The sequence below is a fragment of the Hylobates moloch genome, unplaced genomic scaffold (assembly GCF_009828535.3).
Source record: "Hylobates moloch isolate HMO894 unplaced genomic scaffold, HMol_V3 SCAFFOLD_6, whole genome shotgun sequence".
Taxonomy (NCBI): Eukaryota; Metazoa; Chordata; class Mammalia; order Primates; family Hylobatidae; genus Hylobates; species Hylobates moloch.
Genome location: NW_026652281.1, coordinates 16,089,423 through 16,157,901, shown reverse-complemented (window position 1 = coordinate 16,157,901; position 68,479 = coordinate 16,089,423). Strand labels below are relative to the sequence as shown.

The 68,479-nt window shown below is 49.5% G+C and overlaps 1 protein-coding gene across 2 annotated transcripts; it reads right to left on the bottom strand.

Annotated features, from left to right (window-relative positions):
* Nucleotides 1-49,622: 49,622 nt before the first annotated feature.
* Nucleotides 49,623-59,847, bottom strand: IRF1 (interferon regulatory factor 1). Of its 2 annotated transcripts, XM_032156478.2 has the most exons (10): nucleotides 59,597-59,847; nucleotides 58,452-58,543; nucleotides 56,988-57,087; nucleotides 56,011-56,187; nucleotides 55,852-55,901; nucleotides 55,614-55,743; nucleotides 55,309-55,431; nucleotides 54,702-54,751; nucleotides 53,394-53,529; nucleotides 49,623-53,107 (listed from the first exon to the last, which is right to left on the bottom strand). In XM_032156478.2, the coding sequence occupies exons 2-10, from the start codon at nucleotides 58,536-58,538 to the stop codon at nucleotides 52,983-52,985; spliced, it is 978 nt and encodes a 325-aa protein (XP_032012369.1). In that variant the 5' UTR covers nucleotides 58,539-58,543; nucleotides 59,597-59,847; the 3' UTR covers nucleotides 49,623-52,982. The 2 variants fall into 2 exon arrangements, with proteins under 2 accessions (XP_032012369.1, XP_032012370.1); XM_032156479.2 differs by lacking the exons at nucleotides 56,988-57,087; nucleotides 58,452-58,543 and having other exon boundaries at nucleotides 52,892-53,107.
* Nucleotides 59,848-68,479: the final 8,632 nt, after the last annotated feature.

Here is a 68,479-nt window from a genome sequence, read left to right as displayed (position 1 = left end):
CGTAGGTCCCTGGTGACACCTGGAGCCACCAAACCAGCCCTGAACTGACCATTTCTAGACCTTTTTTTTTTTTTCAGTGAGAGAAAGAAATAAACTCCCATCTTGCTTAAACCACTATTGTTTTCTGTTTTATGTAACTGAACAAAATTCTAACCAATACAAAATAATGTTTATAATACAAAATACCGTAATCAATGCTGGTTTTCTTTTTCTTTCTTTTTTTAAGAGACAGGGCCTTGCTTTGTCAACCATACTGGAGTGCAGTGGCACAGTCATAGCTCACTGCAGCCTTGAACTCCTGGGCTGAAGCAATCCTTTTACCTTAGCCACCAGGGTAGCTGGAACTACAGGTGTGCACCACCATACCTGGCTAACTTATTTTTTATAGAGATGGGATCTTGCTGTGTTACCCAAGCTGGTCTTGAACTCCTGGGCTCAAGCAATCCTCCCGCTTTGGCCCCCTGAGTAGCTGGGATTACAGGCACATACCACCATGCCCAGCTCCAGTGCTGTTTTTCTTTGGAGCGTGTATTTTTATTACTGATTACAAACTCATCTGTGTTTTTTGGGTTTTGTTGTTGTTGTTGTTTTGTTTTTTGCTTTTTTTTTTTTTTTAATATGAAGTCTCACTCTGTCTCCTTGGCTGGAGTGCAGTGGTGCAATCTCAGCTCATTGCACTCTCTGCCTCCTCAATTCCAGCAATTCTCCTTCCTCAACCTCCTGAGTAGCTGGCATTACAGGTGCAAGCCTCCATGCCCAGCTAAATTTTTGTATTTTAGTAGAGACAGGGTTTCACCATGTTGCCCAAGCTGGTCTCAAACTCCTGACCTCAAGTGATCTGCCCATGTTGGCCTCTCAAAGTGCTGAGATTACAGGCATGAGCCACACCCAACCATATGTTTTTTATATGTGAAGGACATGTCCTTTCTGTCAGTGTTGCTGTAAATATAATCTCTTGTTTTTGCTTGCCTTTTGATTTTGTTTATGAGTTCTGTTTTTAAAGTCTTGGTGTTTGTTTTTAATATGGCTAAAACTTCTAGTCCTTTAAAATGCTGTTTGCTCTTTTATCCAAAATTCTTCTTCCCTTAGATAAGTCTTCACCAATATTTTACTGGTTTTTCAATGATTTCACTGTTTACAATTAGCATTTTAGTACATTGGTGAGTACTGTTGGTAAGTTTTTAATCTTTTGTAGGTCACGAGTGTTTAGGCCTAAATACTCTCCTGAGTTCTAAAGCAGGAGCCAGCATCACCTCTTGTTTATACACCCTGTCCTGGCCTGAGCCTCCTGAAGGCTGGCACATTCAGCACAGACCCCTCTCACTCCTACTTCCCACCTACCGCCCTTCTGTGGGTCACCTGCCCACTACTCAAGATAGCACTCTTGGCTTCTTCTGGAACTTCTGTCTTCACCACCCTGTGTTCGGCTCTATTCCAACTCATCTCTAATTTCTGTTTACCTAGACCAGGCTGCTGACAGCCCTCTCAACGATTCTAGGAGCTTTTTGTTATTTCTTCTCTGGAAATACAATATAAAGAATTTTTATATGGTTTTTCCAAGTAGATATGAAGCTTTTTAAATTAAAATTTTGTGTTCTGATAAGAGAAATGAACCATCTTCATCATTTTAAGAAGTAGAAAATATATTATAGAAAAGCACCGAACAAAATAAAAACAACATAGAAAGTAAAAAGTGAAAGCCCAACACCTTCAAGAGGTGACCTCTGTCAACAGTTGATATATCACTTTCCAGACTTATTTATACAAACAAATGTGGATCTTTACAAATATACATATGCACAGCTTTGTTCATGAAAATGGGAGCATGCTATATACTTTGTACAGCAACTGGCTTTTTTTTTTTTTGAGACAGAGTCTCACTCTGTTGCCCAGGCTGGAGTGCAGTGACACAATCTTGGCTCACTGCAACCTCCACCTCCCGGGTTCAAGGGATTCTCTGGCCACAGCTTCCCAAGTAGCTGGAATTACAGGCACCCGCCACCATGCCCAACTAATTTTTGTATTTTTAGTAGAGATGAGGTTGCACCATGTTGGCCAGGCTGGTCTTGAACTCCTGACCTCAGGTGATCCACCCGCCTCAGTCTCCCAAAGTGCTGGGATTACAGGCGTGAGCCACCGCTCCCAGCTAGCAACTGGCTTTTTACAAATAGCAGTCTATTGTGTATATTTCTGTATGACAGTACATAGAGACCTGCTGTCTTCTTTTTAAAGGCTGCTTGGTATGTATTCCACCACGTAGATGTACTGCTAGTTCATCTCCTCCCCTACAGATGACCATGAAGTTTTCCAATGTCCTGATAATATTTATAGGCCACTACATCCTCATTTTTATACTTTTATGCATTTGTTCTAGTGTTTCTATAAAATAGATTTCTAAAATTGAGACTGTTGAGTTAAAGGGTATATACATAGTAAGTTGTATATACTTCCAGTTACCCCTTGTTGAAACCTTGTACCAATCAGTGCAGTGTCCTTTTAAATGGTCTTTTCATTGCCCGTTGCTTCCCTGTCTCCTCACCCCCCGGCTCTTCACCCTAGTGCTAGAATTGCTTTTATGAAACTCAGATCTGACCATGGCTTGCCCTGTTTAAAATACCTCAATGGCTCCTCACTGCCAGCAAAACCCAAACATTCATCTAAGCTCCTTCCCAGTTAGAGTCCTCTGGGAAGCGGACACCAAAACAGAATGAAAAGTGCAGAAGATTTATTGGGGGTAAGAAGAGCTAATGCCTATGAAAGATAAAGGAGAAAGGAGCAGAAGTACGGAGAGAGAAGACAGCTTTCAGACTGCAGTCCAGATCTAACTCCTGGGACGCAAGAGAGGGAAGGATAATTCTGTTGAAAGAGCATCAGACTGTGATGCGGCTGTAAGAGTGTCTCAACCAGCCCAGCGGGGAGTTCCAGCCAAAGATTGCCCAGGGGAAGAGTCCCACTTTGGGCAGAAATGGACAGGCCCGAGCAACCCTGCCATGTTCTGCCATTGGCTGGGGGCCACCCAGGAGGCAACATGGTCTGACTTGAATGGTGTGGTGGATCCAAGGCTGCAGCCTGTGTGCTGTCTGCACTCCATGCCAACAGGTCCTTTGAATGGCATGTGTTCATGGCTGCCATAAACTGCAGCCTGCCTTTTAGCCTGACCTCCTTTGTTCTTGCTCTCTGACCCCATGTTCTGGCAACACTGGCCTTGCTACACACCGTATCACACACAACCAACTGCCCATACCACCCCCAACCCTGACCTTTGCTCACTCATTTCTTTCTGCCTGAAATGCCACTCCTTCCCCGTTATACCCAGCAAAATCCTAATGTGCTTTCAAGGCCCAACTTAAAAATCATCTTCTCTGGTTGACCTCACCATGTAGAATTAATTGTTCCTTGCTCCTATGGTGCTATGTGTAGATTAGTACTTCCCAGATTGGAGTATTCTTAGCTGTTTTTTTTTTGTTGTTGTTGTTGTTGTTGTTTTTGTTTGTTTGTTTGTTTGTTTGTTTTTTTCAGATTTTTGTCTCCTCTAAACCTAGCAAAACGTCAGCACACAGTAAGTGTTGACTGAGCTGTTTCCCTGCTCCTCACAAAGCACCTTGAGGTTGCAGAATTCCAACTCCTGGAATGGTTGGAAGCACACAGTACATGCTCAATAAGTGTTTGTTGACTTGTTTGGGACCTCATATTGGTGGGGTGAGATGGGCAGAAGGCTGCTGAGGGTGGGTATTTACTGTTGTTAGGGCTCACCAGTCTGGGGCCACATTGGAGTTTTAAGACTAGAGCATGTCTTCCCCTGTTTTTATTTTCCTCCATGATTTGGAAAGACCCCAGAGGTAGGTTTTTTTTAAAGTAATCATTTCATTGTCTCTGGTCAACAAATGAGAACTTTTATGGGTCTTCCCTTTTTCAACCACATTTTCATGAGTTGGGATTTTGCATTTCTTCATTACCCATTCTCCTTATGGGTATAAGAAGAGCCATTATGATACCTAGGATGAGAGCTTCAGATCACATGGGTAGTCATTTTCAGACTGGAGGCTTATGGGATACAGGGAGTTGGGAAGGTAGAAATGATATTTTTCCTCTTCCTCTTTCCCACACCCACCAATTAAAGAACTTCCCTGGGAGTGGACCTGTGGGAAGTGGCCAAGGGTTTCCGGGGTGGGCACAGCGGGGAGTGACATCAGGGCTTGGTGGGGATGAGGTGGGTGGAGAGGACAGAGAGGGACTCTCCACCTTCCTTTGGATCTACGAGGATGTTCCTTGGCCACTGTCCCTCAGCAGAAGGAGGCTAGAGCTGAGGTGGCCACACCCTCCACTCATTTTCAACCTCTTCAATCTGTCAGGCCCTCAGAGGAAACCCTAGGGTTTCCCCACCAAGGTGTAAGGGCTGTGTGCCTCTGCCTTCTCTCTTAGGGTGGTCGGCACAAGTGGAAGCAGGGAGGTTCTGGGCTGAGGCTTTCGTTGTCAGTGCTAGCTTGACAGCAGTTAAGAATTTTTTTTTTTTTGGTTTTTTAAAATTTATTTTTCCTTAATTTTTAATGTAGTTAAAATTTATACATAATTGAAACCACTTCAATTTATACATATTGAAACATCACTATGTATCCCTTAAATATATGTAATTATTATGTATTATCATTGTCTGGGACCTCGTAATTATTGTGTGTTATAATGATTATACATACTTACAAGGTGCAGTGATGTTTCAATACATATTATGTATAGTGATCACAGGGTAATTAGCATATCCACCATCTCAAATGTTTGTCATCTCTTTGTGTTGGGAACAGTCACTATCCTCCTTCTAGCTATTAGCAGTGGTTAGGGATTTTTGGAGGTTGTGTAGTGTGCAGAAGCCTGTGGGCCAGAGGTTCTTATCACAGACTCTTCTTCAGGAGTTAGGAACCATCCTTCCCCAAAGGGTTATCAAACTGTGCCTTTGGTGGAGGCATAGCTCTCATCAGATTCTTTTTTGCCAGAAAGATCTGTGAACGAAACTGCTACTATGTTAACTCAGAGAACAGCCTCCCTAATAAAGAAGAGGATGTGTTCCTACAAGAGCCAGGTTTTAGTTGGATTGTTAGTGTGAGTGATGAAGACCTCAGAATGGCTCTAGAAAGAAGCCCAGATCTCAGCTTTGCACTGTGATTGTCCCCCAGCAACTTTGCATTCCCCCTGTATGGGAATAGGGACCTGTGGATTCTGTTGCCATAGATCCAGAGATTGGACCTAGGAAAGTGAGACCGGGTGTTCTGACACCTACCTCCAGAGCGGACAACCCAGAGCCAGAGCAGGCCCCTGCAGGTGTAGGGGCTGGCGGGGAGAAGACAGCTATGTTTACCCTCCTAGACTAGGAATATCAGTATGAATAGAATAGTCCTAGGCTTTGAAATGAATTTTAGTGTTCATTATTATTTGGTCATTCTAAAAACCCCTATTTTGAACCTCCACTTCAGAGAAATAGTTCTGACGTTCTCAGAAAATGTCAGGAGTGTATGGTGCACAGCAGTGGACAACAAAGGAAGAGAAAACCAGAAAAGGAGAAAAGTGAATAAAAAGAAACTTCTCAAATTAGAGTAAAATACTGAACTCAGTTATGCAAGCATACAACTGTAACGTGACAACCTCTCCGATTTTGACAGTCCCCCTCCACTTGTATTTTTTAAGTACCGGCCACAGTTATAAATAGGGAACCATGTTTGTTGAGACTTCCCAAGGGTTACATAAACAGTTTAAATGGTTATATCTTTTTAAACAACAGTTTCTACAAACACTGAAAAAATCCCGCTTATTTAACAGTCTGGTGCCTTGAGCCAATCCTGGGAGTCCCTGGGAGGCCTTGCAGAATCACTTCCTTCTGCCTGTGAGTGGGGGCAGGGGCCTGGCTTCTTGAGAGAGAGCAGGGGAGGAAGAACCCGGTGTATATGGGGGCGGGCAGCGGGGAGTGGGGTGGTACAGAGGGAGGGAGGAGGAGGCCCCAGACTGCTACTCATACAGGCAGCTGTATCTTGTCACCAGGAGAGAGCAGGGACCTAGGATGGAGCAGACATAGGTCTTATGGGGACTCAGCCCTTTCAGGAAGGAGTGTGTGCTCTAGGCACACCTTTCCCATTTGACAATCTGATATGATGGTGGAAACAGCATCCCTGGGCCCCTAAGTCATGTCGGGAATGTTTCCTTCTCTCAAGCCGGAAGAGCTGAGGTTTATCTGAGAAATGCCTATGTCTCTTTTGACACATCGTAGTCACTAACCCCTTGTTCCCGCTCCAGGAGCCTCCAAAAAGCCATCTAGACCAGAAAAGTTGGTCTTGTGTAGTGGTGGGAGTGGCTTAATGTCATTCTCCCCTATTTAGGTATGAGCTGTACCTCAGTGTTGTCATTAGAAATATAATTGTAGGTCAGGTGCAGTGGCTCATGCCTATAATCCCAGCACTTTGGGAGGCTGAGGTGGGCAGATTACTTCAGGTCGGGAGTTAAGGACCAGCCTGGGCAACATGGTGAAACCCTGTCTCCACTAAAAATACAAAAATTAGCTGGGCATGGCCGGGCACGGTGGCTCACGCCTGTAATCCCAGCACTTTGGGAGGCCGAGGCGGGCGGATCACGAGGTCAGGAGATCGAGACCATCCTGGCTAACACGGTGAAACCCTGTCTCTACTAAAAATACAAAAAATTAGCCAGGTGCGGTAGCGGGCACCTGTAGTCCCAGCTACTCAGGAGGCTGAGGCAGGAGAATGGCGTGAATCCAGGAGGCAGAGCTTGCAGTGAGCGGAGATCGCGCCACTGCACTCCAGCCTGGGCGACAGAGCGAGACTCCATCTCAAAAAAAAATAAAAAAAAATTAGCTGGGCATGGTGGTGGGCACCTCTAATTCCAGCTACTCAGGAGGCTGAGGCACAAGAATCCCATGAACCCGGGAGGCAGAGGTTGCAGTGAGCTGAAATCGTACCACTGCACTCCAGCCTGGGAGCAACAAGAGCAATACTCCATCTCAAAAAAATAATAATTATAATAATAATAATAATTTTAGTTAAGCATTCTCCCTTCCCAGATGTCTTTTTAGAAGTGCAGTTAGCTTAAGATACATGGCTCATTACTGTAAATTAATTTTATCAAACTGATCCATGCACTTCCATTTAAAGAGGACTCGGTCCAGTGGATCTTAACCTTTTTTTGAGGTCACACACCCCTTCCAGAATCTAATGGCACACATAGACCCTTTCCCCAGGAAAATTCACAAACATCCAGAATTTCATATGCCACTAGGGGATTTAAAAGACCACTTTGACTCCATGCTGGGCTTCTGAGTTCTTACGAGAGGGTGGCACATGGAAAAAGTGGTGGTAAGGGGCAAGGAACAGGGACCAAAAAGGAACCTGGGTCCTTAAGAGATCACTTAGTTGTTTTACCCAAGACTTGGCATACAAAAATATCAGAAATGAGTGTCTGCTGCCAAGTGGGGTCACTGCACGTCCTGGAAAAAAAGTATGCCTTCATCTGCAGTGACACACAGCCATGGTGTTGGGACTGGCACATTGCATCTCTAAGCTGCCAAGAGCTTGACCCTGGATGGGAAGAAAACTGCCCCAGCGATACTGGAGCTGGCTTTATGCTGGGGAGGTGGATGGCAGCTTCCATCCATCTGGTAGACTGAGGTCCTCTTGGCAAGCCTACGACCATCACCTCCTAGCAGAAGAGGACTGCAAGCTGTCCGTAAAGAGGACTCAGTCCAGTGGGTCTTACCTTTTTTTGAGGTCACACACTCCTTCCAGAATCTCATGGCACACATAGACCCTTTCCCCAGGAAAATTCACAAACATCCAGAGTTTCATATGCCACTAGGGGATTTAAAAGACCCTGCAAAGGACACTGCAAACTCATAACCTTGAGTCCAAGATCTCTCTTTTTTTTTTTTTTAGGGAAGTCAATTGTATGATGTAGCTTGTGACTCCCAGGGTATTGTTCTACTCAAACTGGGGAAAACATGGGGAAAGTTTCTGGATCTAGACTTCATCCACAAGCATCACAGGGGATTTTGAAAGTGATGCACCATCGTGAAATGAGCATAGGGATCGTTTGGAGTCCAGCGCTTGTTATTTGAAGCTCCTCCTGTCTATGTGGTGACTCAAGGAGGGGAGAATTTCCCCTTTGTGAGCCAGCTGGACAAGTGTCAGCACTGCTGTCTTTGCAGGCTCTGGCACAGAGGGGCAGGGCCTGGACTAAAGGGAATCTCCAGGGTTTGTGGGTCAGACCCAGCTTAATACACATGAAAAGGAGTGATCTTTCTCTTAAGCCAGTGAGCCAGGGTCCCCCTACACCTCACAGAGCCCTTTCCACCACCTGGCACAGCGTCTGATCCAAAGAGGGCGCATGTTTGTTGCACTGCCTGGGGGTTCAGCTCCCATCCATACCACAACACAGGACAAGGCCCGGGCTTTGCCCAGCACAGTCAAGTGAGCACACTCACGATCTCATGCAGTTCTTCTCCTACACCCACCATCCAATTTTTTCCTTCACTTCTTTGTCTTTTTTAATATTAGTAATTTTTGTTATTTCTGTTAACTGGACTTCTTGGAATTAAGATTACTTAAGCAGGATACACTAGCCATAGATGAAAAGATGGGTAAATTGAACATTTATGAACTTTTGTTCATCAAAAATACCATTAAAGAGTGGAAAGGCATCCGGGTGCGGTGGCTCACACCTGTAATCCCAGCACTTTGGGAGGCTGAGGCGGGTGGATCACAAGGTCAGGAGTTCGAGACCAGCCTGGCCAATATGGTGAAATCCCGTCTCTACTAAAAATACAAAGATTAGCCGGGCATGGTGGTGGGCACTTGTAGTCTCAGCTATCCGGGAGGGTGAGGCAGGAGAATCGCTTGAACTCAGGAGGTGGAGGTTGTAGTGAGCCGAGATCATGCCATGCACTCCAGCCTGAGTGACAGAGCGAAACTCCATCTCAGAAAACAAACAAACAAACAAACAAAAAAAAACGAGTGGAAAGGCGAGGCAGAGACTGGGAGAGGAGAGGATATTCTCTGTAACATATCCGACAGACGACTGGGGCTTGTATCTAGAAGGTCCGAAGAACTGCAAGTCAATAAGAAAAAAGCAAATAGGCAAAAGTCTTAAACAGGAACACCTTAAAAGTGGATATATAAATAGCCAATAAGCAAATTAAAACGTATAAGATACCACTCTATACCCACAGAAAGGACTAAAATTGAAGACTGATAATACCAAATGTTGGCAAACTCTTTTATATGGTGGTAGGAGTGTACATTGGTACAATCACTTTGGAAAACTATTTGATAGTATCTACTAAAGCTAAGACTATACCCATTCCGTAAACCATCAGTTCCACCTCTAGGTACATACTCAAGAGGAATGAGTGCAAATTTCCAGCATGTCTACCAGCGGACATAAACCAAAATGTTTTTGTCTTATGTCTAATAGTATCTTTCTTCATAAGAGCCCCAAACTAGAAACAACACAAATGGCCATCAACAGTAGAATGGTTAAATTGTGTCATGTCTACACAATGGGATACAACACAGCAATCTTAAAAAAGAACAAACTGTGTCTATACATAACAGCATACATGGATCACATAGATAATGTTGAGCGGGAAGAAGCCAGTCACCCGAAAGGTACATTGTATGATTCTATTTATATGAAGTTTAAAAACAAATAAAATTGGCCAGGTGCGGGGGCTTATACCTGTAATCCCAGCACTTTGGGAGGTCAAGACAGGAGGAATGCTTGAGACCAGGAGTTTGAGACCAGCCTGGGCAACATAGCAAGACTCTGTCTCTTTAAAAAAAAAAAAAAATAGCTGGGCATGGTGGCACATGCCTGTAGTCCTAGCTACTCAAGAGGCTGGGGCGGGAGGATTGCTTGAGTCTAGGCGTTTGAGGCTGCACTGGGCTATGATCACACCACTGCACTCCATCCTGGGCGACACAGCAAGACCCTGTCTCAAACAAAAGGCAAAAACAGGTAAAATTAATCTCTGGTGATGGAAGTTAGAACAGAGGTTACTTTTTGGGTGGGTCCCGACAGGGAGGGGCATGAAGGGGCCACCTGTGGTCAGAAGCATTCTGTCTCAGTGCTACTCAAAGTATTGCAATTGCCAGCCACCTTGCCATTCACCCCACTGGCTCCTGGATGATAAGGATTAAGGGTGCACCTTTGTCTGAACCCCAGTGCCTAGCACAGCCCCTGCCGTGTAGAGCAGATCCTCAGTGGACATTTATTCAAAGAATGAGCAAATTGCACCAGGCGCAGTGGCTCACTCCTGTAATCCCAGTACTTTGGGAGGTTAAGGTGGGCGGATCACTTGAGGCCAGACCGAGACCAGCCTGGCCAACATGGGGAAACCCTGTCTCTACTAAAAATACAAAAATTAGCCGGGCACAGTGGCACAGGCCTGTAATCCCAGCTACTTGGGAGGCTGAGGTGGGAGGATGACATGAGCCCAGGAGTCAAAGGTTGCAGTGAGCCAACATCGTGCCACCTCACTTCAGCCTGGGTGACAGAGCCAGACCTTGTTTCAAAAATAAAAAATAAGGCCGGGCGCGGTGGCTCACGCTTGTAATCCCAGCACTTTGGGAGGCCGAGGCGGGCGGATCACGAGGTCAGGAGATCGAGACCACGGTGAGACCCCGTCTCTACTAAAAATACAAAAAATTAGCCGGGCGTGGTGGCGGGCGCCTGTAGTCCCAGCTACTCGGAGAGGCTGAGGCAGGAGAATGGCGTGAACCCGGGAGGCGGAGCTTGCAGTGAGCCGAGATCGTGCCACTGCACTCCAGCCTGGGTGACAGAGCGAGACTCTGTCTCAAAAAAAATAAAATAAAATAAAATAAAATAAAATAAAAAATAAAAAATAAAAAAATGAGTGAAGTAAGACATGGCCTTTACAGAGTAACATTTGTGTGTTAGAGGGGAATCAGTGTGGGAAGGCAGTTAACAACTGCTCAAAGTTTACTATAAAACAAAGCAGAAAATACATGCTGCAAAGAGAAGCAGAAATGAAGGCCTTTCACTAGAATGGGGGATGGGGTGACAAAGGAGCTGTTGGTTCGAGGAAGAGGCCTTCACGAGTACTTGGGGGACTATGGGGGCTTCCCGAAAGAGATGGTATTGAGCTGAACTTTGAAAGGTGGTTGAGATTACAATAGGCAGAAAATGGCTGAGAAAGGCAACCTGGGCTCAGGGAATGGCTCACCCAGTGGTTCTCAAACTTTAGTGCAACCAAAATCACCTAGAAGACTCATTAAAACAGTTTGCTGGGTCTCATCCCACAGGTTCCAATTCAGGAGGTCTAACAAGTCCCAGGTGATGCTGATGCTGCTGGTCTGGGGACTATTCTTTAAGAACCCCTAGCTTAAGCCAAAGCCAGCCTATCCAGGCAACTGCATCTCCCTTTGGGCACCGTGTTAAGTGAGTGAAGGACAAGATGAGAGGGAGGTATGGACAGGTGGAGTGGGCCAGAGCCTGAGACCTTTGGCTACTGTCTGGGGAGTTTAGGCCTAATTCTGTAGACTTAATTTAGGGCCTCAATAGATGGACATGGTGTAATGACCTGTTCTCTAGGGATGTCCCACTCCAGGGTTTATAATATCCTCTACCTGAAGCTTAAAGCTGTACACACAGGCAGGTGATAAGTTCATACTGAGTTTGGTCCTACAGAGACAAGCCCTGCACTGTCCTCCACAGCATACCTGCCAGGGGAGACACAGTCTACACCGATAGACTGAAGCAATTGAAGCAAGGCACTATTTTAAATGTGCAACATCAGGATTATTTGTAGCCGTGCATGCAGTGGGGATGGCAAGTGGAAGAGGAATCAGTCAATCTGACCATTCAGGCAAAAGCAGCAGTTTTGGTCTCAATAAAGAGATAATTGGTCTGTTTGTTTGTTTGTTTTTTCTCATATTCTAGGTCCCTCCCAGATTCCCAGGAGCAAAGATTTATACCACATCCCCAGTCCATTTTTGTCACTAGGGAAGCACCTAGATCCACGTAGTTTCCTCCAAGTGGTGTCTCTTTGGCTGAGAAAGAGAGAGTGTGCTGGGAGCGTTGGCTCGCGCCTGTAATCCCAGCACTCTGGGAGGCCCAGGCAGGCGGATCAACTGAGGTCACGAGTTTGAGACCAGCCTGGCCAACATGGCAAAACCCTATCTCTACTAAAAATACAAAAATTAGCCAGGTATGGTGGTACATGCCTGTAATCCCAGTTACTCGGCAGACTGAGGCCAGAGAATCAAGTGAACCCAGGAGGCGAAGGTTGCAGTGAGCCGAGATCGTGCCACTGCACTCCAGCCTGGGCAATAAGTGAGACTCCATCTCAAAAAAAAAAAAAAAAAAAGGAAGGAAGAAAGAAAAGGAGGGAGGGAGGGAGAGTTCGTTGCCTGGGGAGGGAGCACCCTCTGTGGATGCTATGGATGTCCTTGTTAGAACCATCCTGGTCAGGACACACTGGACATTGGCCCTTTCCCTGATGACCCAGACATGCAAGGGGGATGCCATCTTGTCATCCTGCCTACTGGCTTTTGGTTACACCTTCAATAAGCTGTACTTACTGAGTATCAACTCTCTGTAAAGTAATCTACTGTTTGTAGTAGAGATACAAGGATGGATCAGCCATGGACCCATCCTCCAGAAACATACAACATAATAACAGGTGGATGACATTAAAACCCTCCTACCTGGTGCCTGTTCCCTCCCTCTGCATCCCTGGCTTGAGTCTAGCTGCTGCTTCTCCCTAATGCCCTGATGCTGGAGGCTGGGAGCTCTCACTCATTCAGCCTTCACCTCAGCAGGTATCGCAGGGGTCCTGGGCTCTCAGGGGTGAGTACATCAAGATGTATGTGGTCTGGTGGGGAGCCTTCCTGCCCCATAGCTGGAGATAGGCCAGCTCCTAAGCAGTTGCTCTACAGCCATCATCCTGCTGCTGGGGCCACAACAATAAACTCTGGGCTGCAGATCCCCAGTCCCCTTGCTGGCTGGGCTCCACACCAGTAGAGGGAACCTGGGGGCCCCCTTTGCCTTAGCCTATGCCAAACTAGAGGTCTCTGGGGGTCACAGATGCTGCATGCACGATGATCCACGGGGAGACAGGATGGGCTGAGGCAAGTGCAGTGCGCTGCTGCCTCCCCAAGCACCTCATTCCTCTTGCGAAGCTCTGCCTGCCTTTTTCTCAGGGACATGAGAATTGGCTCACTTCCTTCTCACCTCCAACTCCCTTTTGCAAGAGAATCATCTAGAATAGACTTTGTCGGTCAAACTGTAAAATATTTGAAGACATTTATTCTGAGCCAAATATAAGTAACCAATGGCCTGTGAGACAGCCCTCAGGAGATCCTGAGAACATGTGCCCAAAGTGGTCAGGCCACAATTTGGTTTTATACATTTTAGGGAGACATAGCCATCAATCAATGCATATAAGATGTACATTGGTTCTGTCCAAAAAGGCACGACAACTAGGTTGTGGGGTGGGGGTGGTTTCAAGTCATAGATGGATTCAAAGATTTTTCTGATTGACAATTGGTTGAAAGAGTTATTATCAATAGAAAGCAACAGAAAGGAATGTCTGGGTTACGATAAAGGGCTATGGGGACCAAGGTTTTATTATGCAGATGAGGCCTCCAGGTAGCAGGCTTCAGAGAGAATGGATTGTAAATATTTCTTATCAGTCTTAAAGAGTCAGTAATTACAAAAGGGAAGAGGGTATAATGAGGCATGTCTGGCTCCCCCTTCCCATCATGGCCTGAACTAGTTTTTCAGGTTAACTTTGGAATGCCCTTGGCCAAGAGGAGGGGTCTGTTCAGACGGTTGGGGATGCCTTGGAATTTTCTTTTTGGTTTACGGAGCACAGGCCCAGAAATGAGAACCTGGTTTAGGTCTTGCTCTCCTACTCTCCACTGTGTGACTTGGGCAAGGCATCCAATCTTTCTAAGCCTCAGTTTTCTCATTTGTAGAATGGAAATAATGCCCTTGCTTACTTCATAGTGTAATTCAGAGGCACAGATGATAGGCAAAATTCTTGTCTTTAACTGCCCTGAAGCTTTATGGAGGAGTTGGACAAGTACACACACAATGTGTTGCATACTACACCAGAGGTATGTCTGGGGTGTGGTAGTAGCAGTGTGGAGGTAAACTAGTTCTGCCCAAAAAGAGGAGACTGCAAAGCATGGGGCGTGGTGGAAGTAGCCCTCCAGGGCTTTGGACTCTAATGTTTCTAAAACAGTAGAGTGTTAACTGTATTAAGTTGTATTTAGTCCCCACAACAAACCTGTGAGATAGGTGTCATCCATTTCACATATCAGCAGCTGAGGCTCAGAAAGGATCATGCGTTGGCTTGGCCAGGTATTTATAGAGCCCCTGTTGAATGCTAAGGGGAGCAAATCTAAGTTCCTTCCTCGTAGCTCACATTCCACAGGTGAAGTCACTTGCCCAAGATGAGGCTGGAATGTCAGAGCCAGGATTCAAACCCTCATCTGGTGGCCTCCCACCTTACCCTAGAACTCACCAGCCCTCAGGACATCCTCTTACGGGGAGCATAGACTGTCCCTGCCAGCCCCTGTGGGGAATTTGAGGATTTAGGGGCAAGGCTGGGTCAGGATAGGAGAAGTCCTGCTATTCCTATGGAACCTTCTGTTTCCTGAACATTCCCTGGCAGCCCCTCCCCAAAGAGAGATTGAAGGCCTGACCGTGCCAATGTTTTCCCCAGGGAGGGAGGGCAGGAGAAGCTTCCCCAGGGGATTTCAAGGGAGGATAGAGGTGGTCTCTGTTCTCAGGTCAGAGAGTGACACCCTCTTCCTGCTGAGGTGGGGAATCCCCTTGGATTTCTCTGGGTTTATGGGAGAGGCCTATTGTTTTCCTACTGATCAGGCCCTCAGGGGAGGAAAACTCAAGACCTGGCACGTCACAGGACTAAATCAGCCTCTGGCATCTGAGTGGCTTCTTAGGCTTGGGGCTCATTCCTGCCCTCTCATGCCCTCAGCCTCGGGCTGCCATGAGACCCATGGCATTGCCACTGGGCAGTGACATTTTGTTTTAACCCAAGGAAATAAGAGATTGGCAAACCCCCTTCTCCAAGGAAAAAAATACAGGATTGTTCATTACAGCATTTGCTCATAGTAACAATCATAGGAAACAATGTAAATGGCCAATGTTTAGGAATTAAATAAAATATGGTAAAAATCTACATATAATGAAATACTTGTAATGCAGCCATTAAAACTCATTATGTAGAAGAAAATTAATTTCATGAGAAGAGTGCTTTATAACAGATTTAGTCAAAATTCAGATCATAAAACACAATGTACATGATCTCATTTTTAAACCCAAGGAAATAAGAAAAAAAATACCTATATATATGCATAGAAGAACGTCTAGAAGGATGCATCCAAAGTTAATTGTAGTTATTTCTGGGTAGTAGAATGATACGTTTTCTCCTGTTTGCAATATTTCCAAGTTTCCTTCAGTGAAGATGCGTGTATTTTGTAATCCTGGAGAAGAAGTTCCCACAGTGTGTACTGGCGAGAGAAGAGAAGGATTGTTTCCTTTTGGCTTTGCACTTAGACGGCCCAAGGCCTTGGCCTTGTTCCAGGAGTGCAGATATTGTAGAAGCCACGGGGAGGGCTGGGAGCAGCAGAGGAGAGGCCAGCTTGAAGAGAATAAGCTGGGCATCGCTGTCCAGGTGTCATCCTAAATGTCACCTCCCGGAGAGGCACTTGACCACACAGCCTGGCCAAAGGAGGTCGCTCCCACGCTTACTCTCTACGTTTCACCCCAGCTTACTGTCTTCATAGCACCCATCCGCATCTGGAGTTACCTGCCTGCATATCCATTTCCTTAGTGATTATTTATCTCCTGCACAGAAGGCAAGCTCTCCAAGAGCAGAATCCCTGTCTGTCTTGCTCACTCTGACTTCCCATCAGGAGAAAGGACCCAAGCCAGATCTTGGTCAACAAGCAACTGAGGACTTGCTCAGCAGCCCCAAGCTATGGGCATTTATCCTAAGGCTACACACGGCAGTGAGAAAAAGGAAATAACTTCATAGGAATCTAGAAACTGGTGGAGAGCTGGCTTATAGGACCAGACCTGGGTGGTGCTCAGCAACCTGGAGGACCTGGCCCAGTGTTAGTAACAACAGTGGCCACGTACAGGTGTTGAGGAAGTACCAGCTTTGTGTTTTCTCTTAAGGTAGAACCAATGTAGGTTAGATCCCTCTCCGTCTGCTTCCAGCCCTCCTGCTGCCACCAGCCAACTCCATCCCTCAGCTCCCAACTTCAGCTCCTCTCTTTAGAACCTGCTATAGTCAGATTCTCACTCCAACTGTTCCACTGACTCATCCCTGACCAGGATCACCTGTGACTCCAAGATGCTAAATCTCTGTCTTCATATTATTAAATAGTTGACCTATCACAGTGGACTACGCCATCCTCCTCAGAAGTCTTTCTCCAGGTTTCCCTCCTACTGTACTTGCTAGTCCTTTTCAGTCTCTTTTGCTGAGCTACTGATTGGGGCTCAGCCCTTGCACAGCTTCCCTGTTTTTTCTTTCTTTCTTTCTTTCTTTTTTTTTTTTTTTTGAGATAGAGTCTTGCTCTGTCACCCAGGCTGGAGTACAATGGCACAATCTCCGCTCACTGCAACCTCTGCTTCCTGGGTTCAAGTGATTCTCCTGCCTCATCCTCCTGAGTAGCTGGGGTTACAGGAACCCGCCACCACACCCAGCTAATTTTTGTATTTTTAGTAGAGACGGGGTTTCACCAGGTTGGCCAGGCTGGTCTTGAACTCCTGACCTCAGGTGATCCACCCGCCTTGGCCTCCCGAAGTGCTGGGATTACAGGCGTGAACCACCACACCCAGCCAACAGCTTCCCTATTGACATCCACCCTCTTGATGATCTCATCCTGTGTCACAGCTTTAAAGAACTATGTGCTGAGCACTCACAAATACTCATTTCCAGCCTGGACCTCTCCCCAGATTCACAGTTCCACCTGCCTACAGTCTTCTCCACTTAAGTGCCTAAAAGGCATCTCACACTTACGTCCAAAACCGCATTCCTTATCTCCCCACAAAACATGCTCCATCTGTAGGCTTCCATTCAGAAAATGGCAATTCCATCCTCCCAGTTGCTCAGGCCAAAACTGGGAATATTCCTGCTGCTCCCAGCCAACGCTTTCTCCTAGTTCACAGCTTCAGCTCCTTTCTTTTTAACCTGCCCCAGTCAGGTTCTAATCCCATTCTTTTTAATGTCTCACTTCGAATCCATCAGCAAATCCTCCATGCTACTGCTCTGGTCCAAGCCACCATTGTCTCTTGCCGAGATTTCTGCCATAGCCTCCTAACTGGTTCTACTCTTTCTCTCAGTTTATTCTCAACACAGCATCCAGAGTGATCCTGTTAAAATGTGGGTCACATCATGTCACTTCTCTGTAAAAAACCCTCTAGTGGCTCCTGTCTCAGAATCAGAGCCCAAGTTCACACAAGGACCTCCCCTGAATGCTGTGAACGCTGTGGAGCCTCTCGCTACCTCTCTGATCCCTCTCCTGCTTCTCCCTTATTCTCTCTACTCTGGCTGCACAGCCCTCCTCACTGATCTGTTAACACGTCAGACAGGCCCTCACTGTCAGGCTATTGTACTTGCCATTCCCTCCACCTGGGAAGCTTCTTCCCCGTTAATTCTCAGGGCTCATGTCCTCACTTTTTTCAGGTAACTTTGTTCATAATTTACCTTCTCAGGTGTCTAGCCTTCTCTGGACACGCATTTTAGAATTTTGACACCCCTTCTCACCTTCTGCCCCAATATTCCCTACCCTTCTCTCCTGCCTTATTTTTTCCTCCCTAGGATTTACCACTTCTGATTCCTATATTTTTAATTTATGTATTTTGTTAGTTTTTGGTCTCTTCACTACTACCACCGCCCCACCACCCCCACCCAGTAGACTGCAAGCTCCATGAGGGCAGGGTGTTAGCCTTTTTAGTCCAATGCTCTATTCCCAGAGCCCTAGGACAGTGCCTGGCATATAGTAGGTGCTCAGTAAATAGCTGATGAATGGATATATCCATGGAAATGAATGAAGGGACAAATTATTTTTTATACAAGGCCTTGAGACAAAGTGGAAAGGGCACTGAGGTTTCTGCCAGTATAGGAGCATTAACAGGCCGAATGAGAAAGAAACCCTCTGAGTGGAGAATGCCGCTGGGTGGAAGCTTGTGCCCATGTCTGCCCTGGGCCAGCATCCTGCCAACTCACACCTCAGCGGCTTTCAAAGAACTCACCACAGATGGGCTCTCATCTTTCAACTTCCATCCAGGCTTGCTTTGTTCAAAGGCCCACCTTCAGTGCCCTGCTTCAATCATTTACTTTCCTTGTTTTTTGCAGGTGCCAGAGCTTGTAGCCTATTGGAGGAAAACACACCAAGGTAAGACAACAATAAGACCACATCTTGTTTGGGACTTCCCAACCTAGCCTTGGAAACTGTCCAAGGAAGGCCAGGGTGCTAAGTGTTGGCAGCTGGATAAAGGGAAGACCCAGGAGACTTTGTGTTGACTTCCTGGATAGAGTGAGAGTCCTGGGGACAGTGAGGCAGCTCAGTATAGTCAGTGATGGCTGTGAGGTCTTTAGACCCAGGAAGACAGTGTTTCACTTGGGAAAATGTGGCAGCCTCTCCCAAGCCAGTTGGTTGTGGGCCTACAGCATGGCCCTCCTGCCCTGCCTTCCCTACCTCCCTCCAGGTCTCCCCTTCCTCACTTGCCCAGAAGTGCTGCCTGCCCCACTGAAGGCATAGCAGACTGCTGCAGAGGGTCTAGGGCTTTTTTTTTCTTTCTGAGATGGAGTCTCACTCTGTCACCAGACTGAAGCGCAGTGGCACAATCTCGGCTCACTGCAACCTCTGCCTCCTGGGTTCAAGCAATTCTCCTGCCTCAGCCTCCCAAGTAGCTGGGACTACAGGCACACGCCACCACGCCCAGCCAATTTTTGTGTTTGTAATACAGATGGGGTTTCACCATGTTGGCCAGGATGGTCTCAATCTCTTGACCTCATGATCTGCCCACCTCGGCCTCCCAAAGTGCTGGGATTACAGGTGTGAGCCACCGCACCTGGCCTTTTTTTTTTTTTTTTTTTTTCTAAAGCAAGACTGGTTTAGTTCAAGAGGTATATACTAAGATCTTTCCAGCATAGGGCTTCTCTAATTCTGTGTTTAATCTCAGTCCAAATTTTGTGAAGATCCTCAGCAAATAAATGGATGTGGGAAATGTGTGATTGGGAAAGAGGCAGCTTTTAAAAATGTATCTGGCCTTTGACCACGCCATTTCACTTTCCAGTATTTATTCTAGGAAAATACTCATACTTGTGCAAAGTTTGTATATAAAGATAGTTATAACTGCATTGTTTATCATTTACAAAAAGAAAACATCTGAAAGCCCAACAAGAAGGAAATGGTTATTCCACGTTGGCACATTCATACAAGGGAATGTCATTAGGCAGAATGATGAAGATATATATTTATTGATGAGAAAGATATTTGAACATACTATTTTTTAAAAAAAGAAGTGGAAAAATCTTACAAACTATTCAAGGAAAGTAGCTTTGGATTCAGCCTGAAGGGTTGAAGTCGAGCTCAGTCTCTTAACCAACTTGGGAACTCAGGCAAGTAATGTGATCTCCCTGAACTTGTTTCCTGCCTGTAAATGGGGCACAATAACACCTAGCTTGTGAAGTTGGAGGGATTAAGAGATTAACACATCTAAGGCCTCAGCACAGCCCAGTAGGTGATGATTGTTCAGTAGCTGGGTGCTTAGATGAGACATGGACTGTGATAGTATTTTTACCTGTTTATAAGCCTGGAAATATTCTGGAAATTCATACACCAACAGTGGAGTTTTCTGACTGATAGAATCATGGGTGATTATTAATATTTTCTTATTTTTCTACAAAGAATATCTCCTGCTTATCTAAGGATGGTATAGTTAAAAAAAAAAAAGTGACAATTTAAAAGGTTAAAAAAAAAAACGTGCATTTCAGCAGGTAAGTTTGCTAAGCAGTCCCTGCACAGAACTCTGGAGAACTGAGAGAGAGGTGGGAAAGAAAGGGAATAGGAAGAACAACAGGTGAAGGAAAAGAGAAGGGGAAGTCAGACCCCAGGGCTAGTGGCCAAGGAGATGCACCTCGGTGGTAACGCTGGAGCCCCAGCAAGCATGTGTGTGTCCTCCCATCCCCTATGATTGGCACCTCCTGGGAGAGCTCCAGGTAGGAGATCTTGTAACCCAAGGCTCATCTTTCCCAGCTTCTGATGACAATAAATGTGTGTAGCCTCTTTTAGCTGCTGAGACAGCCTGACTATGGCACATCCAGGGAGAGGCCCTGTGGCTCTAGTTCTGGGCCTGGCTCATCCACCTTTGGTAAACCAGTGTTTTTTTCCATGTCCTGAGTAGCAGAGGCAGGGCATCCTAGTGAATTCCCAGAAGTCATCCTAAAAGGATTAGCACCTCTCTTCTTTAGCAGTCCAGTAGGATCTATACCCAAGAGACAGGTCTCCCAAGCAAATACAGGCTGCCAGGAAAGGGAAACGGTGACCACCTAAGGGCTGCCATGCCTGGCTCTCATCCCCACCCTCACCCCACCAACTGCCTTAGTGGCCAGTGACATCAGGAGGAATGCTTCCATGCTGATGGTGCTTGTGCCCACCTATGCCGGTTTATTGAGCATTCTTAGACAGGCATGACTCTTCTACATAAGCGAATTTTCCAAATTATTAAATTTGATCCCATGGCATTGCAGTTTTAAAATTGTGCCCATTTTAAATTAATTTCTATTCTATGAAATTTATCAAAATAATGCACAAATTCAAAATAGCTGGAAGAGATGATTTTGAATGTTGTCACCACAAAGAAATGACAAGTGTTTAACGTGATAGATATGCTAATTACCCTGATTTGATCATGTCACGCTATATGTGTGTCTGGAAACATCACACTGCACTGCATAAATATCTACAATTATTATGTATCCATTAAAAACAAAATAAAAAATGCATACATATGGTTTAAATATCAGTTGTACTGAGAAGCCCATAATAAAAATCCCTTCCCCACCTTTCTCAGTCCCTCTCTCTATAGGCTACCTCTTTCAACCATTTACTAGTTTCCGTTTCTGTTTATACTATTTTTTGATCTACCGATTTTAGGCATTTGTTGACTTCTTGTGATAGATGAGGATTGAACTTCCCTACAGAACCATCCCCACTTTTCCTCCCTCCATCCTTCCAATAAGAACATAACACAATCTGTGGTTAACTCAATAGTGAACGTGGACATATTCGTCACTGCTGAGTTATGTAGCATCTTTGAGTTCTGGAAGATTTTCTTATATTATTTCTTTAATAATTTTCTTCTCTCTATTTTATCTGTTGGATCATCTGGATTAATGTTTTAGTTTCCTTATATTTTCTCTCCTACTTTTCATCTCTGCCTTTTTGGTCTACTTTCTTGGGAAACCTTCATTGACTTCATACTCCAACCCTTCTGTTGATTTTTTTTTTTAATTTTGGCTTTCTTTTTCTAATATCCTAGTACTCATTCTTGTTCTTCCTGTTCTTTTTCAAAAATACCACGTTATTTTTTATGTATCCACTATCTTCATCTTACTCTTCTTGGGGCACTATTTATTTTTCATTTGTCCATTTGTCTCAATAGTCTTCTAGTCTCTATTTTGTTTTTGTTTCTACCTGGAGGTGGCAGCGGCGGTGGTGGCTGCTTCTTGTTGTTGTTGTTGTTGTTGTTGTCGTCGTCATCCTTCTTCTTCTTCTTCCTATTCCTCTTGTTGTTCTTCTTCTTCCCTCTTCCTTCTTCCTTTTTCCTTCTTCCTTTTTCCTTCTTCTTCTTTCCTCTTCTCCCTCTCTCTGTCTCTCCATCTCTCCTTGTTGGAGGCTTTCCTTAAATGCCAAATATCTCAGCTATCTGTTGGTATTTATTAACGGAGCAATAATAGGCTGAACTAAACTCTGCTTGGGGAGAATTTATCAACTGAGGTTTCACTACACGAAGCAAGCCAGTCTTTTAGTTAACAAGCCTCCAATGAGCACCTTTTCTCTAGAGCTAGGTTTCTCAACCTTGGTACTAGTGACATGTTGGGCCAAATAATTTCTTGTTGTCAGAGGCTGTCTCATGCACTGTAGAATGTTTAGCAGCACCAGTGACTCCTGCCTACTAAATGCCAGTAGTAACCCCCTTCCCAGAGTTGTGATAACCAAAATGTCTGTAAGCATTGCCAAATGTCCCCTGGGGGACAAAATCACCCTGTTGAGAACCACCACCCTGAAGCCATTCAGCTTCTCAAGAGAAGCATTCTAACTCCTAGTTCTAGTTATTGAACGCTACATAACAAACCACCCCAAAACTTAGTAGCGTAAAACAACAACCATTTTTTGGGCCACTGTCAAGGAGTCAGAAGGGCAATTCTCTGCTCTACAATGGCTAGGATGACTGGAATGACTCGAGGTGACTGGAATAACTGGGAGTTGCAACAGCTGGGGCTGAAGGGTCCACTTGTAAGATGGTTGTTCACTTGGCAAAGAGAGCTGGAAGGCTGGGCTCAGCTGGGACTGTTGACCAGAGAGACTACACATGGTGTCTCCAGCACCATGGGCTGGTCATTGGACCTCTTATGAGGCACCTCAAATCTATGGTGTGAGTGTTCTGGCCAGCAAGACAGAAGCTGCATGGCTGTGTGTGTCCCAGCCTTGGAAGTCACATAGCTCATTTCCACTGTAGTCAGAAATCCATACAGGTTCAGGGAAGGAGACACAGACCCACCTTTCCATTGGAGAAATGTCAAAGAATTTGCAACCATCTTTTAAATTCACCATACCCTCATCCAGAGTGATATATACCTGGGGTGAGGCGGGGCAAGGTAAGTGGGTGGGACGTTGAGTCCCACACTTCATTCTTCAGACTTTTCCCTCACCTCCCTATTTTCATCCTTGTATTCATCTGCCCTCCCTCCTGCCTGTCTCTCTCCTGTTCAGTGTCTTTGTCTCCAGCTGTGTGGGGCAGAGTGTGGAGGTGAGACCTGGGGAGGATTTCAACCAGTTTCCTCCATTCATTACCCCCAATGGCTGCTGTACCTCAGCCCCACCATCCACAACACCTGGTCTCCCCAAGTCTGAGCTCCTCCTGCAGGGTTCCAGGGGTGAAGTGGCTTACCTCCTGTCAGTGTGCCCCTCTGCAAGCCCTTCAGAGCCTAGCTTCTTCCATGTCGGTCATTATTCCTCCACCTGCCTCCCAGCTTCCTGGAGTTTGGGGAACTCTTTCAGCCACTCATGTCGCCTTTACCATTCTCTTTGCCTTTGAGAGTTAATACTATTTGTTTGTTTGTTTGTTTGCTTGCTTGAGACAGAGTCTCACCTTGTCACCCAAGCTGGAGTGCAGTGGCACGATCTTGGCTCGTTGCAACCTCTGCCTCCTGGGTTCAAGCCATTCTCATGTCTCAGCCTCCGGAGTACCTGGGACTACAGGCATGTGCCACCATGCCTGACTACTTTTCGTATTTTTAGTACAGTCGGGGTTTCACCATATTGGCCAAGCTGGTCTCGAACTTCGAATCTCAAGTAATCCACCCTCCTCGTCCTCCTAAAGTGCTGGGATTACAGGCGTGAGCCACCGCGCCTGGCCCCATTTGATTTTTTTAAGAGACGGTATTACTTCATCGCCCAGACTGGAGTACAGTGGTGTGACCATAGCTCACTGCAGCCTTGAACTCCTGGGCTCAAGTGATCCTCCCACCTCAGCCTCCTGAGTAGCTGAGACTCCAGGTACACACCACCACACCCAGCCAATTTTTTTTTAAGACAAGGTCTTGCTATGTTGCCCAGGCTGGTCTTGAACTTCTGGACTCAAATGATCCTCCTGCCTTGGCCTGCCAAAGTGCTGGAATTATAGGCGTGAGCCACTGCACCTAGCCGCATTTGATTTCTAGACTAGCATTTTAGTGGTGCTTCAGGAGAGAAAGGAAACTGGGAGTGTAAATAACTGATGTGTTGAACTGGAAACCCTGTTGTACCTCTCTTGTATGGATCTATCTCTACATTGTGTTATAGTCTTCCCTGCCCTGTAACAGCTCTGTGAAGCAGTGCAGTGACATTTAACCTTCTGTTGATCATTCAGAGTCTTCTTTATGAAAATACTTGTTTACCTTGGAATTATGAAGCTATTAAGCTATTACCTTGGAATTATTAAGTAGAGCTATTTGTTCCTCCATAATGAGGACCCCAGTCATTTTGCTGGGATTCTTTAAACCTTTCTTCGTGGCCGCCTCTGTCCCTGGCTGCCTCTCATCCTATGTATTTGTGGTGATAGTGCCACATTACAGCACGTTAGCTTCTAATGTACTCTTTTCAAATGGCCAGCCCCGGTGACTCTGCCGGGGATTGTTTGTTTGCCACCTCCTCAACACATCCCTGCTCCTGTTGATTTTCTGCTCTTTCCCACACCTCCCAGGATCTGACCTTTGTGGATTCCATCAGCCAGGCTCCAGGTCCCCATGCTTCCAGTTGGGTTTGGCCAATTGAAGACCCCTCCCCTGACCAGAGGTTGGAGGCTGGGAGGGGAAATGGGAGGTGCTTTATCCCCCCAGCTCCCTCCCTTGCCAGGTCTCAGGTCAATAGTGCCTGTGTTTTTCACCCTAAAACCACAGCTCCTGCTGGCAGTCCCCTCCTACAAGTCTCTCTGGGTTCCAGGAGCCCTCCTACCTCCTCCCTGGGGATTGGTGGTCACAGCTCCCACTGTTGCTGGCTGCAGGATGCTTCACCTTTCCTTGAGGGTTTCTCTTCATCTTGCTCACCCTTGGAAACAGTCCCTTCCTCAGTCTGTCCTGTTACCAGTGGAGTGTGCATCTGTTTCCTGCTGAGACTGTGATCAATACAGCAACCTTTTCTTTTTTTTTTTTTTGAGACGGAGTCTCGCTGTGTTGCCCAGGCTGGAGTGCAGTGGCGCAATCTCGGCTCACTGCAAGCTCCGCCTCCCGAGTTCACGCCATTCTCCTGCCTCAGCCTCTCCAAGTAGCTGGGACTACGGGCGTACGCCACCACGCCTGGCTAATTTTTTGTATTTTTAGTAGAGACGGGATTTCACCGTGGTCTCGATCTCCTGACCTCGTGATCCGCCCGCCTCGGCCTCCCAAAGTGCTGGGATTACAAGCGTGAGCCACCGCGCCCGTCTGTACAGCAACCTTTTCTGATTTGTATCTAAAACAAGGATACTCAAGCAGAGAGGGTATCAACATTTAAAAAAATAAAACAAGAATAAATAGTCCCTGAGTGAGCCCTGAGAGACTCTCTTAGGCAAGAGTCTGGGTATGAGTTTTGTGACTTCTCTAGGCTACTCAAGGGCTTTTGTTTGTTCATGTCAATGTTTTTAACTATAATGCAGATAATAGAGGGCAATAGATTAGTGACACTGTACTTACTGGAGTGATGTGAGAAGGAAAATAAGCATGTAAATCAAGGGAAGCCAGGATCACTCACTCTCCTGGTCCCAGTCAGCCCTCGTTTTTGTTTAATTTGTGTATTTTGAAGCACACATATCTCTAGGGAAAAAAATGAAATCAAGAACTCCTCCTGGCCACCCGTTTCCTGAAGCATGAAAAGGAAACATTTCATAAATGCTTTGTAAAGAAGACAACAGGAAGGGGTAGTGTCACTGGCTGGCAGGAGCTGCTGTTGTGGTATTTCACAGACAAGGGAGGTGACGTGGCACATGGGGGCTGAGGTCCCAGCCAGGGGCTGCACAGGCACAGGCCTCAGGGCCCAGGCCTCCCTCTGGCCTGTAGACCCTCAGCCTACTGGACAAGAGGAAAAGGCCTAGGGAACATTGCCCGCATTTCACAGAGACGAGGCTGAAGCCAGTGAAGCAGAGAGTTGCAGCTTCAGTGGGGAGACACTGTTATGCCCCGCCTGTCTTATTCATGCTTCTTTTACCTGTAGGGATTTTTTTTACATGGCTACCCTTGAGTGAGAGAGCCTTCATCAGCTTAGCTTGTCCTCTTGCAGCCTACGCCACTCTGTGCCCTTTAGCCAAGCAAGCCCAGCTGAGGCCCCGCAGCGTCCCTGTCCAACAGAGCTTCAGGAGGCCCGAGGCCCCTTCCTGTTCACTCTTGCTGTATAAACGCCACGCTGCAAAGCAGATGTGCAGGGACACCACCTGAAGACCCAGCCTGCAGCTCAGCCCCACACACTGTGGATGGTGGAGATCCCAGAGGGCCAAGGGAAGCTTGTTGAGACCTCTCTGCACTGCCCCTCCCACAGCAGGAGCTTCATGGCCCATGCATTTCTGGGAGGGTTGACAGGGCCCAGGTGGGTGGAATACCTGTCTGTGAGCCCCATGTCCTGTCTTGTCCCAGCTGCCTGTAGTTTGACCGAGTATGCTAAAGGTCAGCCGTTGCTTAGGGAGGCTGCCACTAACCACACAGAGAGGAAGGAAAATTCTCAGCCACAGTACTTAGAGCTGAGCCTGACATGGTCCTCAGCAAGATGTTGCAAGTTGCTAATCTGAACACAGAGGCCAAGGAGTAAGCATCATCTGGAGCCCAGAGCTGACTGTCATTACCCACAAACATAAACACCCTGAGTCAGGCCTTTTCCCCACCCTGCCGAAGTTGTCAGAGCCTCAGCACTGGCTCTGCCGGCTCTGCCCTGGATGGCAGCCCCTGGGAAGCCCAGCTGCCACCTCTCTACAAATGGCCCTGTAGAAGCTGTGCTCAGTGACCCACTTCCTGGGGTGGGGCTGGGCCCACCTTGTTGCCATTACACCCCATTACAAACTGACGCAAACAGCTTTCAACAGACACTGCCAAGGAAGATACACATTACGACAGCATGCTGCAATACCTCTGCCTGTGCAAGAGACCAACCCACATCCAAAAAATCTTTCCACCCCAGTGTCTCACTCCACTGAGCTGGAAGTGGCCTTTATCAGGACCCTTTGAGGTCTTGAGTGGATCTGCTTTTCCCAAGATATTAAGCCAGTGACTTTCAATCCTGGCTGCACATTACCGTCATCTGGGATATTAAAAAATACTGATGCCTGGATCTTGCCCCCATCCAAAAGAGTCTGACTGAATTGATGTGGGTTTCAAAAATTTTTTAAATGTTTGTTAAAGGATGACATATATGCAAAAAAAAAAAAAAAAAAAAGCACAAACCATAAGTGTAAAGCTCAGTGAATTTTCACAAAATGAATTTACCCCGAGTAGCCAGCATCCAAATCATGAAACAGAACATCACCAGCAACCCCTGGCACCCCTTCCACTTACTACCTGGCTCCAAAGGCTAATGTCCATTCTGGCTTCTAATGGTGTGCAATCATTTCTCCTGTTTTCAAACTTTATATGATGTAAATGGAATCATGCAGTATATATCCTCTTATTATGTTTGTGAGATGATTCATCCAAATTGTCACTTAGAGCTGCAGTTTATTCACTCTTCTTGCTATAGAGTATTCCACTCTATGGATATTCCTCAATTTATCCGTTCTACTGTGATGCATTTTTGGATATTCGAGTTGTTATTTATAATTCGGAACTATTATGAATATTGCAATGACATGCTAGTGTGTATTTTTGGAGCACATTTATATCCATTGCTGGGGAAGCATGGATATGAGTATGTTCAGCTTTAGTACCTTATGCCAAATAATGTTCCCCGGTGGCTGTACCCATTTACACTCCCTCCAGCAATGTATGAGAGTTCTGGTTGCTTCACATTTTTGCCAACCATAGATATTTTCTATCTTTTTCATGTTAGCCATTCTGGCAGGTATGTAGTGGTATCACAGTGTGGTTTAAATTTGCATTTCCCTGATGACTAATACAGCTGAGCAACCTTTCATATGTTTGTTAGCCATTTAGATCTTCTCTTTGCAAAGTGCCTGTTGGAATATTTGGACATGAGTATTTTTAAAAAGCTCCTTAGGTAACTCTACTGTGTAGCCAAGGTGGAAAACCACTGAACTAAAACCACAAATTAGTATCTGCGGCTCCCTTTCTTCAAGCTTTGCCCTTGAACTTAGAGCATTTTGGATCTGAGAGGACCTTGTGGAACTGGAAAAAGATTATCTTCACTCCCTACTGAGATGAGCCTGTCAGGAAGAAGCAAGAGATTGGAGCTGGCAGTTAAGAATCTTTAGGAATGTGACCTCCACTTCAAAAGGGTCCAGGGAGGGCCTGTGGTGTCCACAGCTGCCACAGACATTTCCTAACCACAAAAATGGCCCCTTGGTGGTCTCCCCAGAGCTCCACGCAGTCATGGGGAGGAAGCGGAGGGCCCCATGCCAGGTACTTCCCAGTTTCTAGGCCAACATGAATGGGACACAGCTCATATGGGGTTGTGGTTAGACTGGGGACAGTGGAGCATGTGTTCTGGGGACCTGGGTGTGGCCAAGGGAGGCCTGCTGTCTGTGGCCTTTGTCTCAGATTGGAAATCAGCCAGTGGGGCTCTCCTACATGGGTCCAGGCCTGGCTAGCTCTTGAATTCTGTGCGTTTGCATGTGGGTCCCTATGCATGCGTCCTAGAGCAGGGTCCCAGGGGGCCACCCCACCCCTTCTTGACCCCTTACTCCTCTAAGCTGGGAAACACGTGGCATGAGAGAACACACTGTGGCTTCTAATGACATCGTGTCTTGCTTGCATCCCCATTGCATCATCTGGGCTCATCTCATCCCCACCTCTGGACTGTGACATCATCCCAGGGACTGCCAGACACTCCTCTGTGCTCCCCCCGGCGAGTATAATGCCATTTGGCAATTCGGTACAGCCTCTTCCAACTTGAGAAGGAAGACGCATTTCCTTCCCTCAGTCTTGAGCTGTGCAGGTGTCATGCTGAGCTGCCCGGTGTGGGCTCCATGTTGGCACACATCGGTTGCAAGGGGCTCTGTGCAGTGAGTCTGGAGTTGGACCACTGGCTGGGGGCTGGGATGCTAGTGCCTGGACTGAGTGTGCACAGAGGCCCCTCAGGCAGAGCCACAGTGGGTGCTGAACCTCCTGGTGAAGTTCACCGCAGTAACCAGAGCTCAGTGGGAGAGGCTGGCCTATCAGCACCTGTCCTGTGTGCTTTTTGAAAAGAGCAGGGTCTACCTTCTGTCAACTGAAGTCCTGCCAGCTGCATGGCATGAGATGAGGGACAAGGTGGCACGTGAGCAAAGTTGACATTTTGGAGGCTGTTAGGCTCAGAGCCAACCCTGGGCTCCGTGTAGTGCCATGACTCATGGATTCAGGCCCATCTTGGAAATTGCTCTGGGCATAGAGCACTCATTTCTGATAGTCCAAGTGCAGATATTGGGGTTCCCCTAATTGGTCCAAATGGTGGCCTGCACCAACCAGCGACCAGAGTGCTGTCTGAATCTAGAATAACAGGAAGAACACGCCTCCGGCAGTGTAGGAGAGTTCCCCATGCAGTGTGCTTCCCATTCTTACCAGCAGTTGGTATCTTCTGTCTTTTTCACATTGGCCATCTGAGTCTCATAAAGAGACTCCTCTCCTTCCACTGAGCCTGCATCCCAGCCTCTCTGCTTTCTTCAGGGGCCTCTCACCAGCAATTACGCCCTTCCATTCTCTCAACCAGGGAATCTTCAAACTCTTCTCCACTGGCTCCTGCTGTGCTCCTGTCTCTATCACCTGTATAATGCTTCCTGTCATCCTGACTTCCCCGTGGAGTACAGCCGTGCTGTCTGCTTCTCACAGCCAAGATTCTGGAAAGAAATGTCTCCTTTTTCCTCATCATCAACCACTCATTTATTCAGCAAGTGTTTCTTTTACACTTGCCTGTGCTGGGCATGGCAGCAATGCAGCAGTGAACAAAACCACCAGCCCTGCTTTCATGCAGCTTATAATCAAGTAGGGAGACAGACATAAGTGATTAATAGATGCTCCTATAATGGCGGTTGTGAGGTGTGCTGCCACAGCCCAGCCACACGCGCCAGTTCCCTTCTCTGCACATGTACATGTCTGCTCGTCCTTCCCACCTGAACTCATGTGCCACCTCACTTATGCCCCTTCCCAATGCCCCACCCACACAACAGGGTGCCCCTCTGTGCCCACAGCAGCCCTTGGGTATAACTGTTCCCCACAGACGCTGAACCCCGAGGGCAGAGTCCAGGCCACACTCGCCTCAGAGCCCCCTGCCTGGCACAGAGCCCAGCCCAGCAGAGGTGCTCAGAAGATGAATGAAAGTTCCTGCTGAGATTGATCCAATCGGTTTGTGAACATCTCTGGGGTCCAAGAATTCACAGCTTTCTTTTTATTTAGACAGCCTTTTGTTTCTTTTTGCCATTATACACTATATTTGGGTTAGGGCACAACAATGTGAATATACTTAATACTGAACTCTACATTTGAAAATGGTTAAGATGGTAAAGTTTTAAGTTATGTGTATTTTGCCACAATTTTTTAAAATGCAGAGCATAGGTACAAAGAAGGGAAAAAAGGGGGCAAGGTCCATTTTATTGAGAAATAAGGAACAAAGGGTTCGATTCAGAGAGGATTGGATTTTAAAACGTAATTTAGATTAGGGAAATGCAAGTGAGAACCATAATAAGTAAGATACCACTTCACATCTTTTAGGATGGCTATTTTAAAACAACAAAAACAACCTGAAAATAAGTGTTGGCAAGGATGTGAAGAAATAGATACCCTTGTGCATTGCTATTGGGAACGTAAAATCATGCAGCCTTTGTCGAAAACAATGTGGTGGTTCCTCAAAAACTTAGTTATCATATGATCCAGCAGTTCCACTTCTAGGAATATACCCAAAAGAATTGAAAGCAGGGACTCGAAGTGATATTTGTACACCAATGTTTGTAGCAGTATTATTCACAATAGCCAAAAGGTGGAAACAACCCAGATGTCCGTGACAAGATGAGTGGATAAACAAAATATGGTGAATACATACAGTGGAATATAATTCAGTTTTAAAAAGGAATGAAATTCTGGTACATATTATAACATAGATGAACCTTAAAAATGTTATGCTAAGTGAAATCAGCCAGACGCAGAAGGAAAAATACCAGATGATCCCATTTATATTAGGTACCTAGAATAGTGAAATTCATAGAGACAGAAAGTAGAAGGATGGTTGCCAGGGGCTGGAAGGAGGAAGAACAGGGAGATATTGCTTAGTGGATGCAGAGTTTATGTTGAGGGTGATGAAAAAGTTCTGGAGATGGATGGTGGTGATGGCTGCACAACAGTGAGAATGTACTTCATACTATGGAACTCTGCACTTAAAAATGGTTAAAATGGACATAGACATTTTATGTCTATTTTGCCATAACGAGAAAGTAATTTGGGTGTATTTTAGAGATTTTAGAAAATACTGTAAGCACAAGAGGAAAAAAATTAAAATCATTCGCAGTCACCAGGTAGAGACAGCGACTGTTGAAAGATCAGTGTGTATCTTTTCATTCTGGTTCTCTGTCTCAAAAAAGTGCGTGCGTGTGTGTGTGTGTGTGTGTGTGTCTTCAGAGGTCACACTGGACTTTCAGGAAAGGTTCCCCTCTCTGCTGCTTCCCTGCTGGAGCCATGGAGAGCAAGTCTATCCCTGTTCCACAGGTCAATCCTTTGAATGATTTCTCATGACTGAGTTCACTCCCCTGCACCTCCAGGGTTGCACTTCTCTGAAAATACTCATTTCTTTTATGTGTCTAAAAACATGCCACCCACAACCCAATAATATGTTGGAAGGGGTTGGAGAGAAAAGCAAGTGCCTCTCACACCTTCTCACACACTACACATCTTAGCGATGGCCAAGTGAGCATGTTGGCTCTCTGGACTCCTCAGTCTGTTGGTCTGGGCTGTGCTAGGCTCAGGCTCCCTGCCTTCCCTGCAACCTTGATCCCCTTGCTTCTTGAACCTGATGCTGGGCCTCACATTGTCCCTGTTGATTCTAGCTCTTAAATCCTGCTTCTCCAGCTTGTCAGGAGGCTGTGCCCTCACGCCCCAAACAGCAGATCTACCCTCTACACTGAGAGGGAAGGAGTGAAGGTCCCACAGCCACTGACCCCTGCTGGGCCCAAGAGCAGAACAGCTGCTTGCTTTATTTCTCATGGGAGACGTGTGTCTCCTCTTTGTCTCAGGCACCCCTCTGCCCTGTATAGCAGCAAGTCAGCAGGAATGAGCTGAGCCGCCCAAGTAGTGGCTCCCTCCACTATGGGGGCTCTGTGGTCCTGGGGGCTGTCCTGCCTCCACTGCCATAGGCCTGGCCCCAGAGCATGCTGCAGCAGTCACAACCTGTGGAGGTGCCCCCAGACCCCCATATTTGGGCCCAACTACAGCCTCCTTCCCCAGCTTTGCCACCTGGCTTGGGAGCCAGGGCACCACCAGCTTCGTTGGCAGGGAGAGGTGAAGAAAGAGGCCATGGCCACTCGAGTGACTGAAGTTCATGTTCATGCACACCAATTAGAGAGGGACAGTGCGTTCATTTACCTCCAAATCCAGCCACAGACACATGGCCCTTTTCTCTTGGCTCTGAGGCCTCCACAGAAGGGTTTTTTAAGGTTGCAGCCAGGACCTTTATAACCCAGTCCTGAGAAGATTATCTTTTTATTGCAACTTTGATTAATGATTGATCAGAAACTGATACTAGAAACACTGAAGAACAAATTTGCTGTAGACATTAGGAAAGGTCTACATCTGGCAGGCCTGGAGACCTGCCCACCCTCTCCGCCCACGGTCAAACCAGGGCAAAGGTACATTGGAAGACCCAACCCCTACATACTCTTACACGTGCACTCACACACACACTGAGGGGAAAGAAATATTTAATTGTCCTTAAATCCTCTTGGATTAGGCCATAAATTGCAAATAAATGGAGCAACAGACAGAGCAAAAGCACATAAGGATCTTTAATAGAATTTCTCTATCTTGTTCTGTTTCTATGAATGGCTGTTACAAATTAGCAGCTTAAAGGGAAATCTGGAGTATGGGAAAGAGAGACCCTTGTGTGAAGACCACAGCCTGGGTTTCTACAGACCTCAGGTCCCAGAGAACATCTAAGATGCCTCCAACACCAGATGGAGGAGGGCAGGAGATGCTGCACAGAGAAGCAGCACTTCCCGAGCGTTCGTGGCAGGAAGTGACTTGGAGAGGATGAGGCCATGCCTCAGGTGTGCTCTGGCTGTTCTGATGGTCTCTGAGGCCACGACTGCCATAGTGAGGTCCATAGGCTGCATCAGAATCACCAAAGGGCCCAAACCTACGGCCTCAGAGCCTAGAGAGCCAGGAATCTGCATTGCAACAACTCCCCGCTCAGTGGGTTCTACCAGTCCAGTACCCGCCCTCTGAGGGCGCCCAGGGAGCAGGGTGCTTGCTGGCTGGAACACTTTTTCTTGTCCCTCAGCTCCTCTGTGATGCCCTGATGCACGGGCAGTGGAAAGCTGGCAGAGCTGCTTCTAAATTGAAACTGGAAAATGAAACTGGAAATCACAGTTTCATTTTCCAGTTTCACTCACACCCCCTAGTGTTGGGGTTTCTTTTCCACAAGGAGAGTCCCCCAGGGAGAAAGAAGCAGGAGTGGGAGCGGGGGAGCATGTTGGGGGAAGGCAATGAGGGTGTCCGTTCTGCAGCGGGGCGTGGAGGGGCCCCAGCGCTGCACTTGCTTCCTCTAAGCCTGGCCCGCTTGCTGTCAGCCCCGGGGGTGGTTTCCTCTCTAGGAAAAGCTAATGTCATGCTTATGCTGAAAAACTCTTTTCAGAGGTACTTTAGGAGGGGCCCTGGCTCTCGGTTAATCTCGGCCATTTCATACCGGCTGTGCTCACTCAGGCACAAACACTGAAAGCAACAGCTGGCAAAGGCATCGCTTTGTAGCAGCTTGGAAGACACCACCAAAGAAGCGCTCATGGAAGCGGCAGATTTCCTGAAGTGACTGGAACGCGGGGAAGGAGGGCAGTCGGGGAGAACCGAGAACCAGCCCCCCTGCCAACTCCACCCAATTCCTCTCCTCACCTGAAATGTCTCATCCTTGGGAACAGCTGCCCTAACCCCCTAATCCCACACACTCCTTTGTAGGTTAAGACCCCTGAAGTTGCACCCTCTCATAGGAGCTATGTTTTTCAGAGATCCGTGTGAGATTATTTGCCTAATGTCTGCCTCCCTCAGGGAAGTAGTCTGTGACGCGTGGACCTGGTCTGTGTTGTTCACTGTGCGTCCACGGTGCCTGGGTAGTGCCTGGCATGCAGGAAGTACACACAAAAAATATGTGTTCCTGAGTGAGGGCAGGCCTGAAGAGCCCAAGAGGACAGTGCTCCAGCGAGGGGTCTGCATCAGGCTCCCCAGTGTGTGGACTGCATCCCAGCCCCTCCGAGCAACTTCAGGGGAGGATTCTGTGGACAGATGCCCCAGCTCTTCCGCCCACAGCTCCTACCCCCAGCCTGAGGAATGCTTTGACTGTCCCCAGTGTGTGCAGGCAGTGGGGAGGTGATAGGGGGAGGTGTCCCACATGGCACACTCTCCCTAGCCCTTACTTTACCCGCCTTACCTATATAGATGGGCTTCACAGCCTTTTCCAGATAGGCAGGGCACTGAGCTCCGTGGGCCACACCTAAAAAGAAAGGGAGACAAGCTGGCGCTGGGGGCATGACAGTGTTTTTGTTTGTTTGTTTGTTTGTTTGTTTGTTTTTTGAGATGGAATTTCACTCTTGGTGCCCAGGCTGGAGTGCAATGGTGCGATCTCAGCTCATCGCAACCTCCGCCTCCTGGGTTCAAGTAATTCTCCTGCCTCAGCCTCCCGAGTAGCTGGGATTGCAGGCGTGCACCACCACACCCAGCCAATTTTTGTGTTTTTAGTAGAGACGGGGTTTCTCCATGTTGGTCAGGCTAGTCTCAAACTCCCAGCCTCAGGTGATCCACCCGCCTCAGCCTCCCAAAGTGCTGGGATTACAGGCATGAGCCACCGCACCGGGCCGACAGTGGTTTTTAAAGGGGGAGGGCAGATGAAGGACGTTGGTGGACCATCCTCTGGGAGGAGATGTGGACTTACGAAGCAACGCTGACCTCAGGCCCCACACCACCCTTTCACCTCAGCCTCACTTTCTCATCAGTAAATGGAACTCGTTCTTGTGTATGTACCACGGAGGCAATGTAGCAGAAGAGAATAAGGCAGACTTTGGAACTCAGCCATCTGGGAGAAAATCCCAGTTATGTGATGACCTTGAGCCAATGACTGAATTTCTCTTTGTCTCATTTTCTCTTCTGTAAAATGGGGACAATTACAGTGAATTCTGTGAATTCATTCATGTCCCTGACACATGGCGTGAGCTCAGTCATTACCTTTGCCAGGGTTGTGAGGATCTAATGAGATGGCAGATGTGAGCACAGCTCCCAGACCCGAAGGTGCTGTATGAATGGGAGGGAGCAGTAAGTATTATTTGGGAAATACTGAAGACGCAACTTCCCTCCCACATTTGTCTGGGGTGGAGCAACAGTTTTACTTATTTAATGTTAAGCTGGAAGATGCACCAAAGGGAGGTGAAAAACTGAAACCGCCAACCGTTTGAGCTCCAGGCTGCACCGAACTGGTGTGGCTGGTGCAGATGGTGAGAGCCCCAGTGCAGGCCCACTTCCTCCGTGAGTGCCACGCGCCTTCCTCAAGCTAGCTGGCTTCCCAAGGCTGCAGGAAGTGGGGCCAGGAACAGGCCCTCCGGCTGTGTTGGGGGAGGCCTGGGCAGGAGTTGGCAGCTGCTGGGTGTGAACGGAAGCCTTAGAGGTCCTTGCTAGGTCCTGGGGCCGCCTGCACGGCAGCCCCTGCCCTCTCCCTGTCCAGGCCTGTGCAGGACTAGCTTGTGGCAGACTCTTCTTGTAGCCTAGGCTCTTGCCTCTTGCAGTAGTGAGCCACTGTACAAAAGGCATCCAGCGGAGGGAGGCAGGCTGGAGAGGAGGACAGCCGAATCTTTTCTCAAAGGAAATGCAGTTGTGGTTTTGAGATGTTCATATTTCACATCTGTGGTTGGCGTTTCCCAGGGTTCTCAGAGGTGAATGCAGGGTCAGCCCCATGTCGCCAAATAAGGCTCACAGTGACCTTAGCAACAAGCTTTGCTGCCCAATGGCTGCCACTGCTGCTGCCTGCCAATGCGGCCTCCTGAAGGCCAGCACTGATGCTGAGCTGAAACTTCTGCATGTGCCGAGGTCCAGCTGCCTCTGTCAGAAATCACTGCCCTTGGAAGCAGCCACAGATAGGTAGAGAGCTCTGGACAAAGGTAGACAACGTCGATGGGAGGACTGCCCAGGTGCCCACGTTTCAGAGTCCACCTGGCCAGCGTTCCATTCTCACACAGCACCAAACCAGGACCTTGGTGGCCTGGTCCCAGCTTGCCAGGACAACCCCCCATTCCACCCTGTCAACCTTGGACTCTATAATGGTCATGATTTCACAGCTCTGCTCATTTTAGTTCCACTGGGTTCTCCCTTGTGCTTGGCACTTGACTAAGCTCCTTCTACACATTACATCTTTTACCTCTCTCAACAACCCTGTGAGCCAATTAGCCCCATTTTACAGGTGCAGAAACTGGCGCCAGAGGAAGTCAGTAATGGCCCAGGTGACTGCACCACTAGTAAGTGGGGAAGTCAGAATTTAAACCCAATTTAAACAGGCCTAGATCCCATGCTATTAACCGTTGCACTGTATTGACAGACACTCAATGTCCGTACAGCTCAGTGTCTTCATTCTGTGACATGGGGATGACAGTACCGTACCTCACAGGGTTGGGGTGAGCATTGTGTGGAGTGACTTATGTCCAGAAGTACACCTTTGCACCAGTGGCCTTGGCACCCCCAAGGCATGCTCCACAAACAGCTTGCACGTTCCTTTCTCACAGCGTGTGCTGCTGAAACATTGAGGTTTGTGGACCGGACTTCTCTGTAGCCCTTGTATTTGGTTTTCACTTCCTCTTTCTTGACCTCCTCCCACCCCCCACCCAACTGCAAGGTAGGGAGGCTACTGAGGGGCCAGCCTGCGGGTTCCAGAGAGCACAGAGCTATCTGGGATGGAGGGGACAGGATTCTGAAGACAGAAGGTGGGAAGGTCACACTGTAAGGGCAGACATACCCCATTTCTTCTACCTAAACAACTGAGTGTGATACCACTGTTTCCCTGAGAAACACTTTCAGGATTAAAAAGTATATAAGTAAAGAAAAAAAAGCATAAAAGTGATCAGGTAAAGATGAAAACATGGCTGATCTGAAGGTAGTGAATTATCTCAATTGACTTCACAGTCAGTTACGAATTGAACTCTTTGTTTTACTCTTTCCCCCCTTCTCGCTACTGCACTTGACTAATCTTTTTTGTTGTTGTTTGTTTGTTTTTTGTTTTTTTGAGATGGAGTCTCGCTCTGTCACCCAGGCTGGAGTGCAGTGGCGCAATCTCGGCTCACTGCAAGCTCCGCCTCCTGGGTTCACGCCATTCTCCTGCCTCAGCCTCTTGAGTAGCTGGGACTACAGGCATCTGTCACCAAGCCCGGCTAATTTTTTTTTTGTATTTTTAGTAGAGATGGGGTTTCATCGTGTTAGCCAGGATGGTCTCAATCTCCCGACCTCGTGATCCGCCCGCCTTGGCCTCCCAAAGTGCTGGGATTACAGGTGTGAGCCACCGCGCCCAGTGACTAGTCTTTAAAAAAATGAATAATATAAAATTTTTTAAAAGATGAAAACATATATATACCCTGTAAACCAAAAGTCCCACTCCTCAGAATCTTCTCTAACCACACTCTTACCCATGTGCACCAGAATATCCACACAGCACCAGAAAATGTCCAAATGACCATCAACAGTGGAGAGTACAAATAAATTGTGCAGTGTTCCTGGAGTGAAATGAACTACAGCGACTTGCAATAACTGTAATATTGTTATATTGGATAATAATACTGTAATAACAAATGACTCATCAATGAATAAAACCTACAAAAGAATGCATACAGTATAATTCTTTGTAGCAAAAATCTAACAGCTGGCAAAACTGAACTGTATTGTTACGGATACATGCAGAGGAGGTCAAACTACAAAAAGCACGGAATTATTACAAATGTCTATTTACTCATGCACAAGGGAGGGTTGGGGTTGTGATTAGTAGGGGAACATGGAGTGCTTTGGGGGTGCTAGTATTGTTTTCTCTCTTTAACTCTGGGAGATTACCCTGGATTATTGAGTAGAAACTGGGGTGGGTGGGCCCAATGTAATCACAAGCATTCTTAAATGGAGAAGAGAGAGGCAGAAGGGTCAGAAGCAGAAGCAGAGAGATTTCAATATGTGAAAGACCTGGCCAGCCAGTGCTGGCTTTGAAGGTGGAGGAAGGGGCCACAGGCCAAGGAATGCAGGCAGCCTCTAAAAGCTGGAAAGGGGAAGAAAGGAAAGAGATTCTCTACTAGAGCCCCAAGGAAGGAATGCAGCCCTGCTGACACCTTCAGTTTAGCCCAGTGAGACCTGTTTTGGACTTCTGACCTACGGAACTATAAGAAAAGAAATTTGTGTTGTTTCAAGCGCCTAAGTTTATGTTAATTTATTAGAGCAGCACCAGGAAGCTGATCCACTGGGAAACCATCTGGGATATGCAGCCGCCCAGAATCCCTGCTCGTGGTTAGATTCAGCCTTACAAGTCTCCACAGCCCCTCTGCGAAAGACTCCATTCCCTCTTGGAGAAGCTCAGACTCTAGAGCCCTGGGCAGGGAATGGGCCTCCATGGCATGGGGGCGATCAAGAAGGATGCCCCCCAGGACAGTGCCTCTGCTGGACATCTCTACAGAAAACGGTATATCCCTCAGTGACGTGAGAAGATCCAATAGGGTCACCACACTCCACAACTGCAGGGGACGCTGTTCACATTTTAGACTATGCAGCCTCTGGTGGCCAAAGATTAAATGAGAACACTTTTGCTGTGTGACCTGAAGTTCATGGTCAGTAAGTTGTAGCTATTGTTATGCACGACTTACAGGGAAGCAGGGGTCACTGCAGAGCAGCAGTGGTTTTATAGAGATTTGCTTTATGATTATTTGTTAAACTGAACATATATTCTGTGTATTTTTCTGCATAATTATTGTTTCACAATTTTTAAAAAGCATATATGCACATGAATCTTCTCTAGCCCTGAACAGCATAGTGAATGGACAGGGCAGCAGATGAGCTCTGCCCCACACCGGCCCTGTTTCAGAACGGCACTCCAGAGTGCTGCACTGCTTGCTGAACCACAGCTGTTACTGCAGATTGAGGAGCCTCAGAGGGAACAGAAGATAAAGATCATTATGGAATTGAGGATTGCAGGACATTCTTTGACATTTCATAACAGCCAGGGAAGATCAACTGTGGTCAGGGGAACAGGGGCAGGAAGAAACCATGGCCAAGGCCTGTCTGGCAGGACTTGAAGGGGCAGAGAGACCCCTGCAAATGACCCTGCCTGGGACCCAGCCCCATTTGGCCCCTGTATAGCACTGATTCAACTGGGGCTTTTATCCCAGGACACCCTCTTCAGGGATGCCTGTATTTGTTGATTAGCTGCCATATGCCTGGTCCCTGCAGAATACAAGGAAGAAAATAGCCTTCAGCAGAGGCTGAGACAGGAGCCTACAGGATGCACAGTAAGGAGTCCAAGGCTCAGGATGAGGCTTTCCTGAATTTCTCCCCTAGGGGACTGACATTCTCTACTGGTACAGACCTTGTTTTATTCATCCTTATGTCCCTAACCTGGAATGGGCCCAGGGTGACAGTTATAAGTGTTTGTCAAGTGAGCAAGCATGTGGACTGTGCACTGTAGAGAGTAAGGTCTCTATAGGATCTTGCTGGAGAGGCAGCCCACTGGGCTCACCCCTTCTCCAGAGGAGGGACTGGTCCCTTGCCAGACAGCCCTACCAGCTGGAGCAGGCTTCCTCAGGGGTGCCTGGAGCTGTTGACCATGGCTGTTGCCCACTGGCCCCTCTTGGGAAGAGCAACCTGTCAGATGTTAAAGACGGTCTTCCTTTCTCTTCTCCAAGCTAAACATGACTAGTTTCCATCTCACCATCTTCTGGCCCTCAGCAGACTGGTTATCCAGTCGGGAGAGGCAACAGTAGTATCCAGATGCGATCTGAACAGAAGAACCATGGATGCAGATGGAAAATTCAGTTTGTGTGCTTCGGCAGTCAGTGTCTGCAAGTTGTAATGGGGACAGTGGCTGGCATGGCCTCCAGCACTGTGGGAAGGATCAGGGTGTCTGCCCATCATTTTTCTCTCTTTGATAGACACTGTTTACGTAGACACTGTTTTGGTGTAAAACCTTATGTTGTAGCTCTTGTCAACAGTGTTACGTTTCTCCTCAACTGTCCTGGAAACTCCCTGAGGTGGCTGGCTTGTAGGCACTCCATACCTGTTAGCTAGTATTATTTATTTATTGTTTTATTATTTGAATGGACAATCATTCATGTCATTTAATGAGCATGGGCTATGTGCCAGAAACCACCAGGTGCCAGAATACAATGCTGAACTACAACAGACCTGTCCCTGGCTCCCAGAGCTCCCAGACACGCTAGGAAGACTTGTTGATTGAATAATAAACCTTGATTGAACTCATGATTAACATCTTCACCACCAGACGTCATTGAGTGCTCTCTGTGTGTTCAACTCAGAACATACCCTTCCTGCCCTCAGAGGCTGGAATGTGAGAGTCATTAAGGGAGACACCGTTGTGGGAGTGAGAAAATCCTGGACTTGGAGGGAACTGACTAGGGATCACCTCCCAGCTCTGCCATGGACCCACTGTGTGACCATGGGCGAGTTACTTGACCTCTCTGAGCCTCAGTTATCTTATCAGTGAAATTGGGTTAATAATATATCTCTCAGTGGCACAGGAGGATCACATAGGGTCACCATACTCCACAACTCCAGGAGATGCTGTTAACATTTTAGTCTATGGATCCTCTGGTGGCCTAAGATTTAAATGAGAGCACTTTTGCTATGTGACCTGAAGTTAATGTCAATAAGTTATAGCTATTGTTATGTACGACGTAAGCAGGGGTCACTGCAGGCCAGCAGGCTGACACAATTTGGCCAGGCTTTGTTCTTCAAGGAAGGGCAGGGCTCTGAGAAGTGCAGACTGCGAAGCAGGTGAAGGCCAGGAGGCAGGGACTCCCAGGGCAGGTCTGGAAGGAGCGAGGCTGGTGAGGGAAGTGGTCAGCAACCTCAAGGCATGAGTAAGGCGCTTGCCCTTCTCTCCAGGCACAGAGGAGTCACTGGAAGCTGGGCAAAGAGCTGGGATGGATGAGACCAAGGCGAATACTTTACTTATTAAGCTGCAAAGGACCCTAGGGAGCATCTTGTGCAGCATCTTGTCTTACCAGGCAAACAAAGGCCAGGGAGGGAAGGTAGTGAGTCTCCAGGGTCACACAGCAAGGACCAGGGCCCGGGCCAAGACTCCCACCCCTGCAGAACCGAGCTCAAATGATTCCTTGAGCCCAGTTTGTGTTTCCACAAAAGAAAGTTCCTGGCACTTTTCATGTTTATTTTTAATTTTTTTTCTGATTATAAAAGTAATTATAGGCCAGTCAAGGTGGCTCACACCTATAATCCCAGTACTTTGGGAGGCCAAGGCAGGAGGATTACATGAGCTCTGGTGTTTGAGACCAGCATGGACAACATGGCGAAATCCTGTCTCTACAAAATATTAGCTGGGCGTGGTGGTACGCACCTGTAAGTCCCAGCTTCTCCGGAGGCTGAGGTGGGAGGATCACTTGAGCTTGTGAGGTCGAGACTACAGTAAGCCGAGATTGCACCACTGCGCTCCAGCCTGGTCAACAGAGTGAGACTTTGTCTCAAAAAATAAATAAGTAAAAGTAATTATAGGTCATCATGGAACATTTTTAAACTATAGAAATATAAAAAATATATAATCACCTGTAATCCCACCATCCAAAGATAATCACCTTTAGTATTTGATGTATTCCCTCCATCTGTATTCCACAAAAAAATTATACATTAATTAGATTTGAATTGTGTATAGTTTCACATCCCCCTTTTCCTCTGTAAAATTGTGCTTTATGAGAAGGAGGGATTGTTTTTAATGCAGAAGAAACTAGGAAACCTTTTTCTTAAAAAAAAAAAAAAAAAAAAAAGCCCTACAGTCTGCAGTGGCTGGAGGACATCCTGTGGGGCTACATGGTGGCTCTGTCGCACATCCGGTGTGAGCTGCAGGGCGGTGGCAGTGGCTGGGTCCTTTTCTCCCCTGGCCAGGCTACACCCTCCTGCCTATGGGTGAGACAGAGTTTTGAAGCGTCTGCACTCACCCCTTCCTCCCTGACACAGGATGCTGTGATCATTCACCCTATCAAAAGGCATGTGGGGTTGTGATTGTTACTGTTTGCATCTCAAGTTGTGCAGCATGATGTTTTCCCGTGTGTTATCTCACCTGAGACTCACACACCCTGTGAGACAGATAAGACAAATGATGTTATACCCATTTTACAGGTGAAGAAACTGAGGCTACAAAAGGTCTAGTGGCTTATTTGAGGCCACATAGCTAGTAAGTGGCACAGCAGGGACTTTATGCAGATCTGGCTGACATCCAGTAACTATTTTTTTCCTCTAAACTTTTTTTCCAGTAGTCCTAGCTTTTCCAGAGCTAAACTGAGTCCCCTTAGTATCCCCTTAGTAAGGCCAAGGCCTGAGAGTGTTATGAGTATTATGGATGTGTGGAGGGGCCATGCAACTCCTTCCTGGGAGTCTTAAGCCAAGCCCTGTGGCCTCTGACTAACTTTCCTAGGTGGCCTGACCTCAGGGAAGGACCTAGGACCTCCAGGACCACTCAGAGCCAGCACCTCAGCTCACTGAGGTTTGGGGAGGGGGCTCAAAGAGGCAGCTGCTTCCTATAGAGAGGTCCAGCAGAGGCACCATCCTGGGGGGCATCCTTCTTGACCCCCTCCATGCCATGGAGGCCCATTCCCTGCCCAGGGCTTTAGAGTCTGAGCTTCCCCCAGAGGGAATGGAGTCATTCGCAGAGAGGCTGTAGAACCTTGTGAGGCTAAGTCCAACCCACGCGCTGGGATTTTGGGCAGCTGCATCCCCCAAATGGTTTCCCAGTGGATCAGTTTCCTATTGCTGCTCTAACAAATTATCATAAACAGGGGCTTAAAACAACACAATTTTTTTTGTTTGTTTTTGATCTTGCTCTGTCACTCAGGCTGGAGTGCAGTGGCTCAATGTTGACTTACTGCAACCTCTCCCTCCTGGGCTCAGGCCATCCTCCTACCTCAGCCTCCCAAGTAGCCAGGACAAAAGGCACGTGCTACCACACCCAGCTAATTTTTTGTATACTTTATAGAGACAGGGTCTCACTATGTTGCCCTGGCTGGTCTCAAACTCCTGGGCACAAGCAATCTGCCTGCCTCAGCCTCCCAAAGTGCTAGGATTACAGGTGTGAGCCACTGCACCTGGCCCCAGTTTCTTTTCTTTTAGTTCTGTAGTCAGAAGTCCAAAACAGGTCTCACTGGGCTAAACTCAAGGTGTCAACAGAGCTGCATTTCTTCCTGGGAGCTCTAGTGGAGAATCCCTTTCCTTCCTTTCCCTTTCCAGCTTTTAGAGGCTGCCTGCATTCCTTGGCCTGCAGCCCCTTCCTCCACTTTCAAAGCCAGAACTGGCTGGTCAGGTCTTTCACAATGCGATCTCTCTAGTTCTGACCCTTCTGCCTCTCTCTTCTTCATTTAAGAACCCTTGTGATTACACTGGGCCCACACCAATAATCCAGGGTAATCTCTCTATTTGCAAATGAGCTGGTTAGCAACCTTAATTCCATCTGCAGTTTTAATTCCTCTTTGCCATGTAGCAACATATTCATAGGCTCATGCATTAGGACATGGACCTCTTTATTCCACTGTGGACCAATACTCTGCCTTCCACACCTAGCCTCTCTTCTGAGTTTTCCAAGGGCCCCCCATCCTCAGGCATCCTCAGGCATAGACAGCGGGCTGGGCCAGACCACAGTCAGGATGTTCCCGCCACTATCAGAGAGGTCCTTTCTGCCCAAGTCCCCTCCCACCTGCCTGCTCCTCTTTCAGCTCGGTCTGTCCTGGATTCCTGTTCCTTCATCCTCTGCTCCCAGTCTTAGGTAGAGAAGAGCTGAGCAGGAAGTGCCAGGGGGTGTGGAGATGGAGGAGGGGGAAGATAAGGCCTGAGGCACCAGGGCTCTGGGAGCCCAGGGAGCTGAGGCTTTTCAATCCAGACACCCTGCTCTTCTCTAGCTCTGGGGCCTCTGGGGACCACACACTCAGCTCCAGGGCTGGAGGGGTGGCCAGCCAAGTATTGGAACCCTTCTACTTGTACATCCCTAGCTGCCCTTAACAGCCATAGTTCACCTGGCACTTTTCTTGGGTGATGACAGACTGTCTGCCTTCATTTATTCCCTTTCCCCTGTCCCTCCCTAGGCCTCAGGCCAGAACTTGCTGGAGCTTCCACGGGAGGCAAGGCCCCAGCCAGGCCTCTGTCCCTGGGCTGCTTGGTGTGGGCATGGGGGATCCAGAACCCCAGCAGGAGGGCAGATGGAGAGCACAGGGCAGGAGGGGCTGGACAAAGATTTGGCCCTCAGGAAGGGTGACCAACTGGCCCTGGTTTGCCTGGGACTTTCCCAGTTTTAGCACTGAAAGTCCCAGATCCTGGGAAACTTCTCAGTCCTAAGCAAACTGGAACAGTTGGTCAGCCTATCTCCAAGCCTTTTGCACCTCCTAATCTACTCTAGATCACCTCTGCAGCCTGCACAGCTGGGCCTTTGGACTCCTGGATGCTAGAGAGACCCGGGCGCTGAGGGGCCCCGAGCCAGTACCAGGAAAGGATAGACTCCTGCTTGCAGCATTCCCAGCAGAGCCATCGCCTGTGGATACCGCGTCTGTGTCTGTATATGGCAGAGCTCCCAGATATATGCACAAGGGAGTGAAAAAATATGTTTGCACCCCAGACTCTAAAAATTCAATAGCCTGGTTACTTCTGGGTGGTATACTGCAGGTGGCTTTAATACGTGTTATTTGCTCATCTGTATTTCTTACTCTTTGTACAATTAAACCATGTTCCTTTTACTTATGTACATTTTTAATAAAAGAAAGTTGTTAATGATTCAGCCTTCTATCTCCAGTCCCGCCGAAAGAGACAAGCAGTCATGCTGCATGTCGTGCGCACTGGCCCTTGTTCTGGGGCTTTTGACCTTGGCTGCTGGTTGGTCATGGCCTGTTCTGCCCAGGGCTCTACTGCAGGGGCAGGGTTGGTTATTCCTCTGTGCCCTTTTTGCCTCTCAGCCTGCTTACTCCTCTGGACCCCAGAGTCTAGCCTCGTTCCCCCAGGGGAGGGACTCAGAAAGTGCTACTATAGAGAGATGCTAACTACATCTCTGCTGAGCGGCAGGAGATGCTCTAAAGTGCCAATCCTTGCTGAACACGGTGAGAATATGGAAGAGATGAGCTGCTTGCCCCTGGGGAGCTTCCAGTCTGGTTGGCGAGATTGGGTACCCTGCAGACCCTGTGGGGACTGGCAGACAGGAAGGGACAGGCCCTAGAGAGTGAGGCTTTGCCTGTGAGGGCTGTCACCGGTCAGAGAAGGGAGGGCCCCAGGGCTCCATTGTACACGTCTTAGGATGGCCAAAGACCAAAAATGGGGTCCTCTTCAGTGACCTGAGGCAGGCCCCATGAGCTTGGGGGTAGATAGTCTCCTGCGCCCAGAACTCTGGCTGCTCGCCACCTATGACAGAAGAATGGTGACAAACACTCACCAGGCTGTTCCAAGTATCGGAAAGTTGGACACCCCTTCAGGTCCTCCTCCCTGTCCCACCCACCCCACCCCTACCCCATATGGGAATGCCAGGCTGTAGCCTTTGCTGTGACCCATCCCAACTCCAGCTCCTCTCCCCATCCCAACAAGCCAAGCAGGAGCACTTGGAGGGGAGCCCTGGGTCCCCAGCAGAAACAGCCCTCCACTGCCTCCACAATCAGGTCATCAGCCCCCGCCCCAGTCCACTGTTGCCCTGGTGTGGCCGACATGACAGGACTTCTTGTAACTCTGGCCTAATGGTTCCCACATCCACAAAAACCAACTCCATGTTCACAAGCCTCCCTTGTTACACAAAGTCAGCTTTCTCCGAGAAACCAGAGAAGCACAAGTTCCCCGCCACACCTCTCCCGGGGCTTCCCTCCTGATCTGAGATCCTGGGTATATCCCATGGCCTCTCTGAGCCAAGGTGTAGCTGAGTTGTGTGGGTTTTGTTTTGTTTTGTTTTGTTTTGTTTTGTTTTGTTTTGTTTTTTTAACCACTGTGTAAGAACTCACTACTTGGGCCCCAATTCTGGACAAATTCTAGATTGACAGTGTGAGGGAGAGGTGGTAGCAGAACTGGACACCCCTACAACCTTGTTGCTTTGAAGGAAAGAAGGAGGGCAGAAACAGGAGGGGACCCAGCCAATCCAAGGCATTTGGCCCGAAATGGATGCAAAGCCCTCACCCAGGCTGCCCCTCTGGGCTGGTACAGGAGGGCAGGGGAGGGCCTTCCCTAAAGGAAGCCTGCAGGTGAATCCCGGCGCCCGCCTGATGTAGGGCAGCAACTGGCCAGCTGCCAGAGGTGTCAGGTGTTCTCAGGGATCAAGAAACCAGGAATTAGGCCCACCAGAGCCATGGGGTCTGACCTGAGCCTGGTGGCTGGGAATGAGGTTGCATCTGCGCATGGTCCTGAGTCTCACAGTCAGCCACCCAGGGTGCAGATCTCTGAGGAACTCCAGGACCTAACAGAGGGTCTGGTTTAAAGCAGAACGGGAGACTAGGTTGTCTTGCTGAGATAGAAACATGGCTAAAAAGTCCTCTTTGATCCTGGGAGCTGAGCTAAGGCCTAGCAGGCCAGAGTCCCCTGTTTGCTCCAAACAGGCCTGGTGTGGCCAAGCTGCCCCCTGCACTGAGGCCAATTTACAAGCCTGTCTGTGTCCCGGCCCCCTGGGGCCCAACCCTTCGAAACTGCAGGTGGCCTCCAGGGCATAGGTGGGGCCAACCCTACCCTGTTGGGGCCCTGGAGCCTGTAGCGGCAGAGCCATGTTGCGAGGGGTGTTGGAAGGTGTGTGTGCTGGGGGAAGGGTGGAGAGCTGAAGGCAGGGCAGCACAGCAGCTGCAGCTTTTGCCGCCTTCCCTCAGCATCCACAAGTGCTTGCTTGGCATAAGGCGCTCGGGCCCTGCCCCTTGCTAGCTCTTTCTTGTGCAGGCCTCCATGTTCTTCTCTCAGGCAGCCAGATACGGAACCAACCTGGATTCTGGGCACAGATAGATGTGGGTTGGAACCAAGGCTCCATACTGATTAGGTGGTGAGAGTTGGTTTCCTGGTCTGTGAACAAGGGCCATGGTGGGGTGCCAGTGCCGTGGTGCATACGTGGTGCTTGGCACAGCACCCAGCACAAAGTGAGCACTCAAGGCCTGTGTTGCCATTATGCAGCCAGACTTTGAGGTCTTTTCCAGTTCTGCTCATTTGTGAGCTTGTGGGATCATCTCCTTGGGTGAGGAATGGTGGGCTGGACGTCTGCCTCCCCTCTTTCATTGAGTCCCCATGTCCTTGCTCCATATCCTCCAGTATCTCCCCAGCTGAAGTTTCACTCAGCACAGACTCTGCAGGCCTGTGTCTTACCACTGAGCCAGCAGAGGTGGACTTCTGCAACTCCTCACCCTGAGGAAACCAGCATAAATCGGTCTCTTGAGAGCTGCCTTGAGCTAGGAAAACTATGTGGCCAGCCAGCTATACCCTTCTGAGGCCTTAGACTTGGCCCCACAAGGGAGCTCCGGATGATAAAGCCAAGCTCCACCCTGCCAAGTACTTTCACCCCTGGAAAAGGAGGGCACCAGCTTCCCCTTCTCCCACCCCAGGCCTCCTTCCTCTGTGACAGCAAGCAGAACTGGGGAAAGGTTAGTGCTGAGTTCTGATGAATTGGAGGATTAGTTGTGCCCAAGTTAAGGAACAGCATTACATCCGACAGAGACAAAAGCTTTCTATAGGGTCACTGTATTAGCCCTGGGTGCACTAACAGGACTGCCTGGAGGACATCTGTACCCCCTTTCCCCTCCAAGTATAAGGGCAGATTTTTGGATCTGTACACAGTGTGAAAGACGAAGTGGTCCTAGAGAACGATAACCTGGCTGTTTCCCAGCCCCACCAACCAGGAGGCATCAATCCTAGAGAAAAAAACTCCACTTCCCACGGCTACCCCAGGATTTGGGTTCCCACTTTGGCAGGCCCCACTGGAGACTTCCAGAAAAATCAGAGAAAGCTCTTTCCTCTGGAGTTGTAATGGTCACAACACCCTGCACACAGTGCACTGAGAGATGTTGAAAGCTGACACACCAAGAAGGGGTGCTTTGCTTCTAGCTTTCTTCCTATATTAGCTTCTAGCTTTCTTCCTATTGCCAAGTGAGCTGAATGAATAAACCAGCCCAATGAAAGTGACACCTTTGGAGTTAAGGCAAGGAAACCCATGACTAACAACAAATGCCCTCAAATGTCTGTAAACTTGGCCCAACATGAGAAATCTAGCTGGTGTGGCTGAGCACCACTTTTGTCAGTTTACCCCAGTGGTAAGTGGTCCTTGATGACAATGATCTCATCACAACCCCAACAAAACAGATCTTTCAACAACCTCCTAGCTCCCTCAACCTAGAACTTCCACCATTAGTGCTTATACTGAAACTCTTGAGAATGACCCACAGACGCACTGTCAGGTCCTTAGAATGATCTAATTATTAAGCACAAAGTTGGTTCAGATCTTACTAATACTGCTCCGTGTCAGGCATTGTTTGGCTAATGACTCGGTAGTGTCAGCTGCCATCACATTTAGGTGAGCTGTCAGACCTTAGTTTCTTTTCCTAGGAAAAGGCTGAAGTCTTGGTAGGATGTGATGGGACAGCTCTCCATCCAGAAAGGTCTGGCTCTATCCCACACTACTCCAGGCTTGGTCCCTAGGACCCAGCTCCATTGTGATGGGGGCCTGGGGAGAGTTTTGAGGTCCCTCCCTGGAGATTCCAAGCAGTTGCTACTAATCAGGACTCCTAGGATCAGAGGGGATGGGGAAGTTGAGGACTCCATCTTGGTTGTGGAGATTGGAAGCTGATGGACATAATTCCTCTCTCTTTTTGGTAATTTACAAGCAATTAACTTTGCTTTTAGAACTTGAGAGATTTCCACAGCTGCCTAAGACTTCACATACCCACTGCCTACCCTCCATCAGGGATTAGATTGAAGGGCAGGAGAAAGAGAAGTCAGAGCTGCTGCTTGTTCTGGGTGGTGTCACTTTCCTCCCATCAGTCCGCTCTACCTTGCTCCGCACCACCTGCCATCACCCACTAGGAGACCCCAGATCGAAGCACAGGTGGCTAGCCACCTCAATCCAAATCTTAAAAAGGGCTGGTCCCTGAAGGAGCTGGAAATTTCCATCCTGTCTATCCCTCTGTTCCCAGGTGAAGCTATTCTTGAGAAATCCAAGTGGACCTTCCAAGTGGAACTTCTTTTTTTTTTGAGAGTCTCGCCCTGTTGCCCAGGCTAGAGTGCGGTGGCATGATCTCAGCTCACTGCAACCTCCACTTCCCGGGTTCAAGTGATTATCCTGCCTCAGCCTCCCTAGTAGCTAGAATTACAGGCATGCACCACCATGCCTGGTTAGTTTTTTGGTTTTTAGTAGAGATAGGGTTTCACCATGTTGCCCAGCCTGGTTTCAAACTCCTGAACTCAGGCAATCCACCCGCCTCGGCCTCCCAAAGTGCCAAGATTACAGGTGTGAGCCACCGTGCTCGGCCCAAGGGGAGCTTCTGACAAGCAGGGCCTGTCCAGGCATCCACATATAGAATATGTACCCAGCAGGAGTCCACCTGCCACTCACACAGCATCTCCAAGATCAGGGACCAATACTTCCTGAGCTTGACAGAGAATGAATGTGCCAGACTGACCTCTGCCCATTTTGTAGTTTTCTCATCATTTTCTCACTCAGTCTTCCCTTTTCAAGGGCCCACACTTCCAGAGGGCTGGGCTTAGTGAGCGGGGTCACGGTCCATATGGTTTCTGGGACTGAGAATGTGGAAGATGTGTCCATAGAGCTTTTGATTCCTAAGCAACGTATTACTGCCATGATTCCATTCCGTAGACGATGCTGGTGATGCAAGCTGGCTTCTCTTGGCCAGCCTACCTACTGCTGGGTAGTGTTTATGCCCCATGGCCAGACACTGAAGAGGGGGATAGGAAAAGCACATATCCAGACCTTCCGCCCTCAGACATTCCTGTAACTTGGGCTTACCTGAAGGGGGCATTGTCATATGTCAGGGGTTCCCAAACTATCGTCTTCAGAAACACTGTTTACCCTCCATAGAGGTTGTGTGCATCAGCCCAGGCAGAATCCTGCTTCATGTAAGGTCAGTTTTCCTAACGCATGTGTGCATGGACCTGTCTCATGCTACACTGCAGGGCTGGTATTCAGCACCAATAGTTATTGTTGGCTGCTAAAATAGCAAACTACTCGAAATGGCAGATAAATAGCTCCAAGCCCCTATCCCCAGTGTCCTCCCGCTACTCAAACCCCTCTCCCTCAGATCTGCCCCCAGTCCAGTATCTACCTGCACTGCTCAATATGGTAACCACTGACCACATGTGACTATTTACATACAGTTTATTAAATGCAATTAAAAGTTCAATTCCTCATTGCACTGGCCACATTTCAAGTGCTTAGTTGGCACATGTGGCTAGTGCCAGTGCCTACTGTATTGAACGGTACAGACAGAGAATTTTATCACTCTAGAAACTGGATGGCAAGTGCTACCTAGCACAGCAGCTGTGAGGACCTTTCTTGAGCTGCTGACTGTTCTGTCTGTGACTGTGTCACATCAACTAACTCTTTGGAGCAGTATCTGCGTGTTAGCAGGACACATCACCTATGGCACATGCCTCAAAACCTAACACTCCTTGGGCCCCAGGAGCCCAGAATCAACTGACAGCCATGGTGATAGTCAAGGACAGGTGACTATGTTTATATGAGCATGTTCCTGTGACAGGAATGTCCCCTCCTTCTGCCATTATCTATGTGAACATAAACAAAAGGATTTTTTTTTTTTTTGAGACAAAGTCTTGCTCGTCACCCAGGCTGGAGTGCAGTGGCACAGTCTCAGCTCACTGCAACCTCTGTCTCCCGGGTTCAAGTGATTCTTGTGCTTCAGCCTCCAGAGTAGCTGGGATTACAGGTGCCCACCACCAGGCCCGGCTAATTTTTTTTTTTTTTTCTGAGATGGAGTCACACTCTGTTGCCCAGGCTGGAATGCAGTGGCGCAATCTCAGCTCACTGCAAGCTCTGCCTCCCGGGTTCATGCCATTCTCCTGCCTCAGCTTCCCGAGTAGCTGGCACTACAGGTGCCTGCCACTAAGCCTGGCTAACTTTTTGTATTTTTAGTAGAGACGGGGTTTCATCGTGTTAGCCAGGATGGTCTCGATCTCCTGACCTCGTGATCCGCCCGCCTCGGCCTCCCAAAGTGCTGGGGTTACAGGCGTGAGCCACCGTGCCCGGCCTAATTTTTGTATTTTTAGTAGGGACGGGGTTTCACCATGTTGGCCAGGCTGGTCTCAAACTCCTGATCTGCCCACCTCGGCCTCCCAAAGTGCTAGGATTACAGGCATGAGCCACCATGCCTGGCCAAATGAAAGGATTTTTTTTTTTTTTTTGGTGCCCGGGCTGGAGTGCAATGGCATGTTCTTGGCTCACTGCAACCTCCACCTCCCAGGTTCAAGCGATTCTCTTGCCTCAGCCTCCTGACTAGCTGGGATTACAGGCGCCCGCAACCACGCCCAGCTAATTTTTGCATTTTTGGTAGAAATGGAGTTTCACCAGACTGGTCTCGAACTCCTGACCTCAGGTGATCCACCCATCTCGGCCTCCCACAGTGCTGGGATTACAGGTGTGAGCCACCGCGCCTGGCCAAAAGGATTTTATAATAGATGCATGTCCCTGTTCACCCGAAAGTCAAGTTCAGGCGGGATGCCAATAATGAGTCCATCAGTGTTTCCATAAAAAGTAAAATCATCTACAAGTTAAATTTCTCTCTAAAAAGGCCACACCCCTTATAAACAATTTACTTTTTATAAAAAGACAAATGTACATATTTACACACGTCCTTAAGTGTTCACACGTGACTTAATGGTTAGATGACATTTCCAATTTTAAGTCATACCAAGGCGCTCACACTTCCCTCCCTGGGCCTGCTGAGGGCTGCTGGGGCTTGAGCGGGTGGTGGGCGCCGAGCAAGGCACTGTATAAATAAATGCAAAGGCCAAGAGCTCGGGGGAAATGTTAGTGTACACCTCTGATCAGAAATGTGGCAAGATCCACATGAAAAAGTGCCAAGTGTTTTTCCCAAGCCCCTCAGCCAAAGCAGGGAGCAGGGCAGAGCTCCTCTGAGGCTGAGGGAGCATCGCCCCGAAGGACCCCACTTTCCTTCACATTTCACTGGCTTTGGAACAGTCCCCAGGGCTCAGCTAAAAAGGGGGTAGTTCTTTGGGAACGAGATTCATTTAGTGCAATTTTCTCTTAGTGCAGAGCCAGCCCTGGGATTGGTGTTATGCTTTTCTGGGGTCACTGGTCTGTTCCCCTAGGGGCCAGCCAGTGACAGCGAGACCCTGTCCAAGCAGCTGGGCTCAGAGGAAAAAGCCAGACACTGACTCCTGTCCAAGTCCCTGACCTGACACACTGGTCTCAGAACCTCATCTTCCCAGGAGGCAGGCCCAGCTTTACCCCACAAGAAAAACCCAGACACTGGCCTGCCAGGCCCTGAGAGGCCAATGACCCAAGGAGGGAGGCCCCAGCCCCACTTGGCAGTGGGGTCACACTTGGCTTTTGAGGGGCCCACAGAAGTCCAGCTTCTCTGCACCATATCCACCATGATGCCAGGTCCTGCTTGCCTAGAGGAGTAAGAGGGGCCCAGGGGCCCTGCTACGGTGCACAGGGAATGGCCTGGATGGAGGGCAACCGGACTGGGGTCAGCAGGCTGTCCAGCCAGGTGGCGTCCATGTTCTTCAGATCTGTGAAGACACGCTGTAGACTCAGCCCAATATCCCCTAGAAGATGTGAAGAAGGTTGTATGAGGGTAGGGGACAGTGGCATAAGGTGTGCTTCCCCCTACCCCTGAAGGCCATAGACATGGCCTCTACTCTTCCCAGCACAGCAGTAAACATCCACTCAGCTTCAGGCAAACCTTAAGGCATGGCAGCAGTAGCTAATTCACAATGTGTCAGAACCCCAGGTGCTTTACCGCCCTGCTCCCTGGCCCTGCCCCCAAGCTTTCTCCATCCCTACGTGGTTCTCCCTCCTCTAAGAAGCCATAAGGATCCAGGGCCTTCTTACCCCCTGGGCTGTCAACTTCTGGCTCCTCCTTACAGCTAAAGTCTCCATAGACAGAGGTGGGCTGGACTCCAGGTTCATTGAGTAGGTACCCCTTCCCATCCACGTTTGTTGGCTGCCACTCCGACTGCTCCAAGAGCTGGGGACAGAAGAGCAAGAGGCTATCAACCCCCTTCCAGTGCAGACTCACCCTGTGGCCCTGCCCTGAATGCGCCAGCTCCTCTTAGCCAGGATCACACCCTTAGCCATTTTCACAATCTCAGATAGGATGCAGAAGTGCACTGCAGTCAGGACAGGGGCCCGGGAGGGAGGAGGTAGAAATGCATGTTGGCACTGGTCCTCAATTCATTTTCCCACCCCTCTCACACCCACTCTGGTATAATATCTCCACGACTTCCCTCTCAACTGTGTAAGGACACAGTAAGAGGCAATGTGGCTTAAAACAAAGGTTAGCATAACAAATCAAGAAAAGATAACTAGAAAAGCTAGAGATAAGGAACTACGTCCACGTCTCAATTTTTTGGGCTGATGGAACAGCTGAGGTACAACCACTGCAAAAACTTTTTTTTGAAATGGAGTTTTGCTCTTGTTGCCCAGGCTGGAGCGCAATGACACGATCTCGGCTCACTGCAACCTCCACCTCTCAGGTTCAAGTGATTCTCCTGCCTCAGCCTTCAGAGTAGCTGGGATTACAGGCATGCGCTACCAGGCCCAGCTAATTTTTGTATTTTTGGTAGAGATGGGTTTCACCATGTCAGCCAGGCTGGTCTCGAACTCCTGACCTCAGGTGATCCACCCACCATGGCCTTCCAAAGTGCTGGGATTACAGGCATGAGCCACTGCCCCTGGCTGCAAAAACTTCTTTATATTCACTTTCAAAACTGAAGCAGAAAAAAAAACCTGGAGGGTAATTTGCTAACTTTTTCTATAAAGCCATCATCATATTAACAGATCCTAAAGGCTGATTATTGAAACCTGATGTGCATTTTCTGAACTAGCAGGGCTGGGGCATGTTGGGGCGGAGGATGCAGGCCAGGGACCCATCGCTCATAGTGCCTGACTCACAGAGCTGTCTGATGCCCCAAGGCTTGCTTCACGATGGCCTGTCGGAGGCCAGGCCTCCCACCTGTCTTCCCTACCCATAGTGGCTTTCCCACCAGTCAAGCCACATGAGTGTGGCACTTGTGGGATGATGCAAGCAGCTAGGTGACAACAGCAGCTACCCATCCTCTGATTTCGAAGCTTCACTGGTTCTCTCTCCTCACTGAGAAACGGTCACTTCAAGAGTGCCCAGGTAGGAAGGGGCTTTACCTTCATGATGTCCTCAGGTAGTTTCCCTTCCTCATCCTCATCTGTTGTAGCTGTGGATGGGGAAAGCACAGAGGTTGGCTGGCAGTCAGCCACACTCACCCTGCAGTTCTAGTTCCAGCCCACCAGATCCCCCTGCCCTTTCTCTGTCTCTCTCTCTCTCTCTCTGACACACACACACACACACACACACACACACACACACACACACCCCTCCCAGTGGACCTGTCTGCCATGGAGATTCCAGAACAGGACACTGGCCTGGTGACTCAGCCTCTCAAACCCTGAAGCCACACCTCTTCCCAACCCCACCCCACTTCCTTCCTCACCCTGATGCTGGGCTGCAGAGGAGGAAGGAGAACCAGCACCCCAAAATACAGCCCCTGGCCCCCTTCCCTCCTCTCACCAGCCCCCACTGTGCTGCAGCCCACTCTGAACTGCCTTCCTAGTGTCCCCGTCGCTCGCCTCCCCCTATGGGGGCTAAGACTGGGCAATGCCCAACTCCATCAGCTCAGTGCCAGGTGGAGTTCTGAGCATCTTTTCTCTCTCAGGAAGCCCTTCACCGGACCCAGACAGTCAAGCAGGCAGGCCAGGCCCCAGGAGCACCAACCTTCAGAGGTGGAGGGCATGGGTGACACCTGGAAGTTGTACAGATCACTGGTGCTGTCCGGCACAACTTCCACTGGGATGTGCCAGTCGGGGAGAGTGCTGCTGACAGCACACGGCGACAGTGCTGGGGGACAGCAGAAGCCACGGGTCAAGGCTGTGTGCTTTCTTAGTTTGCAAGACATCAAGCGCCCCCCACCAACCCTGCAGCCTGCACTAATGGGCCACCATGTGCCAGCACCATGCCTCCAAGAGAAAGAGTCATCCCACTGACCTGTAAGGTCCCCTGCCAGACCTGGACCAGCTCACCTGGAGTCAGGGCCCGCTCCACCTCCAAGTCCTGCATGTAGCCTGGAACTGTGTAGCTGCTGTGGTCGTCAGGCAGAGTGGAGCTGCTGAGTCCATCAGAGAAGGTATCAGGGCTGGAATCCCCACATGACTGTCGAGGAAGAAAGCAGCTTAGGCCCAGGACCACCTTAGCCCTTCTTCCACTGCTCACCCTGGCCCACAGGTGACCAAAGGCCTGGCTGCTTAGGACCACACTCACCTTCCTCTTGGCCTTGCTCTTAGCATCTCGGCTGGACTTCGACTTTCTTTCTGTGGGGCAGACAGGCTGTCAGCCTTGGTGCAGGCTCTCCAGCCCCAGCTGACCTTCTTCTACCCTCCCTCCCTGAGGGCTTCCCAAGGACCCAGAGTCCTTGGATACCTTTTCTCTGGTTCTTGGTGAGAGGTGGAAGCATCCGGTACACTCGCACAGCTGAGCTGCCCTTGTTCCTGCTCTGGTCCTTCACCTCCTCGATATCTGGCAGGGAGTTCATGGCACAGCGAAAGTTGGCCTTCCACGTCTTGGGATCTGGCTCCTTTTCCCCTGCTTTGTATCGGCCTAGAGGGCAGGAGAAAAAAGAGGCTCGTCAGGGCCATGGGTAGGGATCCTCAGCTGCCCCTGGCCTGGAGGAGGAAGGCAAGGGTACCCCTGAACTCTGATGCTACCAGAGAGCCACAGTGGTCAAACCAGCAGGTACTCCCGGTGACACTCTGCAGGTCCTAGGCCCTGGACCTTCTCAAATGCCCAGGCTTGGCTTAAACACATTTAGCGGGCCTCAGTGAAGGGCCAGCCAGAAGCACTAGAGTCCCCATATCCCCAAAGTGTACTATCTGTGTCCCAGACCATGCCCAGTCTTCCTCCTTGGGCTATCAGCAGCCAGAGGGTAGAGTGGGCACAGACTGGGCAGCAGAGAACAGTTACTGAACGGGTGGGCTGACTGTTCTGAGATGGGCCTAGAGCTCCATCTCTCAAGGATAAAGGAGGCCACCAACCACAAGAGCCTTGGACCAAGGGCCTTGGTCAACACAAAGAAAAAGGCAGACCTGGGTCTCTTTCAGTGCCCTGGCTTACAGCTGCTTTTCACAGATGCTTTTGCCAGGGAGAACTTTCATCTAGCCAAAAAATCCCTGAAGCCACACAATTTCTAAGATCTTGGCTTTATAAATCCCTTTGAGAATTTGCTGAAATGATCGACTCTCTTCTCCAGAAACACAAGTCTGCCACCAGCCCCTCTTCCCAGTAATTCTGCATATTGTCTCGGGGAGCTCAGGGACCCCAGTGAAGAGCCTCTGTGTTAACGTTAGTGCCTCCTCTTGTCTCTACCCTGGGCTTCCTAGGCCTGAGTCCCAGGCACACACCTGTGTGAATGGCCCAGCTCCGGAACAAACAGGCATCCTTGTTGATGTCCCAGCCATGCTTGGCAGCATGCTTCCATGGGATCTGGAAGATCATCTCCTCCTGAACAACACACACATACACATGAGGCTGTGTCAGCTCAGAGACCACAGACTTTGGGGCTGAGTCTGAGACCCAGGCCTGCCCAGACAGGTCTGAAAAAAGGCTGACTTCCCCTTTTCCCCCTGACATCTGGCTTGGACTGACCCATCTTGAGGCTGGCTTAAACAGACCACTCTGGATCTCTCAGGAGGGACGCCTAGTTCGGATGAGCTGCAGCATTATTAGCTTACAAAGACCTCCCTCTGCCTGTTACACATGTGTTAGGACCCACACAGGGCACCCTCCCCCGAAGCCCTGGTTTTGAAGCTCTGGGATGTTTCTCTCTGGCTTCTAAGCACCAACATGGAAGTAACAACTTCTTCCATTAGAAAGGACTCCTCAGGACACCTGGGAGCACGAGCTCTTACACAGGGTGTCCTGGTCATACCACTGAGGGAGCTCTGGGCTAGACTTGGATGGTGAACACTGTGTAACCCTGGCATTGTCACTGTATCTCTTTGCCCCTCAGTTTTCTCTTCTCAGAAATGAGAAAACATATCCAACAAAATTTTGAGGATTAAAAACCAGAGGATGTGTAGGGACACAGTGACAAATATGAAGCCAAAGGACTTACTGTTATTATACCACTGATGGTTAACAGTAAAGATTTCTGAGTCAGACAGTTCAAGTTCAAATCTTGGCTTCATCACTTTTTGTGTGATCTTATGATCTATCTCTCAGTGCCTCTGTTTACTTATCTGAAAACGATGACATTAATAAGATCGACCCCACAGGACTACTGCGAGGATTAAATGACACAATGTAAATAACATACTTAGCAGGTGCCAGACACACAGGGAGTGTTCAGTAAACATCAGCAATTATTATGAATACTATCACTGCTACTAAGTCTATAGGGTCTATGTTGCCCCAAGTGCACCAGCTATAGGCTTCTTGGGCCAGAGTGACTGGTGCAAGGTTAATTCGTTTGTCCTCTGCTAAGCCAGCCACCTTTCTGCCCAGCAGCATCCACTTCTCAGTCTTCTATTTGTTCGATTGGAGCCCTGCAGGGTGCTGTGTATGTTTGTAAGGGTCTCCCTTAGAGGAGACCAGAACTCCAGCTCTGCAGATACTGGGAAAGTCTTGCTGCTAGAAACCGGAAGTGCCTTCAGGTGGGTGCCCTACCTCAAGAAGGGAAGAAGGCAGGAGTCATGCAAGTGAGGCCCAGGCTGGGCCGTGCACACTCCCTGCATGCAGGACCCACTGGGAGAAACATCTGCCTGTCCCGTTATCACTTCCCTTTTTGAGCTGCATCTGAAGCTTTGGTCCCTCTAGAAGTACATGGGTTAAAACAGTGGCAGGAAAACCCAAAGAGTTGCACTCACTTTATTAATCCAGATGAGCCCCGGGATTTGGTTGGAATTAATCTGCATCTCTAGCCAGGGTCTCATGCGCATCCGAGTGATGGGCATGTTGGCTGTAAAGAGAAGACAGAGGCTCCAGTCTGGAATCTGTTGAACAGTACCTGGGCACTGAACTGCCCCACCCGAGGTCACTTAGTTACCCTCCCCTCCCCTCAGCCAGCTACTAGGTACTACACAGTGCAGAGGGGAGCTGCGCTGGAATAAAACTGCTCTCCAAATTTTTTCAGCATCTTAGGCAAAAATGCTTTTGCCCCTTCCTTCAGCCCCTCCCAGCCAGTCTCTGGAGGAGACAGGCATGCAAGTGATGGCTTCAGGATTCATGTGCAGGAAAAGAGACAAAATGCACAGATATCCTAATTTCAGAACTTTTCGCTCAAAATTCAAATCCTTTGGGAAGGGAGGGACTTCTTTTGGTTGATGCCAAGAATAAATTCCCTTGACTTTGAGTTGTCACCACTAGTTAGCAAAGGGCTAGCCGTCACCCTGAACAGCCCCCTCCCGCCCCCCTGAATCCATTCTACGCTTTCCTGACAGCCACAGCGCCCACAACGCTAAGACCAGGACGCTAACCCTTCCGGCCCGGTTTCCCCTCCTCTGGAGAAGTGGCCCATGGAACACCTGTGGCGCCTCTTCCCGCAGTCTCCGTAGGTCACGATTCCCTCCAGCCACCTGGGCAGTAAGCCAGCCCTTGCCACCAGCACAGGGAGCCCAAAACCTGGCGCCTGGGCGCGGAGCTGGGACCGCCGAAAGCCGGGAGCACTGGGCGACCACGCGTGGGCTGACACTCGGTCCCCGGCACGGCGTGTGGATGCGCGAGACGAACGTAGCGGGCCACCTACAGGCCCCTGGCGGCTGCGCGCACGCATATCTGCGAAAGCTGCCGGGCGCCGGCAGCCTCGTCCGGGTGGGCGGTCCACGCCGCGGCCCGCCCTCCCCGCGCCTCGGCTCGCAGCTCCTCCGGCGCCCCCCGGAGTCCGCGCGGAGGCCCGGGCAACGCCGCGCGCTCGCGAGTCTCCAGCCTGGAGCTTTCGACCCCCCACTTCCTGGTGCCCCGCGCGCCTTTTATTCGACGCCGCCGGTCCCCCGCGCCTCAAAGGCGGACTCACCTCTGCAGGAGCGATCCGGTGGCTGCGCGCGAGGGTCCCGGCGACGCAGGGGCTGCCGTGAGGGCGCACGGAGCGCGACTCCGCGTGGAAGAGGGAAGAAGGCAGAGGTTGCCGGGTTCTTGAGGCCGCCGGGCACGGCCGGCGTGTACGGGGCACGGCTCCGGGTGGCCTCGGTTCGGCAGGGCTCGGGCGCACGTCCTGCCTCGACGAAGGAGTGGCGAGCTCTGCCAGGGCAGCGGCGCCACCGAGCAATCCAAACACTTAGCGGGATTCCCCAGCCCTGGCCGGCCCCGCCCCCGGACAGCCGCGCGGGCGCCCATTGGCCGGCTGCGCGCCGTCATTTCGGGGAAATCAGGCTGTTGTAGAGCTAGCGGCGAAGGGGAAGTACAGGGCGGCTGCCCCGCCCCACCCTCTCCGGCCGGGCGCCACCGCCCCGGGGCCACCGCGGGCCCGCCCCGCGCGCTCCCAATCCACCCCTGCTCCGGCTCGCCCGGAGGAGGGCTGCCCGGGACAGCCCAGCGCCCCCGGCCCCAGCCTCTCTTCTCACTCCGCCTTCTCCTCGCCGGCTGGCTCTTGGGGCCATCTTTTCACCCTCCTGGCGGGGCGGGGGCGGGGGTATATCTCCCGAACGCAGGTGAGGGGATCGCCCGGGCACTTGCCGCCCTCTCTAGTGGGAACACCGGGCCGAATCTCCCGACTGGCAGCCTGGCTCCTCAAGCTTGCCAGTGGGCTATCAAGAAGGTAGGGTTTCAGTCCTAGCACTACCCCTGTTTTTAGGGGTGACCCTCTCCCTCCAGGTCAACTCAGCTGCCCTGGGGAAGTGAAGGAGGCAGAAAGCCTACCCTGCCCCGTGTGCTGTCTGAGGCTGCTGGACCAGGGGGAAATCCCAACTTGGCCGCTGCTGGCACAGCCCCGAAGGGACTCAGGACCTCAGTTTTTCAACCATAAAATAACAGTAGCCCTACCTTGATGGTTTGCTGTGATGGGAAGAGACTGTAAAGCACTATGCTCCACTCGGGCAACAGACGCTGAGTAGTTTTCAAGGTCGCCGTTGCAGGGTCTAATAGTGACCAGGATGACACCCCACCCCTTTTCGGTCTGCCTCCCTGGGACTCCCCCTGGCTGGCTTTAGGGAACAGAGGAGGAGAAGGGGTTCAGAGAAGCCCAGACGGCTGAGTGAGGGTGGGGGTGGGGTAGCTCTGATCCCTCCTAGCACTCTTGCCTCAGGCCGCCTCCAGAGCCTCTCTGTGGCCCGCGTATGGGAATTCCTCAATGGAAGCATTGCTGTCATCTCTGAGTCCCCAGGGCTTGGCCCAGAGAGGTTCTGGGCAGCATGGAGGAATTAGCTCAGGGCTGATCAACGCCATGGGCCTAGCCAAATGGTTGGGGAGCCCAGGTCCCATGCTCCTTGTTAAGGGCCCCTACTTAACTCTCCTCACAACTAGTCCCCGCCCCACTTATAGTCCTAGAGACTTGACTGGGTGTTCATTTTCCATCCAAAACTCTGGTCCAGGAGGCTTCTTCCTTCATCTCCCTAAAGCTCCTGACTCAGAAGTAAGTTACTCTCCCAGGGGTGTTATTTCCTTCAGCCCAGCTCTCCCTCCAGGGCAGCACCCCATTTTGCAGGCTATAAATAGACACACCCATGCAACATTCGACTTGCCAGTCACTCTACTACCTCCCTCCCGTAGAGGAAATGCATAGGTTAATCCCATTCTGGCGCATTGCAAATTGAGTGCTGTGACCAATGCCAAACCTGGTTCCCAGGATACCAGCAGGAATAGGCAAAACTATCTACCAGATAGAGGTAGGTCAGGAGCTAGGAGAGGAAAGGAGGTAGGAGAAACTGAGGAAGGAACCTAACTGAGTGTTAAGCAAAGTGGAGGGCAATGACACTCTGGAATGGGAAGATGGGGTTTGGGGTACTTTAAGTGACAAATGGAAGTAGGGACTTGCTACAGGGACGAAGACCTTCTGAGCAAGGATAAGAGAAAACAAGTGACTCCTGAGTTGTGGGATCCTTTCTTGGTACAGCAAATAGATGCTTGTCCTTCCCCTGAGAACCTGACACACCCACTGGAAAATTCAGGATGAGATTAGGGAAAGGAAGTTTGCATCCTTGTGGTCTGATAAGTTGACCACAGTGACCCTGTGAAGGCAACAGGACACTATAAAAAGTGCTTTAAAACAAAAACTTAATTTTAATTCACAGATACAGGTATAAATATACCTGTATATGCATATGTATATTTAGCCATAATGAGCATCTTTCCATGTCATGAAATGTACTTATGCACTACCATTTGTAATAGGTATATATTATTCTTTCATAAGGATAAATAAAAATTTACCCAATTAATCCCCTATTGTAGGACAGTTAGGTTATTTCCATTTTTTCATAATACAAACAACACTATTAGCTAAATCTTTGTGCACATCAATAATTTTTTGCTTAGGAGAAATTCCCCAGTTAGGATTTACCAATGAAACTGTCATTTACATTTACATCTTTGACCTTTTTTTTTTTTAACCTAGGGATTCTTGTTTTATTTCGAAGCCTGTAAGAATATGCTTATTATGACTAGGGGTGCTATACTCCGAATCAGTGAAATAAAGCTAAGCCATGTTTAAGTACCCAGCATTTTTATTGTAATGGCTTTTGATGAATCACACTCTAAGATGTAGAACATTCTGTGATCCCCAGCAGAACACATAGGCTCCTGTAGGCTCTTAGTAATTCGGAGCCAGCCCTTTTCTTTCCCACCTGGTCTTCTGGGTCTTCCTTCCCTGTATCAGGTTGTGATTTCATAGTCCAGGACCAGACTATTGTCGCCCCAACCTCCTCTTGGGCCTTCCTGCCTATTAGTCCTGCCCAGGTAGATGGGGAAGATGGTTCCTCTGCACTGGAATGATCTCACTAACTCGGATGATCTCCCTAACACTCGGGGCCACCCAGGAGCCTTCTGAGCTCCCCTACATTCAGCCCCACATTCAAATCTCTGCTCAGTCTGGTCCTGGGGTCTCATTCCAACCTTCTGTCCCTGACAGCTTCCCTACCCTTGGCAGTAGGGAAGATGAAACTAAAGGGGGATGAAAAGAGAACACAGGATTTGAGTCTGAAAGCCTGGGTTCTTATTGTGCTTTTTCCACTTGCTATGTGATCTTAGCAAGTTACTGTCCCTCTCTGGGGCTCAGTTTTCTCATCTGTAAAATAGAGATAATCTCTCTCCATCTCTTCTAATTGTAAAATTAGACTATCAAAAGTATTTCGAAACTGTAAGACATAAGTCAAATGAAATGTATGAACAGGAACGCATGAACCTTTCACTGTATTTCCATTATCTGAACACACTGTGTTTGTCCCCTCATCCCTGTCTCCTCAGGATACTTGGCAACACTTGCCCTCTCTCAATCTCTCTCTCCCTTGCGCACCCCACCGCTTCAATCTCTGTGTCTTTTTTTAAGGCCCGGAGCATATGCCTGCTCTCTTCAAAATGCCCACAAAGCAACCAACCAGAAGTCCTTTCTTTTCCCTCCTTGGACCCTTTGGTCCTTAACTTTCGTGTGTTGCCTTTTCACCACTGGTCATTTTCTACGTGGTGGGAACAAACTCTGGGGAACAAACTCTACGTTTTTTCTGTGAGAAAAAGAACTCTGCATGTTTTCTGTGAGAAATCTAAGCAGGCTACTCATGCCCAGCAGCTGAAGCGAGCTAGGGGTCAGCTGAGGGTAGCCAGCACCCTGCACTGTGCAAGGTCTTCCTTACAGATGCCTCTCATCCATAGCCTCACTCAGTGAGTGTGAATTCATTGTGTGGCCTCTCTGTATTGGGGCCTGGATTTTTCTGTGCTGGCAAGAGGAGGCTAACTGGCTGGCAGGGCCTCCTTTGAAGTGACTTCTGCAATCAGGATGCTGAAGGCAAGATCATCTCACACACACATTCACACACCCTGTGGGAGCCTCTACCCTGACAGACCATTCTTGTCCCCAGTCCCCTCCCTCAGGCTCTCAAAACACTGTTCACCCCCTGAGTGGGCTGCAGTTAGTCCTGAAGCCCAGAAGCATGGCTCCCAACATGTCACCATGCACACACACATCAATGCACAGGGCCACACGGACCACACTAAGCTGATACTGCCATCCTTGCACTCCCCGGAAGAGTGGCTACCATGGTAGGCACTCAGTAAATCCTAGTTAAGTTGATGCATGACCCCTCTTCCTCTGGAGTTTAATGTTCTTTCTATCTCAGATTATGAATTCTGTCAGATACAGACATTTCTTGGCAACCTGTTGTTAAATCCTCTGCTGATAGAGATGAGTGTGTGCTCAGAAATGAGAGTTTGTGAGAGCTGAGGTGCAGGTGCCAGTGAGGTTTAAACTACGTGTTTTTTTGTTTTGTTTTTTTTGAGACGGAGTCTCACTCTGTCACCCAGGCTGGATGCAGTGATGTGATCTCAGCTCACTGCAAACTCTACCTCCATGAGTTCAGCAATTCTCCTGCCTCAGCCTCCCAAGTAGCTGGGATTACAGGCACCCGCCACCACGCCCAACTAATTTTTGTATTTTTGGTAGAGATGGGGTTTCACTATGTTGGCCAGGTTGTTCTCCAACTCCTGACCTCAGGTGATCCACGGCCTTGGCCTCCCAACGTGCTGGGATTACAGGCATGAGGCACGGTGCCCGACCTGAACTAGGTTTTTGACTGGGAGACCTGCTACCTGTGGAGCCTGCTACCCAGAGAGGGGGCCACGGTCCCCAAAGCAGATAAACCCCCCAACATGCCTTCCAGGTTCCAGGTCCAGAAGTAGTAGGGCTCTCTGAAATGCTGAAAGCCTTCATCTCTATTTTCACAGAAACCTGGGAGGCAGGCAGTCCTAAACTGTGAATTGCAGAACACAAGCCAGAAATAAAAGCATCCAAAAGCTTGAAGGCAGAATCCAAGGGTCATCACCCTGCCTGCAAGCAGCCTAATTGGAGAGAAAGAAAGTCCCTTAATTCATTCAACACGTATGAATCGCGTGCAGGCCTGCTTTTTGGTCAACCCCAGGTTTGGTCCTGGAGATACACTGGGGCACCAGACCAGCCCCTCCCCTCTCAAAGATTTGGCAAAATATGCTGTATGACACAGCAGAATAAACGTTGCACTGTTATAAAATTCCTAAATGCAGAATGTGGGGCTGAAGCTGGCTGGGAAATCACTAGGGGGTCATGATAGAATACTGAGCCAAGGAATTGCTCCAGTGCTCAAGGCTGTTCCGGAACCCCCTGAGAGCGGGGCGGGGTGACAGTGTGGGCTGCCGCTGATGGCCGCTGCGGAGCTTCATTTCTTATAAACACCGCCGTTGGGAGGAAAGAGAACTCAGCGCCCTGTCAGTCCCATGGGGCCCCGAGGCCGGGGGAGGCTCCCGGGCCAGGCCCAGCGGTCGCGACCTGGAGCGGGGCTTGATGGGATCAGCACTCTCCTCCCCCGCGCCAATGGGTGCTGCAGAACGGCCCACGCCCACTGCCGTTCGCCCGGGGCGCCCCTGGCAGGCTTCTTGGTCTTTGTGTGGTCTGCAGCACCTCCACTTCACCGTGATGTGGAGTCCTTCGCCCCCAGGTGACCCACGCTCCACAGCCCCGGCCAGAACTTGGTGGGGGACGCGGGGGGGTGTTTGACGGGGAGGGGGCACAGTCCTTTCGGGCCAACTTCCACATTCCTGCTCCGCCCAGGCGGGGGGTGAGTCGGGGTGAGCAGCCGGCTCCAAGCTGGCCGGCTTCCTGGAAAGGGAGGGCCAGCAGGAGAACTGCAAATCCTCCCAGCCCTGGTGGCTGCCCGCCTCCTCCCTACCTATTCCTCCCCACCCCACTTCCACCCTTACCCCCAGCAAGCTGGCAGCCCCCACCCGCCAGGCGGCTCACCTGCCCGCGACCAAGGCACTTCCTCCTCCTTCCCCGCCCAGCCTCTTGCTATAGGCCATGGGTTTGCAGCCGGGTCAGCAGCTACAGGCTGTGTGACCTCAGGCAAGTTGCTAAACTTCTCTGTGCCCATTATCTCCCCCTGCGAGATGGAGCTAGCAACAATCGGGGTGCAGAGCTTTCCGCGAACAGCTCTGCACTTCCCTCTTCCCTGCTCCCCCCCACCCTCCCCTTCTGCTCGGTTTGGCAGGGACATAGGCAATGCACAGAAAAGGCGCCCGCTTGTAAATTGCCGCAGGGAAAGGCCGCGTTGCGTCCCTTGCCGGGGCACTGCCATCCGTTGCAGTCTGAGACTTGGGTTAGACCTGCGGCTCTCCCATTGGAGGCGCGAGTGGTGCTGAGCGGCTGGACGGATGCTGCCCGCCGGGGGTCGGCGCGCAGGCACTCAGATGACTCCCACCTCCGCCTGAGCCTTGCAGCCGGCGGTGGGGCGGGGCGCAGGGGCCGGGTATGGGAGGGCTTGGGTCCGGCCATCCAGTAGGGGTCAGCCCCATCGCCGGGTTCCGCGGCGCCGCGCCGGAGGGGCGGAGCCTGGGTTTCGGTTTCTTGCAAACGCGGCGGCAAGAGGGAAATCGAGGAGTTTCCGGGAACCGAACCACACCGGGAGCGCTGAGGTCTGCGCAGCGGCGGGGGCCGGGGGACGGGCGGGCGTCCAGTGTTACCGGCCAGTGGCCAGCTGGAAGTTCCAGCGGGAGCCGGGGAAAACCGGCCCCGGAAAAGCCCCACCTGAATGCACCTGCCCCCAGCCCCCTCCGGATGGTGTTCATGCTAAGGGTGGGGGTGTGAAGGACGGACCTGCCTGCAGGGTGGCCTTTAGGGAATGAGGGAGGAGTTCTACAAGCTGAGGGGTTTGAGGGTGTGCACGCGGGGAAAGAGCGGACTGTGAGCAGGCAGGTGGGATCTGAGGAATTGGGATATCCCCTCAAATGGCTGAGGTCCCCAGCTGTCCCCTCACTGTCACATCCCATCTTATTGTCCTTATATGATGAGGTCTCCTTACTGAGATCACCTCCGTAGTGTCCTCTTTTGCTTATTTGTTGGAGGATTTCCCCGAACGTGACTTGGAGCCCTTGAGAGTGAGCCCTGACTATCTGGTCTAGTCTCCTGGATGTAGAACCCGCCAGCCTCCACGGGGGGCTTGTGACTGTTTACTAAGTGAGAAAAGGAGTAGGGTGAGTTCGAGGCATCTCTGGGGTCTTCTGACCTGCTCCCCCACAGGACCCCTAGCCCACTCAGGTCCTGCCATGTCCGCAGTTGAAGGAAGCCCCACTCTGCAGGAGAGGCCTTGGCTTTTGTGGGAGGGGCTTCCCTTGTAGTTCCCTGAGAACTGCCTTCCAGCTGGGGTGGCTGGGCAGAAGGCGGACTGTAGTCATCACAGAGGAATGCTGGCCGTGGGGTCAGCCACTTCCTTCCCTCCCCAGGGCTTGGAGCTCAGGCCAGGGATTATGGTGGGTTAGCCCTGGGTCTGAGACAAGAAGGCTGGGAGTTTGGGCTGCAGAGGGAGAGTCCAGTACCCTCCCTGATCTCTGCAGCCCACAGCAGTACCTGGGGTCAAGGTGGACAGTGTCACCGGCAAGCCCATGTTTCCTAAATGCATGCCTTTGAGACCACAAGTCTATGGTAAGGGTCTCTTTCCTTATGGCCCTGAGACCATGGCTCTTGGAAAGACGTAAATCAGACTAAGTGGAGCTCCCTCAGCCCAGAAGAGCTGAGGCTGGGGCAGGTAGCAGTGGTGGCTATTCTGGAAGCAGCCAGCTAGCCAGTGGAAGGAGAGGCAGAAAGACCTCCCTAGCATCCCTGTATGGGCCAACAATGACTTTCACCAGCCCAGGCTTAGGATCAGGGTGGCTGGCCTGGGAGAGGGCCAGGGAAAGTCCAAATACTGCAAGAGTGGAGCTTGTGCCATGAGCTCCTGGCAACCCTGGTGACTCAACCTGGGAATCCCAACTCCAGGGGCAGCCCTGGAAATGAGGCTCAGGAGAGTGAAGGAGTGCCATGGAGGGGCCCAGCAACCATGGCAGCTTTTAGTGAGGCCCCAGATCAAATAGGTTGTTGTCCCTTCTTTCTCCTGTGGCCCAGGTTTAGAAACAGTGATGCTGGTCCTCTGCCCAGTCCAAATAGTATTTTTGATCCAGGGAACCCAACTCTAATCCTAGCCCATAAATTTGACCTGGGAGAGGACCTGGTCCTCCGAATGTCTGTGTTGGGCTCCATTTGATGTTACATCTTAGAAACGGTAGATGTAGCTCAAGCTAATAAATACCCACAGGAATGTGTCTTTGTGGTCTGGACTCAGCAAATGCTGAGTTATTGTTATATTTATGGAAGGAAAGCAGGGCAGAGGCAGGAGAACAGGTGTCCCTGCGGGTGCTCAGCCCTGTTCACTGCTGTAGCCTTAGGAGCCAGCCTCAGCTGAGCAGAGAGCAGGTGCCCCATGAACCAGTGTGACATGGTTGGATGGATGGCTGGATGGACGGACGAACAGATGGATGGATAGATAGGAATATGGATGGTGGATTCAGATGGCCTCAGCAGCATGCACATTTTCCCCAAGATGGTCTTTGCAATAAGACAATTTCCACAGAAACTGGTGGATGCCCCAGGAGGAGGGAAGGAAGGATGTGTCTTCTCCAAGCAGCGCTGTGGTTGTTTCTGCCGCGTTCCATCTCTCCAAGGGGACCTCTGCTCCCTTTCCCATAGCCCTGTTCACATGTGTGGCCCCTCAAAGTCCTGCAGAGACTGGGAGCCTAGTGGCAAGGGCCACCCAGACACAGAACAGGGGAAAGGAGCTGTTAACATTAGCTGGCTGTTCCATTCCTCTCCTGGAAAGTAGGTCCACAGAGAAATTTAGATAGGACCTCAGCCAGGTGTGAAAGATTCCAGTTTTTTTCTCTGCATGAGTAAGTTCTTGGGAAAGCATCTGTT

Bases quoted from the DNA above. Each gene is read 5' to 3' on its own strand.
- IRF1 (XM_032156478.2), bottom strand. From the start codon at position 58,538: ATGCCCATCACTCGGATGCGCATGAGACCCTGGCTAGAGATGCAGATT. The intron at 57,088-58,451 runs GTGAGTGCAACT...TGTGTTGTTCAG, and splicing joins GGCTCATCTGGATTAATAAA to GAGGAGATGATCTTCCAGAT. The intron at 53,108-53,393 runs GTAAGAAGGCCC...CACATCTTCTAG, and splicing joins AGAAGTTGACAGCCCAGGGG to GGGATATTGGGCTGAGTCTA.